Raw genomic sequence first — 72,089 nt, 5'->3', positions numbered from 1 at the left:
GCCCACAACGTACCTAGCTGCTAGATTAAACGATAAGATATTGTTTCAAATATTTCTGTCACATAATCCTGACGTCAAACTATCACATGACTTTTTTTTCGTAATTATAACGATAACTTTGGATATTCTTTCGGAAGACCTCAAGTTAATGTTTGTGTGATATGTGAGGAATTGGGCCAGAAATTGCGAAACAAATCTTTGTGTGATGTTCGTAGTTATGTTTCTTTAATTCCTTACTATTTTGCTTTGTATGGTACTCTTATGTGATTCTTGGTACATTATAATCTTGCATTTCATGATAAAATTTGTTTTTATTATTATTGCTTGTGTATTTCAACAAACGCAATCTTCACAATTTGCATAAAGGTGACATATTCTTGCTGTACTGTGCACAGTAAATTATTTCAATTGTCAGTTCTTACTAACGAACATGGGATAGTACTTCGCATGGCAAGAAAGAAAGTACGTGGGAATCTGAGCAGTACAGCGCTTGAGTAATTAATTGGGGATGAATGAAATGAAATGCATGTTTTCTAATAGAAAATATCACAGAGACGCAAAGGTTAAGGAAGGAAAAGGTTTTACTGTACCTAAGTCATTCCGATGTGATTAGCCTCTTCAAATATCGGGTGAAGCCTTATTCTCCAATCCGTTGAGTGTATCCGTCTGCTATCGATCCCGGACCTCACGTTCCAGAGTGAAGGACCTCGACCACAGGGCAACAGCTTCCAGATGTCCTGGCCTCTTCGGAGTGACACCTCTGTCATGCAATGGATGGTGAAGGCCCAGGCGTGCCGACCGTCTCCCAGTTGCTGTTAACACGACTCTTCTGAATAGCGGTCCAAAGTGTGTTTCTGCCGGCTTCTGTCACACTTCTCCTCGAGGGTCCCGTGTCCCCTGGTTTTGTTATACTTCCCTGCTCTTGCTTCTTAATGGTGCTCCGCACGTGGGTAACTAGCTCATCAAAATTATCTTGGTCAATGGGAAAGTTTTTTAATTGCTGAAACGGCGTGACGTGAGTTTGTTTTGATGAAGTTACAGAAACTAGGAAGAGAATGGTAAGCATGAATTTGTATTTGGATGAGGTGACAACATAGGGAAGTCTCTTCTTTATTATAAAAGATTTACAATTTCTTGTTTGAAGAATAGCAACAACATACAGGGAGAATTCAAAATAGGCGCTAAGCCTGATATCCTCTACAATATGTACATATTTTAAAATTATTTTTCTGCTAATTCGTAGGCAAACTGCACATTTCAACCTATTGTTATTTTCAAGAAAGACTATAAGAACTAATGGCGGTTATTTGCTGGTTCTATAGTATGAATTTACACGTGGAAATCAGTTATTTTTCGTTTCCTGTAAAATTTCACTTTTTCACATATCACTTTTAGCATATGCCGATTGAAATTGTTTTTAAGTATTAATAGCGTTGACGTAATCTCTGATATCCCGATAATGGGGAGATGCTGCATTCTACTGGAAGTAAATCTAAACACCAAATATGGGTGAGCAGACGTGTTCCTGTAGTAGGTAAAACGGTGTTCTTAAAGAAGATTGGTTCTTCCCCATCGTTGATATTCCTTACCACACTACATCCTGTGGCAGTTTCACATATTCCATTATAACTATTTGGAATTTTCAAGAGTCCAGAAAGTGGAAGTATGTTGATTCACTGATCCATTTAATGTTAACGTTGTCCCGCCCTCAGTTGTGAGATCATTTAAGAAATAGTGTATTGAGAAAAAAACATTGATTAGGGCTAACTTCTTCGATATGTTAACCTTTTATTGTGTTTTAAGATCTTATTTCACTAAAATATTTGTAGATTCAAGGTCCACCGCAGATCATAATTGGGCTCGGAGAAAGAATGATGCTACATCCGTTTGGACGTATAACTGTTCCATAACTAGGCTTCGGATCGATATGCAGTAAAAACGGCAAAATAAATATGCACAAATTAAAAGCTAAAGTTAAATGAGGATTTTGCTTTTATCTTTAAAGAAAAAAGTTGTATTAGGCCTATTTGAACTACATATACTTGCTGTATCACTATGATGCACTGATACTACAATACAGAACTGTGTAGTTTTCGGTGTTTTCTGGCAAAAACCTGCATTTATCAGTCAAAACGTTACTGTACATCAAAAATTTTCCTTCTTTGTTACGGGTCGTTAAGGAACAGTATTTCAGAGAAGCAATGTTACTTCCTGATAAATCTGAAATTCGTGTGTCGTTGTTTCCAGGAACACTTTATTTACATTAGGCAAGAATTTTATGCAAGGATATTTCGCGTCTATTGTCTGTGATTTGAGAAGAAATGTTTGGCCGATTAGTCTTGAGGGAGTCAGTTTTGTTATTGGATCAAACAGCTCAAATGCACTACAAACTTCTAATCATCGCTCTTCTAATCTCGATATGATCTTTGAAATTGAACTGAAATGAGTATTGATAAACGCAAGGTCGCTTTTAATGTTGTCTGCTTCGCAAGCGTCCAAGGCTTCTTGAATACATTTAGTTTCTTCGCGTTCAAACAGTTCACAGTAAGTATTTGAAGTTAAAATACATCTACTTATATATACTGTAATATATATATATATATATATGTTGGGAGCAATGTTCGAAAACGGCCATTGGCCGAAGAAAGTGATCAATTCTAAGTTTGGACAGATGCAATTATCCAAAGTACGAAGAAGTCTATCATTTCGGGGTTTGGTCGCTTAATAGTATCCAAAGCTAGGTTTGGATAATTACAGTTCATCCAAAGCTCAATTTAGAAAGGAAAATAAGAAAAAAAATTATTAATTTTTTCACATTTTACACATTTTACAAGATTTTTATTTTTCAATGTTTAAGAAATGAAAATGTATATCACAAAATTCTGTCAAATAAGAAGTATGAAATTCGTATATGAATAAAAATAGTTCTTCGTATTAATTCCTTCTAATTCAGCTTACTTTCTTTTTTAGAAGACTTTTAGAAAATATGCACCATATAAAAATAAGTACAATAATTAATTAAGCATTAACAGCAAAGTGCGTTAAATGTTTTAAGTTCAGTTATTAACACAATGAAACAGTGAAGAATTTGAAAAACGTGTGCTGAAAATTTTAAGCTGTAAGTGCGAAAAAATATAATGAACTTACAGTTATAAAATGGAATAACTGAAATGCAGATTCGCCACATATACAGGCTCTTCAAGTACATTGTAATAGGTCAACTGTCCAGTTACTTGTTCCTACACGCACTTGAGGAATGACACTTTGAGTTACACTTTACACCCTTCTTTACACAATTACATTTTTTGTTCAAACAGAAGTTCCTGCAGCCGCACTTAATAAACCCCTGCCTGGAGTGTGTTTCTGCTTCAGCTACACTTCTAAGTGAAATGTCTCTCTGCGGAACATCACTGATCTGAAGAAACTGTTCATCTGCGAACTGGAACTCATTGCGCGCGTACAGCTTTCTAATAATTCCCGAAGAAGTCCCCAACTGGTAGAGATCGTTATCGTTTCTCCCCATAACCACAGCCATGACGTTCCTCGGAGCAGCTCTGCCTCTGTCCAATTCTGGGATTTTGATTAGAACAGTTTGTCCTACGTCTGCACGAGGGAATTTTTTACTTGACGCCATTAACATTTCATTTGCTTGTCGCTTTAAATGTATTTTGGATCCCTCACGTGCCTCTCGTATACTCTCACTTCTTGTGCAGATGTTGCATCTTTTTTCTTGATTTGCGCACGGACATGGAGATTCATTTGCTTCCACAATTGCAGTGTTGATGGTCTCTAAAGAAGCTGGAAATTCTGGAAAAGTCTCTCTTTCCTGCCGAAGATTATTAAGGGAATCACGAACGAATGAATGCTGTGCGTCCTGTCCTGAAGTGTCTTCTTGTACATCACGAGTCAATGAATACTGTACATCCTGTCCTGAGCCTTCCTCTTCCTGCATGGTGTCACAGTGTGGATCACGAGTCAATAAATTCCGTACATCCTGTCCTGAACCTTCCTCTTCCTGCATGGTGTCACAGTGTGGATCACGAGTCAATGAATTCTGTACATCCTGTCCTGAGCCTTCCCCTTCCTGCATGGTGTCACAATGTGGATCACGAGCCAATATTTCTTGTAGATCTTCCTCATTGGTCAAGTCTCGTAATAAATCACATGGAAGAGATGAATCCGAAAGTCCATTTCTCATGGGAACGCCAAACAAAGCCTCGTAGGGGCTCCGGTTAATGCCCCTATGGAAGGACCTGTTTTTCTTCATCTGGACAAAACGAAGACCCTCAGCCCAAGACGAACAGCTATTTTCTGCCATCCATGTAATAAGAATGTCTCGAACATCTTGGTTCGCTCTCTCAACACTTCCTTGAGACTGGGAGTGGCGCGGCTTGCCGTGCACTATTTTCGACCCAAACACTGAGGCCAGCTCACTTGTAACTTCAGCTGCGAACTCACGTCCGTTATCACTTTGAAGAATACAAGGTGCACCAATAATGCAAAATATATCCATCAGATGATAAGCAACTTCTGATGCTCTTTTTGTCTTTAATGGGCGCAAAAACAGAAACTTTGTGAGATGATCCTGATAATTTAATATGAACTTGTATCCTTTGTCCGGTTCACTCTGCATGTCGATAAGATCAACCTGACCCCTAGAATTAAGCAGATTACTGAGAATAGGTTTAACAGTCAGTCCTTTGCACTTTTGCTTCTTTTTCAACTGACACTGCCCACACAATTTGAGATAAATATTGATGATCTCTCGTGTTACATTACAGTACTTTAGCTTAAGTTCTTTGTCCAAGCATCTCAAACGTTTGTGGCCAGTGTCAATGTGAGCTTTATGAATGACACTGTATAATTCTCCGGTGTGACAGAAATACCTAATAACACTATCACCATCTTTACGTTTTTCGATAAGTTTCTCAACCCCACCAATACTTAAAACATCATATCTCTTCAGGCGACGATAGTCCAGTGACGTCAGTGACTCACCTCTTTTCTTTTTCTCTTGCGAAGCCTTCACCTCCAACAGCAATTCATTGTACTTCTCTGGAGATAACAAGAACGTATTATCTGCTGTACTAGCTCGAACGTAGTCGTCTAGTTTTGCTTTGAAGTCTTCTGCTGCAACCATACTCATTGTTGTGCACGGTCTTCAATTTCACTTCAACGAATAAACAATTGTGAGTGGCAAAGAAAGCATACACGTTAACACATAAAGCTACCGCCTGACTGAAGACTGACTTCTGCTTTACCCTCCCTATATTCTCCGAATGCGCATGCGCCACGAATAAAAAATTGCAATGACATCTCGCAAGAACAACTGGAAATAACTAAATTGAGCTTTGGATGAACTGTAATTATCCAAACCTAGCTTTGGATACTATTAAGCGACCAAACCCCGAAATGATAGACTTCTTCGTACTTTGGATAATTGCATCTGTCCAAACTTAGAATTGATCACTTTCTTCGGCCAATGGCCGTTTTCGAACATTGCTCCCAACATATATATATATATATATATATATATATATATATATATATATATTTACAAATAAAAATGTGCCAGGTACAAGGGATAGACAAAAGAATTTAAAACCACTTCATACAGGACACGTAAGTTTGGCCCTCCAGTGTACAACACGTGTTACGGTTGCGGATCGTTTTTTGTTTCAATGTGTCATCTGGACCTTTATCTTCCGTCAGCAGTAACCCGTTTACCTGTGAGTGTCATGGTGTGAAAGTGGTGCGGTAAAATAGGCGGTCTTACATACTTCCAAAGAGGCATGATCGTTGGTGTCCGTCTGATTGGGGCATCAGTGGCTAACATTGTGAGGGTATCGAAAGGTACTGTGTCCAACGTCACGAGGGCATACATAATTTATGGGCAAACGACGTCTGCAAAGCACAACAGTGGTTGAAAGACAGTCATGTCAGATAGAGACCGGAGGGCATTAAAACGAATTGTAGCAGCTAAAAAGAAGACCACTGCAATGAAAATTACGTCCGAACTCAATTCCGGCCTACAAAACCCGGTTTCATCGAAAACAGTGCGACGGGAACTTCATAAAATGAAAATTCATGGCAGGGCCGCTATCACCAAACCCCTGGTCACAGCAGTAAATGCGAAGAGGCGTAGCCAGTGGTGCAAGGACCACAAGGCGTGGACTCATGAGCTGTGGAAACACGTAATGTGGTCCGATGAATCGACCTTCATCTTGTTTCCAACAACCGCTCGTGTTTACGTATGAAGAACACCGTCGCAGGCCTATGATACAGACTATCTGTCCCCACCTGTAAAGCATAGAGGTGATTCTGTTACAGTATGGGTAGTGATGTAGTGGTTTTCTCCAGGTTCCATCATAACCCTCCATCGAATGATGAATGCTAAGGCGTATGAGGCAATTTTGGGGGACCAGGTTTTACCCATGGCCCAAATATTGTTCCCTGATGCTGATGGCATCTACCAAGATGATTTTGCACTCCGTGACGCTGCAAAACGGTGAAATCATGGTCTGAGGAGCATGACCAGGAGCTATCATACCTCCCCTGAGTCCCACAATAACCAGATCTGAACATCATTGAGTCATTGTGGTCTGAGTGAGAAAGGCGTGTTCGGTCTCATTACCCTCCACCAGCATCTCTTAAGGAACTGAAGTATGTTTGGGAGGAACAATGGTACAAAATTCCACATACCACGATTCAGGAGCTGTATACGTCCAATCCACGTCGGATCCAAGGTGTTTTGTACGCAAAAGGAGGCTCCACACCGGTATGATTTTCACACATTTGCAAATGTTTTTGATTTTCTTTGTCTACCCCTGTATCTGCGAATAAAGAGTAAATATACCCAGAGAAGTAAATAAACGTTTTTTAGCATAAGCATATAATAAAACTTACCTAGAGAAATTGAACAGCACTCGCAAAAATTTCCGTTAAAGTTTTCAAAGTTAACGAAGAAAAAAGATAGATAACTAAGGTAAAAAATAAATAAGGTACATACATATAAAGGATATAGTGAGAGAAAATATAATGTACATTGTTATACCGTATTCAATTACAGTATTTATTTATACTACGAATTAATAACATAAAATTTATAGTGAACAAAAGAAGAAAAGAAAAACCTACATACGGTTTCAAAGGCCAAGACGGTACTATACTTTCGGAAGCTTGAAATCTCCCTTGAAATCCCCCTGACTAGTAGCAGAAATTCTGAGAATTCCGTAACTCTTCTAGAAATTCTGAGAATTTCGTAACTTTTCTAGAAATTTCAAATTCCCTGACTCTTCCAGGATATCTCGCTCACCTCCCCACCATGTATTTCAAGTAATACGAACCTCCTCATAAGAAAGAGTAACCAAAAGCTTCATGATTTTTTAAAATTTTTAACACGATCCTCCTTTTTCTGATTTTGTTTTTTCATCCTTCCTTATTTATTTCAGTTCTGGTCTCGAAGAGGGGGGTTCCGGACCCCCCCCCTTGGCTACGTGCCTGCTGGAGGTAATAAAAGAAAGTCATCAAAGTTTAAAATAGTTCGCCAAGAGGCCGATGAAAGGATAAAAAGAGTAAAGGGACTTATAGACAATGAACAAGAAATCCATACATTAATGGTGCAAGAATTGAAATATAATGTCGCAGTGGCGCAAAAAAAAAAAAAAAAAAGTTGGAGGCCAAAGAAGAGGAGATGAAAAGAAACACTGAGTATTTTGTAGAAGAGATGGCTTTCAAGCGCAAGAAATGGGATTTAGAACTACAAATTCTGCATAAATAGCTAAACGACGGCGAAACTGCAAAATCTCGTACCTTAACCGAAACCAACCTTAGTGGAGAACAGTGAAACTTATTTTATTATTTCGTTGCTGATAGTCTCATATACGAGTTTTTGTTTGTTCATATCTACAACTTAAGCTAATTTTAGACGGAAGCATTTATCGTAGGAAAAATCGTATCATCGACATCCTACAGTATAAAGTAGTAAATGCTATAGCATCTCCTATGGCATTTCTTGTCGATAGAACCTGCTCTATTTCGTAGCATTTTCCCCAGCATTTCTGGTCCGATTGCAGTGCCATGGTGTGTTTAAAAGAAGGGAAAAATTTTGTGCCAAATATCCTATGATCTTTGTTTTGTGTGGGAAATTGAATTGTAGTAAAGAAAAATGAGTTGAAGTAGGGATGCTATTATTATGCTAATTGAAAAATATGGGAAGCATTCTTGTTTGTATGTAAAAAGATAAATGTCCTTTGTATCATAATAAGCATATGTGACAAAGAACATTAGAAGAAATAGCGACTGAAATCTCTGTTTTTAGTTTCGGAGCAACAATTGCATTCTTCTCCACTGGTTTGTTTGCTACATCACGACAAGATGCTTATCAAAATGCTACCGTGTAAAAGCACCATATACTTTTGAAGCCATAGAATATTATACGAGATTTTTGGCAGCTCATCTGCTACGATAAATGCTTCCGTCTAAAACTACTCACTTTTTCACATAACTTTGCACCCTTCAAAAACAAACCGCGTAACTCAATTTGTATCACTCCGCGCACTAGTATTCAGTGATTGGTACAGGAGAAAATGCTTCGTCTGTTTCCTGCAATATTTCTGCTTTTGCACGTGCATGTAATCCTTCACTGGTAACCTTCCTGCCTGTATGGCCATCAAATATAGCGCGCGCTCTGCGTATTTGTCAGCGGTTGTAGCTGTTTTCCTGTAAAATTTAATATTTTTGTGTAAGATGTGAATCCACATATTGAGATATGCTTTTAATTGAAACTAAAATGTTCTTAGTGTGATTTAGAAATACAATAATTGCTACCTAGGTTGAACAAGTGGAATTTCTTGGGGACTATTTTCTTATGGAAGAATAATGGTCATTTGGCTCATTGTAAGTGTTGCTCACTTCTGATTATATTTCGTTTTTTTTTTTTTTTTTAATTTAAAGAATCGTAGTCATACTGTTTAGTCAGTTTCAGAGAACTGGGCTACAAATGTTCATTATGTTATCCAAAAGAAAAACCGAACCCTTGTACTACATTTCTATTTAATATATTAAATGCATTATACTTAAGATAATTGGAGAGCCTTTCATTGGATATAAAAAGTTGTAGGCCTATTATTTTAAAGATAAGTAAGTAAGAAAGATAAAAGCTATTTCACCGTTTCGAAGTAGCGTAACGTCTGATGTTAATTCTGTATGTTATAATCAGGGGTAAAAGTGGATCTGAAAAGGTAGGGGGACGGTAGCAAGCAGCAAGACGTCACGCCGTCCCCCCGCCTATCCTTGCCCATTTTAATTATTTAGGAACTGGGGGACGCCGTACATATTTTTCTGAGATCGGGGATGGCGTTCCCCCACACGTTTATCCCTGGTTTTAATTCGCATATCGATTAAAATAAACGATCGGGTATAACCCTTAACATACCAAGCGGGATCCTCTAGGGACCCCAGAGGGTGATATTTGGTGATACTGCTGCAACTATAAGAATCAATTTATTCTCGATTTTTATGTGTTCTGCATCCGTTTGGGATATACTATCTATTACATAATTAGATCAACGATGCGTTCGTTAAAAAAATACAAACACACTTGAAAATGTAAAAGCTCCATTGTTAAACTTGTATTTCAGATTTACGAACACAAAAGTATAAAATTGTACGAAAAACTGAATATTGCTCAAGTAAACATAATATTTGATGTTAACAATGCTCATTTAACTTAGGTGTGCTTTTAGACATCCAAAAAATAATAATTTGAGTTGCAATACTATGTTGAGAAATTAAAATACTTGGGGTCCCCAGAAGACCCCAGCTTGGTAAACAATGTTGACGAGTTAGGCTTGGTACGTTAAGGGTTAAATAAACATTTAAGAGTCGCAAGAATAATTGTCCGTTCTCAGGAGTAACAAAATATCTGAAAAAGTCTTCAAGGGATACTAAAATTGTAATCTTTTAAATATATAAACTCTTTCGCTTTTTTTTTTTTTAATGAACAATTATTTGATCCACATGTTCTCTTGCCTCTACTTGAGAGTCACGTAGTGATCCGAAAAACAGACTTGAGATGGACAGGAGTAAAAGAGCGTATGTTTGTTGTAGATCTGCTAGTCAAGCTAATAAACATAGTAAGACAACAGAGACTAGAGAACATAATAAGGTCCAATAGCTCTGATTCTAATTTTAGATGTTATCCCTTGACGCTATGGGCAGGCTAAATAAAACTTAGTAGTGATAGATTGATATTTTGAACCATTAATACGAACTTCCTGATATACAGAGGACGAAGATTTATGGTCAACCACGATTAGCCATGATTTGCGGTTACAAGGAAAATTTAAGAGATTGTTCAGCCCGGCTTCCAGGCATGGACGTCCGCAGGACTTTTTTAAGGGTTTAAAATATCGATTCCAGGGGGGGGGGAGGGACAAAAGACCGACACACAAACTCAGTCGCGAATACACAATATTTTGATACACGAGGGCACATAATACATCAAGTAAAACAACAGTTATTTACGCGCGTATGCTGATTAACTACAGTAAAAAATCTATAATACCAGATACTATAGTATTTAATATGAATATATGAAGTGTTATAACATTTAAGTAAGGAAACTAGTATGTCTTCACCAGGGGTGTAGCCATGGGGGCCCTGTCGGGGCAAGGCCCCCCAAATGATTTCCTGGTTCCCCTAATGACCAGATGTTAAAACATCATTGTGAGATTACCCCAAAGTTTACATATAATTAATAATTTAGGGTAAAATAGTATGGGAAAATAGTATTTTACCATACCGATCATAAAATAGTATAGTATTTCTTCCTTATAGCGATCCGAAAATAGTATGGTATACTTTTTATGACAGCAGATTATACAATTTACGGCGATTTGTATTTGACAGTTTGAAGACAAACGTTTTGACAAGGTACTATAAATTCTACCATAAAACAATGGTACTAAATTGTAAGTACATTATATTATTTATATGCTGTAATTACTGTTTTAAGAAAACTTTTTTTTTATCAGATGGAAAATTTGGTGAAAAACAATGTTTTTATTCAGATTTTCAGTTTGAATTTCATTCCCTCTGTTAATAAAATAATTATGTCTTTTCAGTCATGAATAATAAATAAACATTTTTGTCAGAAAATCTTGAATAAATTTATGTGCAATTTCAAAGGAAATCAGTCTTATATATAAAAGTAACCAAGAAAGTTCTGTCGCTTTTTGTGGAGGTCTGCGATAATTGGCCCTCACACCGTGAGTTGAATGCGAATTGAGATAAAGCGAAAGTCAGTTCTTGGTGTTTATATATCCAACATACTACCTGGTTGTGGCAGTTCAGTTACAGCGTGAACTTGCGTAAGGACAGAGTAAACATAGAACCACCACAGAGCGTCATAGGGCGTGTATGCTGTACGAGTTCAAACTGGGGTCAAACGCCGCAACAATGTGGCGGAAGATATGACAGTGCAGTGATGGTTAACAAGTTTAAGTACAGTGACGAGACACTCGAAGACACACCACGTTCCAGAAGACCAGGACATGTACAAAATTTAGATCTCCAGACAGCAATTGAGCCGAACAGTTGCCAGATATGTGAGAATTTGCACTACCCTCATGCCGTAAACGTTTCCAACACCTTGTGGCTCACTTGCGGTGAATATCAATCGTGTACGCACTTTCGCCGTCGCAAACTACCTAGGATACTATTTAAATATTAAAGACTGGTGAATGAACCAACAAAAGACATGGTCAGAAAACACTGAGATCTTATATAAGTGATTCAATTTATTATTGTTTTATAAATTTGAAGCAATTTACACATACAAGGACAAGAGAGTTTGTTCTACCAAAGTTTAATATCCAGCTACATAATTTTAGTATAAGTGAATTGCCATGTGTTTCATTGTAATTACATTGACATTCTTTTCATTTGTAATACCTAGGTCGATTATCAAGTCAAACTATGTTTTAATACAAGTAAAAAAAAAAAACAAATTAAATAAAATCAGTTTACAATATTTTGATTAATACAAATTTGTTTAACTTTTAATGATTACCACTTTTTATTTACATCTTATGGGTCTTGAAATGTTTAGTCATCCAAAGCGATAGCTATCTCACCTGAAATAAACCTCTAATAGGAAATGTTTGAAACGGGTCGAGATTCATTTACGCATCTATATTTAGGTTTCTTGAACTCTGTCAGTATTTATTGTGCTTGGACAGAAGTAGTTTAGTTGGACAGAAGTAGTTTAGGCATGTTGTACGACTTACAATTGTAAAGTAGGTTTAAGGTGGGGAAGCTATCTGTTTCGATAACTGTTCATACAGTAGACCTAACTGACATGCTGGGCAATAAATGCTCTTTTAATAATAAAGCCCCTTCTGCGATCACCGCCGTTATATGGGACTACAGGTTCAGCATCATCAAATTCAAGTGGGTCAAGTTGTTCGATCTCATGAAGTACTTGCTCTTTACACTTGATGGCAATGTTGTGAAGAACAGCACATGCAGATATGTGGGTTGTCGTAACTTTATTATTTGCTAGTTGTCGCCTTAAACATGAAAATCTTCTTTTTCAAACACCGAACAACCTTTCGACAGTACATCTTGTTGCATCTTCCTCCAGCTAGTCCCTCAGGGTTTATCACTGGCGTAAAAAGATAATGTGTTTGGGCATATCCACTATATCCTAACAGCAAACCTCGTATCGCTTGTCTTTCAAATTTCATCTTGACGCTGCTATTGTCAAAAATTCTTGAATCATGGGTCGAACCAGACCACCGAGCAACAATATCAAAGATTTCGCCATTTGGGCCACTCACCACTTGCAAATTAATACTAAAGGTGCCTTTCCTATTTCTAAATATTTCACCGTCTTTCCTGTGAGGATTCCTTATTGGAATGTGGGTACAATCAATGCATCCTACTACATCCTCTAGAACATCCAGAGTGTATTCCATTTCGAATTCCAGTTATTCATCCGCTAGGAATCCAATTGTCATTGCGATTACTCTTTCCTGTTTTGATATATTTGTTGTTTGTGCAGGGACCGTAATGTCTGCAACTGCTGCAAGAGGTGCAAGGCAATGTTTGTCTTAACGCCATGGCGCTTCATTTTTATGTCTATATTTGTTGACTGCACACACTATCCCTCACACACACGCACACACCTCAGAAAATTACAAACACAATACAATAAACCAAATAACTATTTCTCAAATAATTCCAAATTTACGGATAGAACTAACAATGAGAATAAGTATTTCCTGCACTTGTGTCCTTACAAAAGAGTTCGTCGCTGTAGAATGGTACACGATGCACGTAAGCTGCTACCTTATATCGTAGCTGCTACAACCAGGAATGCCATCGGCAACCAATATTTCTATTCTCTTCATCCTCCTGCCCCTTCTGCTTTTAGTTTCAGTTTGAATGTACAAATGCACATACGGAGCGGCAAGGTCAGAACCACTTTATGAATGCCAAGGATTTGCATTTCTTGCATTGCTGTAATTTTGTTCTGTAAGAATGCTGTCTCTGGAGCTATGTTCAATGCCACTGTAAACTGTTTTTTGCTATAAACAACGAATTTTTCAACATTCAAAGAACTGTAATTTGTAAACCGTTCTAGATATGGACAAACTAATTAGTCTATGAGATTGAGTGAAAAAAGTCATTCTTATTTGATACCTCACATGACCCTTTTTCATTTGAAAACATTGACGATTTTCGGATTTCAAGATGGCGGACATAATTCGGAATGCCATAAAAACATCCCTCCTAAATCGATTTACATAGTTGAAGTCACAACTATTGTTCTACCATCTATTTTGAAAAACAAAATCGGTCTTGCAACTGTACAATTATATTGCACATGGCTTTCCCACATTCATGTTTCTATTTCGTTTCCCCATGTTTCTAGTGCTCACTAAAAACTAAAACTTTTGTCAGTGTCTTATGTTCAACCCTACATTAGGACAGTAGTTGCTTTCTTTTGCTAACGCAACGGCTAAGTGGTGAGGTCTACTTGTCAATATAATATTAATTACTTTTATAATTGTGTTTCTTTAATAGCTTGTGAAACTCTGGAAGCTTAAACGTTAGAGGCTACAAACGGTAGAAAAGTACCAGGTAACAAAGCTTTAAAAGTCAAGCAAGAAGAAATAAAGTGAGAAATGCTAATGGAAGAGAAGGCCAATAAGATAATGCAATAAAGTCATAACACAGATAGTGCTTCAGAACATACAGTTAATTTCACTGAAGCACACTCTGAAGCAGATAATTCTCATGGACACAGTGGAAAGAATAGACCATCATCACTTTTTACAGTTCAAGACTCAGATCAAGATCCAGAGTACGTGTCTAGTTCTGAAGAAAGTAATGCGAACGATCCGAAATCAAATGTTATTGAAAGTACAATCCTCAAAAATTTTACACCGCAATATAAGATGGTAAATGATTCACTTAATTATTACACTACAAACGAAACTACGGTAAATGGCTTATTATAAATGGGAAATTCAGATTTCAACAAAAAATCTCAAAGGGTGAATGAAAATGAATCAAGGTGTAGAGTGTGAGATAAACAATTGTGTTTCCTTGTGAATGTCGTGTTAATAATTTTACGTCATTTACAAGGAAACAATCCTTGAAAATTTTAGGTTCAGTTTGATATTGATGCGTAAAGAAAGTAAAGACAACACTATTACTTTTAAAGAAAGGAAACTGTCTTCAAAATGTTGATCAAGACCGTTAAATTTGTAGGAGAAGGTTATATTAAAGAAAATACCGAGTATTTGGCTCGCATTCACTGCTACGGCTTTTATGCAAAAAACACTTGTGGAGACATTATAACAAATGTCCACAAAACAGTGTATCAATTTGTTTTCCTCATCGTAAACTATACTCATAAAATCATAAAATATGCTCATTCCTAACATTGCTGCAGATAAACAATTAACAGTGCAACTGTTTCCACATCTGCGTGCATTCAGCATATCATTGTTTGGGGAAACAGATTCTTTGATTTACGATTTTCGTGCCAGATACATATTGTTACATTTATTGCTAGTAAGTTGGTGTGTGAGTATGGTTTGGGGGCTCCACCACCTGTGCAACATACGCACAGGACAGGTTCGATGGAATGAACCTATACTTCTCTCTCTCGTATTCTTCCTCCTAGCTGACGGATTCTGTATTAACCCGCGATTAACCTCGAACTGAGCGTTCTCTTCGGCCGCTAGTCTGGAATTAAGTAACTGGTACCTTAATGGAAGAGAAGTAACATCGAAGTTCGTAGCTCAGAGGCTTAATTTTAAGACTGTACCTGAATCGCCCAGTACAAATGTGAGGATTCTTGGCTTGCACCTAAATCATTAAATGAGTCCAATAAATAAATAAATAAGAATTCCATAATAAAGTATTTATTACAAAAGAAATCAAAAAGAAAAGAAGTACAATCGAGTTACATACAGCGTGACCAGACTATTTATAGTTTAACTGACATTACTCCATCTTACATATATGTTACTAGCCTATAGACTGCTCCTCGGTTCGCGAAATTTCCACATATTGTAAAAATGTGAAGAGAAGAAAAAAGAAAAGAGATTTAAGAACTACCTGGACTTGAGCAGCAAGTAAGGTGTTAATACTTGCGTAACCCTTTAGCTTTTGCTTGGCATGTTATCGCTTCTTTAAGAAATTTCAAGTTAAATCATATTGATGGCGAACTTAGAAATAATTTCTAAGTTCGGCAGCATACCTGAGTCTGAAGTAGTAGCGCAACTGCTGCAAATTGGAGACGAGACCAGCGCAGGTTGAGTGCCAGCCCAAAACAGGATCTCGGCAAGGTCGAACTCACCTCTTTTATACTCTCGGGGCGGTGGCTATTGCATCAGATTTCACCGTGTTTCATCCGATTGCACCACTTCCCGTATTTCACCTTATTGCACCATATTGCACCACATTGCACCACGCGTGGGCGGATAGTCAAGGCCAATCTAGCTTCTTTCTATTGTCTTTACGACCTCTATTTCACCTTGAAGGAGTGTGTGGGCCGATAGCCAAGGTCAATCCAGCACCTTTCGAGGAGCGCGTGGGCAGAAGTCGACACGTGGCAGGAAGCAGAGTACAACTAACATTGCCATTGCCCTAGCGGCCAACTATGGTACTAACCCATGCTAGGCTATACACCACGCGGCGAAACCATATGTCTATTGAGATTTATTATTTTATTATCTATATATTTAGGGTTTTCTTGTTCTTTCTTTACAACTGGATTCCGTTCTGCCATCATGAATGGCACAAGACCCTCTTTGCTTTGTCTTTTATAATTCTGTTCGCTGCTCTGCGGTCTTACAGCCAACAGGGGCCAGGAACACAGCTTAGCCAGGCAGAGTTTTAAAGAAATCATTCCCGAAAGAATATTTTTCTCCCCTGTCTCCTGTCACTATGTCACCGCCCCTAGCTCCCACTCCAAACCACAGAATCGAAACCCGGCTATCAGGGTTATCGGCGACTTGAGATGGTAACATCTGCCCCAACCTTCCATAAAAAAAAAGAAAAAGAAAGAAAAAAAGTCTAACGTTGTATATTTAATTTTTTTTACATGCCCATCCGGCGTCAAAGGGTTAAATTTGCTGGCGAGCTTTGAACAAAATAAAAATTCCTAAAACGCCTTTGTACGCTTCATTGGAAGAATGAGTATTTTTTTTTTGAATGAGTGAGAAATGAACGAGAGTTCTAATTAGCGACGTGCCAAACCTTTTACAAAAAGAATGATTGCCGTTAATAATGAACAATTGGTGTTGCTTTAGAAAATTACATAATTCCTTGATGTAGTACATCAATACTTGGTAATCAATTATACTTGACACCAGACTAGAACATATCAACTTCAGTTTGTCTTACGAGGTTTGTACACGTTTGTCTTCTACCTCGGAGCAGTCGTGGCGATGAAAGATCAAACACAATGTGTACTTTGAAACGAGACACACAAACGTAGTATCTGTAGGTCATGTATTGAAACTTTTACATTATTACATTATAATTGTCTTTGACACAAATTGTGGCCACTATTATTTGACCAGCCTATATAAAACCTTGGAAACATAACCAAGTGCATCATCGTTAGTTACAATCAAAGGCTTTAGAATGACAATTAGAAGAGGTTAATTACCTTTGGGATACAATAATTTAGGCTGAGACAATAAGTGATATTATGACCCTTGTGATAAGAATTGAACATGAGAGGATAGCTTGAAACTAACGACATCGATATGTATTTCCTTGCTCATGATTTTATCTTATAATTACCTTTAGTTGACCTTTCATCACCCATTAGAACCAGTCAAGCAGTTAACATTTCAATATCCTTATGTCCATTTTTTTTTTTTTTAAATAAAACTTAAGTACTCAATTGAAGGTATGATCATATTCCACATCAAGGATACCTGATGATCAGTATCGTTATAATAGACCTTGCATCTATGTACCTTCTTTTGGTTTTGTACTTACAAAATCTTACAGGCTAATAATTAGGTTGTAATACATAAGAACCAAACCTTAAGGATCGAAATGCCACTGCTTGATTATGGAATATCTGCTTACAGTTAGTTAAGCATTCTAAGCTAATTACAATACATACTGGTGAAGGGCGGTGTAATCTTACTTCACAATACTACCTTATGGAACTGAGTTATATATGAATAATGGCCTGGTAGGAATGATACTATTAGGCGAGTGATCTTCTTTACAGTTAACTTTGAAGTATTACATAGGTTGAATAGGTTGAAGTATTACTAAGTACCATATTGTGATACGCCCTTCGCAAGCAAGGCTATGTGAGTCATGCGATCAGTGGCCGCACAGGAACTTTCCATGCTTTGAATCACTAGTCGCATAGATAATCATATAACCTTACTTATCTTATTGTTCGACTTCGAACCCCGTTAGTACCCTGAACGACACTGAGTTCAAGTTACTGTACAAGAGTTCGATGTTTGAGAGGAATGGTTAAAAGTTACATTGATCCACTAGTTATTTTCATGTGGAAATAATTTCTATATCAACACTTTACAGGTGTAGTGAGATGGAATCGATTAACGAGTTAAGGGATTCCTCCTCTAACAATGGAAGTCCTAGTCTCAACATAATATTTTTTTTTTTTTTTTAAGTTTAAGTTTACATGCAATTGTAATAATGAACCCAATAAGATGAGGATGATTAGGATTTATTTAGCAACCTGCATGATTAAGTTCTCACTGTATTGTTATTTTTATGAAGGCTGAGTAATACTAAATGGTGCATACGAGTGAATCAGCTTCGAACCCGTGCCCGAGACTGTTGATAACTAGGCGGCCACAGTCTATGATTAGTGTCTATTATTACTGATATATTATGTTTTTCATCAGTCAGCACTGTGGGAAGGGGTTCGCCTGTAAGTCCGGGGTTCGGTTCCAAGGTGATTTTCTCGTATATTAAAAGAAAAAAAAGAAAAAGAATCTAAAACAAGATTAGATTTCTGTTCTTGTGGCTTAATCAAGCTAGCAGGAAAGTTGCTTTATTAAAGGAATGCATATCTTGTTGTGCGGAAACAGTTTTTAGCACACAAGTTATTGTGGTTACAAACAGGATTTCCGCTTCATTGTCTGACCGCTATACAACAAGTGGACAAAATAGCCCTTTTTAAGATACTTATTTTTTAACATTGTAATATTAAAAATTACAATATACGTCATAATTTAAAATTTACTTCTTTTATCTCTTAGAATACTAGCTTGAAAAACCGGATACCTATAATCATCGGTTATCATCCCTGATGTCTATGCATAGTGATATAGTGGTTAGTGATGCATATATAGGCAGCTTCGGGTTCAATCCCGACGAACATAGCATGAGGCCCTCAGTGATGTAAACAAAAAGACAAATACATTATAATATTTCTAAAACGTTAGCCTCATAGTGTAACATGGTTTTACGGTTATAAAGAAATAAGATAATACCAGTAGACAACGAGTCAATATAAACGTAATGACACATATACAATTCGCTTAGTTACATGATTAATGAAGCGCGTACAATATATTGATGTATATTCGGTTTAGTTCATTGTCCTTCTGCTTCAGCGTCGAGGCTATACAAGATGCGGGAAGGTAGTTATAAGTTGCATTCCAACCATTTCGGATTCCACTGATGGGTTCCTCTCCTGGGGTTGACAGTCCGTAGGAGTAAAGATAACTGTGATATTTTGTTAAACAACTTGGGCATTGGACGTTTTTATTGAAAGTTCCTAAAGATCAGTCCTTTACGTATGACAGAACACTGATGAAGAGAAATAGTCCTTGTCTAGTTCTTTTAAAGAGATGATATGATTGAAGATAATGAAAATGTTCACTTCCAGAGATTGGTTACTATGGGTCTTATTATGTTATTCACTTTTCACAGGAATGAGTTGACACTGCTACTTGTTGTCTTTATGATGAGTTCCTTAGTTATGAACCGAAGATACACAGTGAATAGAGTCACGGGACATTAGTTGTGAAGCATAGTTTTGTTGTCCCTTTTATCAGAAATTTAGGGTTTTCGAATCCTTTTGTTTTGGGTAGGAACTATAAGTTGTGGCATAAGGGCGTTTAAGTTTAGAATATGTTGTTTTGGTGATCACAACAGCATTAAGGTTTGTACCTTTGACTATGCACTCGTCAGCTTTGGGTTTTTTAACGTTTGAAGTATAAGAATGTAGTAAACTTTATGAAAGTTCATCGCCGCTGATTCAGCTAACATCTGGTAAACTTCTTAACATTTCATGCCGTTTAACGTTTGAGTGTGGGAGCGTCATGTTGAATGGTCATAGTCTCTTATGAATGAGGATCTGCATCCATGGTTAGGCATTTGACGTGCACCAATCAGACATGTGGCTAGGTTGGACGGTGATAAACCTTTCTACTCTGCTATACTGGAACAGTTGTAGAAAATTCACTCGGCTTCGTAGACTTTGACTCTAGGCTCGACGGGTCATCTCGGGGCCTGGTACCTTCTGGGTCACACGGCAGTAATCAGGGCAGCTCAATAAAATGGTCTCTGAAATGAGGCAACTTGTAACATGCGTATTGTCATTGGGCTTTAATATGACACCAACAATGAGTACAGTTGGGAAGAGATGAAAAGACCCGTGGGATGGTCACAAGTGTGTTTTTTTTTACTAGGTTGATTTTTTTTTTAAATGACTGTGGTTATTACCACCAATATTATATCGGATGATTCTTGGTTTTCTATCATCTGGAAATATAATCGAGGACTGCTTCCGAGACTTCAATATTGTACGAGTTCAAAATTTACTCAGTGTTATATAACTACCAATTTTGTAACACTATAGTTGGTCAATATGAGAGCAATTAGGTATTTTTTTTTTTTTGGTTTACGGGGGACGACTAGTGTGGCTGACCACACATTCTCGTCAGTACTGTATTCAAACCATTGGTAAGAAGAAGCATAAAAATTTTAACGTTTAGTACACATTCGGGCTGTTTTCCACTGTGCATGTTAACTAACGGAATGTTCGCCGACGGTGTTGAACGGTGCGCTGACCACACATCAAGAGAATCAGAACCGGGTGTTGTTTTGGTTCTGCTTAATTGAACAACGCTAGAAGGCAACAAGAAGGTTTGCTGTACGGAAATATGAGTACAAACTGAAGGGATTTTGAAGCGATATGGGTTTTAGTGGAATGATCACGTAGGAGGAGAGTCTTTGCTTTAGCTCCCGAATCAGAAAATAATGGGAGATTAGTGATGTAAAGCGACTCGGCCCTTGGTTATTCTACTAGACAAATACACGCGTTCTTCTGAACTCATTGGAGGGACAAAAGGGGCAATGGAGCTTTTATTGAACACAGGGCATTCGTAATCCAATAAGCAGGCACATATTGAAGTAAAAATTACGGTAGGTGAGGAGTTGTAGATAGACTAATTTCTTATTGAAGGATTTGGCTATATGGGTCACGGGCTTCAGTTTGAGAAACACTCCGACTAGTGATTTATAGTTGCCGGGAGAATTTCAACTGAGATACATAACTGCAATCCCTGGCGAGGAGATAGGAGCGCGACACAACACTTCCGGTAAGAAGCGATAACTGCTTCAGGTTTAGCATTTGTCACTACGAGAGTGTACTTTCCTTCTTTTTATGATTTATGTTGCTAATTAAGACTTTGCTTGTTTTGTTTATTCAAGTACTTTGCATCTCAAATTGCCAACTTAGAAAAATATATGCTAGCATCTACCAGAAATTTTCATAGTAATTTATTTTATAATACCAATTCCAAATAATCGTACTATCAGTTTCCAATCAATCTTCTTGCTCAACGCTCTATAATTAAGATGAAACACAATAAGAGGGCGTTGATTAACTATCCAAATGTAATCTTCCCAATACACTTACTTCTTTGCAATTGAATGATTCCGCCATTTTTACTCTATATGAATTATGTTAAAGAACTTTTTACCACTTACTTTAACCAAAAAAAAAATAAAGAAAAGAGTGTGATACATTATACTTAAGCGTGCTTTCCTGGATTCTTTCGCTTTACTGTACGGCTTTAGCTTCTCAGCGTAGATCGCTCTTCTTCTTAAGTTGCGGGTGGTTCTTCTCAGCAACCATATGCTATTTCCCTATAAAGACACTTACCAACTAGGAAATTTCTTATTATATACCGAATATTAATAGGATTCCTGCTTCGTATGGTATATTTTAACATTTTTGGGTGGATATGTGTCGACTGGAGAGTATGATGATGAGTGAGTTGCCCTATTTTGCGTGATTCCGCCTCATATTGTACAATTTTAATACGGTGGGTGATAGAAAGTCCCGCTGAAGGAAATGCAGGTCGAAGAAGAAAATGATCTTCGTCATGTATAACAGGCTCTCCAAGCGGCGTTTCATTAATGCAAAGAAAGCTAATTTCTTTTGCAATAAAAAGGACAGGATCCAGAGTGATCCATGTGACCGCTACAAAATATGCATTAGAAAGTGATTCATATGGACTCACTGGCATATGCGTCCCTGCACTTTTCGAAATACTGGTGCTGTGTTCCATCATTAAAACAGTGACGGCTTCAACATCCAAATAATAGGGTGTACGTTAAGTCTGAAAAGAAACCGTACGTCATGTGCTTTACACCATAAATATGAAGGGTGCAAAGTAACCACATTAACAACTTCGTTTATGTAAATTGATTATTGGACACACAAAAATAACTACAAGTAATTACTGTATCACTATGCAGAATGTGAGTTTAAGAGTCCAGTATATCTTCAACATAGACGTGAGTACTTTATTTAGACTATAAACTCACTATTATATTGGAATTTTACCATTATGATACAAAACTTAATGAGACAAGTAGTTTCAGCGTTATCTTTGGAATCGTCAGCCGCGAAGAGAAATTTCATCCGGTCGCAAATCAGAGAGGGAGCAAGACGGCGGACGAGAAAAAAAAAATAACTATTTGAGGGCTCTGCTTCCTGTGCAACCGGAAGTTACAATCTATCAAGTGTATATGCTTTTTAAGTTAGTACAATCCAGTGGTATTATACTTAGTAGAGCGACAGGATGCCTACGGTAGTAGAGATCCGTCGTATGCAACTGAGAATATTTAGCCACTTCTGGAGGCAGATCTGCCGTCTAGTGTTTTCACCGGAAAATTACGGGTGTTCCCTTGCTCCCGGGACTAGGGACCGTTTTCTGGCGTGGTGCCGCGGAACGTTCCGCATCAGTGACGGATTCCTAGCGGTAACACGGGAGATGTGTATTCAGCTCGAGGATCTAAGCGAATTCATCACGGTGGAACGTTCTGGTTGCCCCTCTTCCACAGTGCAATTAACCATGGATGGGGGTGTTTGGTACCTCAATTACTAAAGGTAAGTGAATAATAAATATTGTACTTATTATGTATTTGCACGCGTGGCGTGGCGAAATTCTGTAGGATGTATAGTACCCCTAAGCACTGCGACCCTTGGATTTCAGCAGGGTGTGCTTGGAGTAATAGTCTGCTGTAATTACTGTACGTGTGTGAGAGAACCTTCGAGTAATTTTACGTATGTCCCATGCAATGGGTTTAAAGCTTAATCGTCTAATCCACCGGGTCACCAGATGAATGAATGTGACCACAATTCAGTTGGAAAAAAGAAGGAGAGAACTTGTATGTATCAAACGAGCAGTTCCTTATTAACAGTCCGGGCTAACTTTTACTTTATTATGCGGGATTATCGTACTTATAGTGCAATGGGAAGGGAAAAGAGAAAGGAGAAAGAACACATTCATGGGTGCCCACATTCATTCGAAAGAAATTCCCTTCACACCATGAACGATTTCGCGCGCTTACAACTTCTCGTGGTGTCTGGGCTCGTCTTAAAATACGTTAGTCACTTAACCCCAGCAGGTTGGCCACCCCGCTGTGGTTCGGACCCTTTTCGAAGTTCTCCGTTCTAACACTAACGATATCGATTATGACATGTTATAGATGTGTGTGGTAAATATACCGCATGTAGGTTCTCCTTTATCACGTTTGCTTCGTTTTATTTTATTTTTTTTATATATATTATGTAGGTTAGTACTCATGCATATCGCAGTGACGAGTTTATTATAGTACTTTCCCTAGCCATCAACTACATAGCGCTACTCATCGCAGTGGGTTTGTTATGTCTCTAAAGTATAATCTCGTGTGTTCTAATATAATTGGGTTAAATTGTTTTGTATCAATAAGTAAGATAAGCAGCAATTCATTAGAACGTTCATGACAACATTTTCTGTCAGTTTTCACCAACGTCAGTGTATGGTTCTATGCCCTGCATATTTTTACAAAGAGGATAGCCTGTGGCTTCCTGTTCCTATATAGGTATAAATAGGAGGAAAGAAGAAACAAAATTTCAGTGGTACTGACGTACAAAGTAACTGAATAATTTTCCTCTTTTTCTTTCTTTATTTTGTTTTATATCTATTATTGTTTCTAAGGAAAATGTAACATACTTATATTACAATTGAAGCACTGTACTGAAGTATTATTATTGATGGTATAACCCACACGGTTTAGTGCTTGACTTAACACTGTCCTTAACTGCATTAATATAAAAAGAGTTCGTTTCCTTTCCTGTCCGTGCCTGCTGCTGTTCGTCCCTCATCTCTGGAAAGTGTTGAGCTAATAATGACTCAAAATATTTGTCAAACAATTTGTTAGATGATAACTGGGCCATCGGCGCAGTTTCCACGGGTCGTACATTTACACAACCCGTAAATTCTTGCTTTACATCCGAATCATCCATCAGGCAATCTATTTCGGATTCAGAGTAATCTGATAGGGTATCCCATTCATCAGAACTATTTACAAATTCTGAAAGGGGAGGAGGAGTAACGGGACTCGGTATATCAGGCGAGTCGAACGGTTCTGTTTGGATTGATGGATCTTTTACGACTGTATTATTCACCTCTGGCAATAGTAAATTAGGGCGTTTCTTTCCCATTTGATGTGGGTATCTACGAACGGAGTCTGACGTTGAGGATCCCGAGGGAATGGGGACGTCTTGCTCGTTCCTGTAATCGTCCGTAGCGGGATCCTCTCCAGGGGACGGAGTCAGTCGGCCAATCACTAGGCCTGCTGGTAAAAATTGACCGGTATCCTTTGAACCTATGCTTACTAGCGGTATGCTAATTTGCCTGGTAGGATTTGTAACTGTTAATTTTGGGAACTCGCAATGGTACCACGTTTGTATGCCACTTGAAGGTTGAAAGTCCCAGTAATATATATCCTGCCGAGGGATGTCAATTTTCATTATACAGTCGGTATGATAACTTAGTTGAACACTATATGGTAATGCAATATCATAGATCGGCAGACCGTCTACCGCCTGATTGGCTACCACGGTCAAGTGTTTCTGTTTGGGATCGTCCAATGCAGAACACGAAGATTTCTTAGTTATTTGCAGTTGCCCTAAAGAGTTAGTTACCTTAACTGATTCAGGCTGTTCTTTAGTTCGCGATGTATAAAGATTATTAGTAATTTCCTTGGAGGAAGATGGTCGTGAAGACCCTTCCTTTGCAGGCAAATTTTGAGGAGTAGCTTGTGTGACTCCCGGGTGTGTGTTATTCTTGCGAGTTATAGTAATGGTCCCTTGGCTATACAACTCATGTGCGTTGGTTTTAGCAAGTGGTAAAGTTGTACAAGGGTTATTAGGTGCGTGAAGTTCAAATTGGTGGGAGGTAAGTATTGTTTTAGCGTCCTCTTCAGGACTCACGGTAACCTCAGCTGGGATGGTCCCAGTATAACTCACACTCTCAACCTGCTCTTGACTGTCTGTGGCACCCTGCCTTTTTGGTGGCACCGACCGTTCACTGGGAGCTGGCTGCAAAGTGGAAGAAGTCACGGGGGAGGAGAATTTCGGGACTTTCTCCTTCCACATTCTGGGATTTCTCCATATTGGTGCGTCCTTCTCAGGAGATGCCGTGATCCTATTTACAGTCGGTTCAAAGGGTTGGGCCTGATTTTCCGTACGGGCTGGTTGTAACGTTCCTTGCGCATCCACCTGTTGAGATGAGCAGGAGGAGTGATTACTGTCATCATTCGGTATGAGGGAAGAAGAGGATTTCTTCTTCCTTCCTCTGCGTTGCTTACGCCGTCGAGACCGCCGCGACGGTGACGAGGCTCGCGTCGCGTCGCTAGCTGCATTTGAATTAGCCAAACTAGTGGTATCTTTAACTTGAGAATTTATATTATGTTGCGTCCACTCTGAACGTGGAAAGTGAGCAGTATACTGTTTATGAGAGCGTTTACGGTTTCTTGGCGTAGTGCGAGTGACGGCGTTCGGGACCGGTTCTGCATGCACGTCGGAATATTCGTTCCACCTGTGGCGCAGATATTGCTTGTCCGACTTCCTTCTGTGTAAATGTTCATCTCTCTTCCGAATATGCGGAACCTGTTTAAAGTGAGTGTAATTAACATTCTGTTTTCGTCTTCTCCTGGACTTCTGTTCCGGGGGTAGCTCAAAGAAAAGATCTTGAGCAGCGTTTCCAAATGCATTGGCAATGACTAGATGGTCCCGCAGAATAACTGAAACATGTCTGTGTAGGAAGTCAGCCCCAAGTATTACTGAATATGAACAATACTCCGGTGGAATTATTGCAAAATCTAGATATCGTCGCATAGTGTTATTGAGATGATCCGTGAAATAGCACGGAACACGTATTACTCTTAGTAACTCGCTAGTCTTAGCACCGACCCCTTTTATCCGGGTATAGCCCTTTGTAAACTGGGGGGTTAAATACTGCTTAGGTACAAAATCAGCCTTCGCCAGTGAGATAGCGGCCCCGCTATCTATCAGCGCAGAGCCCCAATTGGGCCCTATCCTGACCGATACGGTACACAAACTTCCGCCACCCCGTCCTATCCCATAGTTGTTAAAAATCCGATTCCTATAGGGTAGAAGAGAGGGCTTTGCCGGTTCGGCACCGACGTAATCTTCTGGGCAATGGGACACAGGAATGTAATAGGGTTCGTTGGCGCGCTTCAGTGCTGGCCAATCTATTCTTTCGTTGCACCACAGTATTTCTGGGTGTTTTCTCGTATATGTCATGCGGTTTGCAGTTTCCAGTTTCCTAAGATAATCCATACATTCATCTAAATCGTTCATGTCGTCAACACCAAGTATTAGTTTCTCTAAAAGCTCGGGCCGCAAACCTGCTCTGATCTTATGCATCAATTCAGTCTTATCTAGTTGTCCACGAAGAAATTTGAGATCTTTCATTAGTTTAAAAATGAGGGCCAAACTATACTCGCCTGCGCTCTGCTTTCTATTTTCTAAATCATACTCAAGATTAACACGATAATGGATGGATGGGAAAGCTGAGATTATTTTACTTTTTAATTCTGGATAGGTAAGCGTAGGCTGGGTTGCAATTTGCAGAAAATACCACGCACTGGCTGAGCCTGTTAAAGTAAGAGGAAAGAAATCTGCCATCTCCTGTGATGTCCAATCATATATACGTGCCGTGAGTTCGTAGGATGATAGAAAATTTTCTACAGCCTCGTATCTACCTCCTGAAAACAACGGGATTTTCACATCTGGGTAAATACGATATGCTTGAGATCCAGTATCCGCCTCAGCGGTATGTGGACCGCCTTCAGGTGGTGGAGTTTGCGTATTTTTCTTTAAGTATAAATCTGAGATCTTAGGCTTTTCTAACTAGGCTGCGGCGAAGGTTCTGAAACCGGACTAGTTTTAAATTCTCTTTCAGATTTTATGTTAATGTTATCTTTGTGTTCTGAACTAGTATCTTGAGTTGAACCTGACCTTTGACTGTTAAATGTTTGCTTTGAATCACTCTCATACGGGGAGAATTCAGTTGTTCTATCCTCTGATTTGTTTGTGGAGGGTTCAATTTCTGCCGAAAGCGTCGCAGAATTTAACCTACTTTCAACCCTACTTGGTGATGGTGATTTCGAACTTTGTTCTGGTCTAACCGCTGTATTTTCCAACTTGTTGGTGCCACTATCTGTGGGCGAGCCTACACTACTGGGTTGAGAGACAAACGTTATTTTCGGGGGATCATACCGCCCTGTTTCCTGATACTTCCTCATTTCCTTAGTAGCAGGTGAATCGCTAATACTGTGTTCCGAACTGACAAAAGGTGCACATAATAAACTACTACTGGGTCTGACACTATTTGTGGACTGATGTGTACTTGGCGAAAAAGAAGGGGGTGAATAAGATTTTGGTTTTTCAATCTCCTTTAAACATACAATTGATGGCGCGTATTCGGCGTACTCAAATATTTTTCCAACGTTCTCTAAGACTCTTGATTCCGACCATGATTCGTTATCGTTTGAATCCTTTTCTTCCTCTTCCTGCTTGGGCGACTGAGCGGTAGAAAGATCCTCATTTTCCTTATCTTCGGCGACTGAAGATTTTGTTTTACTGTCAAAGGTGTTGTCATCCTCTCCTTCACTACTCTTAATGAGCATCAGATCCCTGGCCGTTCTCTGGGGCGTTGATGCTATTAGGGGGTCCCAATTTGAATATGTGAGGTCGTCTCCTGGGTTCCACGGAGGTAGGGAGGTGCCTTCATTACTGAACGAGGTAGTAGTTAACTCTGGACTTCTTCTATTGGAATGCTCCTTTTCTTCCTCGGAGAGGGATTCTTCCTCAGGTCGTAGCCTATTCAGTTCGTATTCTAACCAAGATTCCCGTAGGATATCGTCGTCTCCGGATTCGGAAGTACTAACGTTTCCATCCGACCATCTAACGCTCTTAACGGAACTAAGTAAATTATCAATTTCACCTAGCTGCTCTAATTTTTGTTCCAACGGGATGTTTTTGTCAAACATAATAGGATGCGTTTGCGAAGCAACGGACCGTAGAACCTTAAGATCCGGATCCGTTTCAATGCGGATCATCTTAGGGAACCTATAGTCTGTCTGTATACTAACATCTCTTTTTGGCAAGGCTTCAGTTTGTATATCTACGTCAAATTTTCCTAACACTAAGTCTGTAGAGCGTAAGCCCTCTATAACAGTTGAAGGATCGGTTTGAAAACCAAGACCTATTTTCTCATCACCCACGTCTGGACGACGCAATACTGTAACTTGTATTTTCTTGTTTCTCATTTGCTTAACCCAGGGTCGAACTAAGGTCCCTACCACTGGTGAGAATCCTGTCTCTAATGATTTTCTAACTTGGTCTACAATTTCATCATCCCTACTCTGACTCAAAGAAATGGATTCACTTGTCTTACTCTCTTTTTCATTTTCCACGTCAATACTCGCATAAATAGGTTCTTCATTTATATCCGCGTCTAAAGGTTCACGACTAGTATTAGTATATACGGGTTCCAGTCCAGACTGTTCGGGAACAGACTGGTCAGGAATCTCTGACGGTTCATACTTAATTGGGAAATAAATTATTTCTATGCCCTCAGGCCCGTGTGAAGAAATTTGTTCCTTGTCGCTATTAGTGCTCGACTCAACTGCGATTGACTTATTTTCTATAGCCTCTATTTCTGTCTCACTTCCCTGAACTAAGTTCGATTCGGTATTGGGAACGACACCTGAAATAGATTCTAATTCAATAGTCCCGCGAGGGTCTGTTTGACCTGCAACGATTAATTCTGCTCTTTTTAACTCTTCTGCTAAGTTTAATTCGTTTGCTAAAGTCTTCGGATCGACTCCCGGTGGGGTCTCATTCATTTCCGTCTCAGTAAACAAAGTTCTAGGAAAAGGTTGCGGTTTCCCACATGTTCCTGTGTTGACCGTCGCAGGGATTGGTTCAGTCCCTACCGGACTGCATGTTGCCAGTGGCGTCATTACGCAGCCAGAAGAAGGCGGTTCCTCTATCTTAATACTAGGAGGGTCAAGATATAGAGTCCTATCGGCACTAACATTCAGATCTCCTAAAGTATTTATTTGCCCCGGATTAAATGGAGGGGTAGGATATTCAGGAGGACCATATCCTGGCGATTTCATTTTGTGGCAATTTGTACAAAAGACGTTTAGCCATCTATCTATAATATAGTTATGCTTTCCATCATGAGCTGGTGAATTAGGACAATGTGATTTGCCTATGTCCCGCAATTTTGCTTTTAGTTTCTGCGAAAAACTCATGTTTGTTTACAATTTTCAGTTCAGCGAGTACTCGTCCGTGACAATGCTCTTGTTAACCTACTTCTTATTTTAGCAATGACAGGAAGAAGAAAAAAAATGTTGTGGTTCATTGCGTTATTTCCTTCAATCGTACGGAAATAAAAAATATAATTCTAGATTGAATTTATCATAATAGACATACTTCCTTCTTCCTGTATATTTTTATTCCTTTAAAAAAAAATGTAGAATTTACGTAGTATATTGATATTCCTGTTATTTTTTAAAACCAAATTTAATGCTCTGTTTTATTTTATCTTCTTTTACTTTTTATCAAATTTTAATGTCTGATAAGTATCTCAAATTACGCCGATATTAATTCGCTAAAAGGCTAGTAGGCTGAACACTGTCACGGAACGCACTCCACTAAACACGGGATTACATGCTACTAAGTACGTTCACTATTCGCAAAAAAGAAAAAGTTTCTCCGCTATATTTTTTTTAACTAGCGCAACAACACTGTCTATTTCTATTGTTTCCGAATCACAACTTATAATATTAGCACTAAGTAATTTACGAAAAAAAAAAAAAAGATAAACTACATTTCCTGCGATAACATAACCAAGCAAGCCAAGGTAAATGTAAGGACTATACAAACCAAAAATATTGTACCCAAGGCACCTCCACCAAAATCTGTTACATTTATTGCTAGTAAGTTGGTGTGTGAGTATGGTTTGGGGGCTCCACCACCTGTGCAACATACGCACAGGACAGGTTCGATGGAATGAACCTATACTTCTCTCTCTCGTATTCTTCCTCCTAGCTGACGGATTCTGTATTAACCCGCGATTAACCTCGAACTGAGCGTTCTCTTCGGCCGCTAGTCTGGAATTAAGTAACTGGTACCTTAATGGAAGAGAAGTAACATCGAAGTTCGTAGCTCAGAGGCTTAATTTTAAGACTGTACCTGAATCGCCCAGTACAAATGTGAGGATTCTTGGCTTGCACCTAAATCATTAAATGAGTCCAATAAATAAATAAATAAGAATTCCATAATAAAGTATTTATTACAAAAGAAATCAAAAAGAAAAGAAGTACAATCGAGTTACATACAGCGTGACCAGACTATTTATAGTTTAACTGACATTACTCCATCTTACATATATGTTACTAGCCTATAGACTGCTCCTCGGTTCGCGAAATTTCCACATATTGTAAAAATGTGAAGAGAAGAAAAAAGAAAAGAGATTTAAGAACTACCTGGACTCGAGCAGCAAGTAAGGTGTTAATACTTGCGTAACCCTTTAGCTTTTGCTTGGCATGTTATCGCTTCTTTAAGAAATTTCAAGTTAAATCATATTGATGGCGAACTTAGAAATAATTTCTAAGTTCGGCAGCATACCTGAGTCTGAAGTAGTAGCGCAACTGCTGCAAATTGGAGACGAGACCAGCGCAGGTTGAGTGCCAGCCCAAAACAGGATCTCGGCAAGGTCGAACTCACCTCTTTTATACTCTCGGGGCGGTGGCTATTGCATCAGATTTCACCGTGTTTCATCCGATTGCACCTTATTGCACCATATTGCACCACATTGCACCACGCGTGGGCGGATAGTCAAGGCCAATCTAGCTTCTTTCTATTGTCTTTACGACCTCTATTTCACCTTGAAGGAGTGTGTGGGCCGATAGCCAAGGTCAATCCAGCACCTTTCGAGGAGCGCGTGGGCAGAAGTCGACACGTGGCAGGAAGCAGAGTACAACTAACATTGCCATTGCCCTAGCGGCCAACTATGGTACTAACCCATGCTAGGCTATACACCACGCGGCGAAACCATATGTCTATTGAGATTTATTATTTTATTATCTATATATTTAGGGTTTTCTTGTTCTTTCTTTACAACTGGATTCCGTTCTGCCATCATGAATGGCACAAGACCCTCTTTGCTTTGTCTTTTATAATTCTGTTCGCTGCTCTGCGGTCTTACAGCCAACAGGGGCCAGGAACACAGCTTAGCCAGGCAGAGTTTTAAAGAAATCATTCCCGAAAGAATATTTTTCTCCCCTGTCACCTGTCACTATGTCACCGCCCCTAGCTCCCACTCCAAACCACAGAATCGAAACCCGGCTATCAGGGTTATCGGCGACTTGAGATGGTAACAATATATATCAAAACACAAAGGGACAAGTATTTCATTTCTGTAGCTTCGAGAAACATGCGAGAACTACCGCGATGAGAAATGAAAATCAAGAAGCTTAAACGCGAATTCAAAAACTTCACAAGAAGTACTTACATGTGCAACAGTATCATCCGCTGAAGCATAATCGAATCTCAATATGATGGTACACTTGTTAAACTCGAATTAGTTGTTTGATATTTCTAGTCAAGCTGCAAATAAGCAAGTGGAATAAAGTGACTTTTTTTTCGCTTGAAAGCAGTTTGAAAACTTTTAAGTAGTGCACAACTGGGAAGAGTTCGGGAGCAGTAAAAGATACACCATTAGACCCATACAATCAACATGCATATACTGTCCTTCTGGAATCTATTTTTTGAAGGGTTATTCTTTTGAATCGGCGGAGACCAGGATTAGTAGAAAGGATGGAGCTCTCCACTAACGCTAATGCTACCGAATGCCAGCTGAATTACGAGGAATTTGCTCACACTTTCACCTACTGAAAGGATTTTGATGGACAAATTTAAAAGAGTAGTCACTCGTGGAACCAGAGGGCGTGGAATGTCTGTTCTCTTCAGTCACGATTTACAGGAAGATACAACAATTATCCTGAGTATCCGATCCTATTTCTTTGAGGGTGTTTTCAATCTATACATCTTTAAAAAACCTCATAGGACCACACCTATAACTGGCTACAAACTGTTCAAAAATTCCCACAAGAAAGTGAAAAGAAAAATCCAGCTGCTTTAACAGTTACTCGTTTGAAAATACACCTGACGACTATTATTCAAATATCCAATATGTCTGACAGTGATATTGAGCAATTTGCAACGTTCATGTGTCATACAGATAGAGTTCATAGAGGCAAATACCGTCTACCCGATTACATGTATCAAACAGCTAAGATCCGTAAATTGTTCCTTATAACGGAACAGGGAACAGCATCAAAATGGAAAGGAAAAACCTTGGATGAGATTGAATTTAATTTGGAAGAAGATTTAATGGCAGAAAAATTGAAGAAGTTGCAGAAGACTTAATAACTGATATTGAAAAGCAACAAGAAAAAGATCTTAACCCATTGCACAACATGAGCGATTACATTGCTTCAGCTCATAGTAATTAAATCCCTTGCAGTACAAATTCCGCTGCAACAACTTTAGAAGAACACAGCACAAGTGATGTCAAAAAACAACAAAACAAGTAAAAAGAAAATAATCCTTGTTCACTGGACCTTTACACAGAAAAAAACTCTCAACTTTTTTTAAGGTAATATAGAAAAGAAGCAAACCGCAAGATTGAGTCTAAAAGGCGAATATGAGGGCCGAGGACTGAGATTATTGTACCGCAGTTTCCTTTGTTGCCGAATGCCAGCACATTTGATAGTTGAAAGAGTTGTTTCATGTATACTTTAACTAGGTGGAAGCATTGTCGTATCGGTAGGTTGGGATAATCCGCTGTGTTTTAAACAATACTTCCATTTCGCCTCACAACATGTTATATATACGCATATAATTGAAGTTGCACGAGAAGAAGGGTATGGAGCAATAATGTTTTGTTTTTGTTTAAACCGTCCAGCTTCTGAAACATACGAAAAGGTCAACCAAGCTACAGTAAAAGTGCATTACCGAGCAACAGTGTTTCGGTGGTTGAAAAAATTCAAAGAAGTTAGAGTTTCATGCGTTAGGCAAGGTGGATCAGCTGTTTCGGCCTCTGTTGTGACATGCCACCCTCAACATGGGAATGTCCCCTAACTCCTCTCCATCTACACAACAACACATACTGTCGGGTCACAAATTTGTATCAAATGTATCGATTGTTTGTAATCCGAGCTCAGTACGGTGACGTTGAAGAAGTGTGGAACTATGAAAATATGGAGTAATCTCTAGTATTCGGTAGAATATTAGTTTATTCATAGTTTATCCTTAGTAAAAAAAACAGTAATGTTCCTTGCACTTTCATTGATATGCTCACGTTGTAGGTAAGCAACCTGGATTCGAAGCCCAAATTTGACTATTGAACCAGCATGGCAAACCAACCACACATCGCAACAAACAACGTTCTATATGAGATCGAGTGGATCGGAAATATATGGCAGTTGAGTTTTAAGGGCATCCCATCCAAATACGTAAACGAAATAGTACCAAGAGCAATTCGAGTATTTCCACCACTCGAGGCATATAATCATTACAAAGATTTACAATGTAAGTGCTTGTTTAACATTTTGTGACAAAACGTAAATTATTAAAATTCTTCCGCAGATTGAGAAGGGAACTTGGATTGGCGTTCAGAATCAGGATCCGCTACAACCGCCATAATGAATGTTTTGTCATTTGCGCGGTAACTAGAAGTATAACGTGGCATGAATTTCTCTTAGGAGAGAACTGATTCTCCTAATTCTTCTCTTGCAGATGGCTAATTTACTAATTCAAGCTATATTGCTCATCTGCATCTTGATTACTTCAGCTGATCAGGATCCATACACCATAACAATAACCACCGGTGCGTTTTGGAACAAGCTGTCTCAGGTAATTACCTATGAAGCTACCAGTCCTTTAGTCTATCACCAAAAAGTCACTCAACTTCCAAATCTAAAGCAGAACTCTGCAATTAATCAGAATCTTAAAGATGAAATTTGCTCAATAATCAACAATCATACATTCTCTTATTGTTCATTAGTCCAGCATGTTGACAAATTGGCGATTATCATAGAATCGCATAATGTGAGTACGTTAAGTTTTGATATCTTTGAAAGCCGAACTAAGCGTAGCACAGATTTTTTTCGGTGTTTTGCATTGGTGTTGTTCTGTAGCAACGGATGCTATAGTAGACAAAGTAGCAATTAGAACAAAGGAATTCCAATCAATAGTTGAGGTCATGAAATTCGAAATTTTCTCGGAACATCGAAACTTAGTTCAGTTTGTAAATGCTAGTAAGAATTTTAATGTTCAGCTATAAAACCTCCATCACTCAATCAGAAGAACAAATAAAACGCACACAAAAGTCGTTAACTCAGGCACTGGAAAACGATACTGAACAAAAACAGTTACCCCTAACTACCTATGCTTTTCGACTTTACAATTCAGTAATTCAATATATGAAAGATTCGGAAGATCAGGCAATCACTACTCATTGTATCTCAACGCATACCACCTTCTATGATTTCTCCATCTCAACTTAAAGTAGACCTCACTAAACTGTAAAATAAATTAAGCCAGCATTCTTATGTATTAGCTATACCCGTTTCTGATCTATTAAAATACTATACCGTTTCCATTGCAACGGTATAGCCATTATTTTGAGGATGACGTAAGCATTGTCCTAAAACTTTCGATAGCTAAGGATAATGGTTCAGCAGAAGTATGTGAATTAGTAACCGTGCCATACAGGTATGAAAATGTATCATTTCTCATCAACCCTCGATTCTTGTAAAACGTGATCAAGGCATTTCAATTTTAGCTACAGATAAACTAGCTGCATGTGATCCTAAACGAGAAAGTCTTTGCTTTATTCCAGCCTACCAAGGGGACTCAGCTCAATCACCCGGTTGCGCACGAACTTTATTTCAGAGTGCAACACTTGAAGAAATTAGCAAGTATTGCGTATTTCGTTGTGAAGAAGGAACAGGCTTATTTATCACAGAGATCCAGCCTAATTTATATACTATCACGAATCCACCGAGCGAAATTTTTATAGAGTGTCCCAAGAAAAAGAAAACTGTATTGAATTTGGATCCTACTACAGCTGGAGCATATCAGTTGTCACTACTATATCAGTGTAAGGCAATCATCACCGATGATCATGTTATTCCACCTTCATTCCCATGTCCTGCTACAAATGACCGAGAACTAACACTAAAAATTTTAATACCTGCTCCTTGTAGACCATAGGCCAGACTTCAGACCACCATCCCCCCCCTTGCGGATTTTTGAAGACCTACATTTCTCAAAAGTATGATTATTAAGGTCTTTAAATCAAGTGGTCTGCATTTAATCCATTGGTGGACGTGTGTGTAAGTGACGTTTGAAATTGAGTACTACCGGGGATCTACTGTAGCAACGTATTTGGATATAGATTTTATGTTCTCTGCTTGAGGATACTGACAATTTATGTACAATTGCAATAAAACACTTGACGTCATATTGTTTATTAACGATGTGTTACAGTATTACATCCATATATATATATATATATATATATATATATAATTGTTTTAAAGGACTTGGGGCAATGAATCATAGTATTGGACTACTTTTAACCATGTGTTCTGTTAACTATTTTCAACTAAAGCTGCACATTAACGTTTTATCATTTAGTTCTTTTAGCATTGCTGTGAACTGTATGCTGCATAGATTCCTGTATGAATTTTTGCTTATTATTTCCTAGCTCAGCTTATATACTTACAGACTTCTGCTCATAGTTGCTGAGTGTATATGGTAGTTACATGTTCAATTAACTCATTGACTCTGTTTTTACAAACATTTTCTTTCTCTTTCAGGAACTGAACAAAACCAAAATGAGTGAATCTAAGAAACTAGATGAGAAACCTTTAAAACTTAAAGTGTGTAGAGTTTCCACCAGCAACCAACGAAAGTCTCAAGGACTGCATTGCATTATTCACTATTCTCAAAACAAATCAGATGTGAAAGTGAGAAGGCTATCTGATACAAGCTTCAAGAGAATTTTGGATTGTGCTAATATTCGACAGAACAAAGGACAAGCAAATGAAAAACTCTCAGAAATCTGTACTCAAGTGCCTACTAAATACTCTGCTAAGTTACATGGAACTCATTCTTGGTGTTACAAAAACTTTACAAATATATCGCGAATTCTGAAAAGAAAAAATACTGCAGCTAACAGTGCACATTCATGCCCCTCCAAAAAACGTCGCACATACGATGAAGGTGTACTATTTCCAAAGAACAAATGTATTTTTTGTGAAAAGAACAGAATAAGAAAAGCAGGAAAGGAAGAAATACTTGTCAAATGTGTTACTAAAACTGCCGAGGAAGCTATTAAAAAGGCAGCTGCAAGAAGAAATGATGAAGTGATATTGTTAAAAGTAAACGATGTTGACTTGGTAGCACGTGAAGCACATTATCATCCATCATGCAGAAGGGACTATACACGACAAGACCGGCCTAAAATATCGGGAAAACAGAAAGAAGATCAAACTGCTCATAATAATGCATTTGAACACTTGTGTCAGTATGTAACAGATAGCATAATTAATGGCTTCAATGTTGAAAGGATGTCAATGCTGAAAGAACGCTATCTTCAATTCATGCTCGAGAACACACCTCAATTCTACAATGCTTCTTACAAAACTGACAAACTGAAAGCAAAACTACAGAAACGATTTGGTAGCCAAATACAGTTTTGGCAACCAAATTACAAATCTGACCTTGTTTACTCATCCTACCTGCCCAAAGGTCAAGCAGTGGAAACTGCATTTGAAATCGCAGCCTCTGATTCAAAGAGATTAAAAGAAGCAGCTTTAGTCCTAAGGAGAATCATTCAAAATGCCCACATGGAATCTCCAGTCATGCCATGGCCTCCTACTTCAGATTTTCTTCTGAGTAACAAAGTTCAGCCTCCTCAACTTCTTCAAGAATTTATGACATGCTTGATAACAGGTAAAAGAAATGAAGACTCCAGTAACAGGAATAAACGGTTAGTTTCTTCCCTTTCTCAAGATGTATGCCATGCTGTAACAAGGGGACAGTGGACCATGCCCAAACAATTGCTACTTGGCATGTCTGTCCGACACCTGACTGGAAGTGCAGAACTAATTACCATTATCAATCGGTTTGGTCACTGTGCATCATACTCAACACTGCTTGAACTAGAGACAGCAATGTGCAAGAGAGTCAATGAACATATGCATACTATTCCACCAACAATATCGACAGAAAATAATGTTGTTACTCATTTCTGTTGGGACAACTTTGATTTAAATGAGGAAACTCCATCAGGTTCAGGGACCACACACACAGCACATGGAATTATTATCCAAGAAGTATCAACAGACACAATAGTTAAACATACAATCACCACAGACAATTCTTCCAATGTCAAAAGTAAGGAAAGATCGATTACTAGTTTTCGGCTTGATATCGAACCTTGTTTCGTGAAAGAGAAAACCGAGCCACATCTAACTGTGTGTAGGACAGAATCATCTAATGTCCAAGCTGTGTCAAAAGCAGAAGCATCTGACCTAGCCTGGTTGTTCTGCAGAGCCATAGTAAAGAATAATGATCAAACTGTTCCGGGGTGGGCTGGCTGGATATCTCTTACGGGAGGATCACAGAAGGATGAGGTTCAGTTGTCACGCATAGACTACATGCCCCCAGTGATGCAACCCATTACAGAAAATGCTACTGTTCAGCACATACTCGAACTATCTCAGAAAGCCACAAAAGAGGTGAATCAGCAACATACCATTGTGTGCTTTGACCTTGCGGTTGCAAAGAAAGCGTATTCACTTGTGTGGCAACAACCACAAAAATTCAGTGATATTATAGTCAGGCTTGGCACATTTCACACTTCATGCGCTTTTATGGGTGCCTTGGGAAAATATGTGAGGTGTAGTGGCTTTGAAGATATTCTGATAGAATCGGGAATTTGTGCCAGTGGTTCTATTGAAAAAGTGGTGTCCGGAAAGCACTACAACCGAGCTCTCCGTGTCCACAAAATTGTCCTTGAAGCCCTCGAAAGACTGCTTTTGGAGAAATATGAGGCTACACATCCAATGGAAGAAGATGTAAATGTACTTTTACTTAAACTTGCTAAGGACCCATCCTATGAAAATCTTTCTGAGGTTCTTGCAAATGACGCCTGCAGGAAGAAGTTTGTCATGTATTCGGAGTTCAAGGATAAGATTCGTAGGGGAGAACTTGGGAAAACTGCACAAATGTGGATGCAGTACATGGACTATGTTTGGATCCTTCTCCAGTTTCACAGAGCAACAAAGGAAAACAATTTTGACCTTCATGTGTCTTCTCTGGAGGAGATGTGTGCACTTTTCTTCAGTTGTGACCACTTAAACTATGCAAGATACGCTACTGTGTATGTTTTAGATATGCTGAATTTGCAGCAGTCTCATCCAGGAGCAGAACATCTTCTTAGACAGAATGGCTTCAGCGTCAACCGATCTAGTGTTCCATCATCTAGAAATGCTGTGGATATAACTATAGAACAAACATTAAATCGGCATGCAAAATCACATGGTGGCATAATTGGTTTTAGCAGGAATCATGCTGCATACTACAGATGGTGTATGACCAGGCACAATAGAGCAAGTTATCTTCAAGCAACTTTGGAAATGGCTGATATTGACACTTCAGAGAACTCCACACACAAAGACGTCAGACCAGCAGAAATTGCTCACAGTGAAGAGGACACATGTAAAGTCATTGAAACAATAAGTAACTTTTTGAATCCCTTCGATGTTGAGAACAAGGATATTCTATACTGCCTATCATCAGGTGCTCCAGCAACCAAAGCAATTGAGCAAGATCTCCTATCAGTGCATAAAGTGGGAAAAAATGCACACACCACATTTATTAAAGAGAGAATTGTTGACAAATCAAAGAGCTTTTATGCACCTATTACTAAACAAAAGCTCAATACGTTTGCAAACCTTGCTAAAGTTTCCAAGATATCTGGACCAGCCAATAAATTAAAGGAAGTAAGAGCAGAAAGAAATGTATTTGGGCAGCTTCTTGTTCTTGCTTTGCAGCATGATATTAGCATGGAAAGAGTTCTAAAATACCCTCTGGGTCCAGTACCATGGGCTTTGGCAACCAGTGATGGTACTCCTGTCAAGACAGATAAATCGCAACTTATGCACATGCTAGAAAAAGATTGTTACCTTGCAGACAGACCAAATGAAGAAAGTGTCATTTGCATTATAGACGGTAATGCTCTTTACCAAACTCAAAGCTCTCTGCCAAATACATTTGGAGAATTAGCAGAGATTATGTTCGAGCAGCTTCCCAAAGTACCTCGAGTTGATTTTGTGACAGATACATACAAGCCATTATCAATTAAAAGCTTAGAAAGGGCAAGAAGAGGCTCAACTACAGGTCATGTAATAAGGGGAGAGCTGACAAAAGTTCCCAGAGATTGGAAAAAATTTCTATCATGTAATGAAAATAAACAAAGCTTGACACTGTTTCTGTTAAATGAGTGGAAGAAAGCCAAGTATTCAAGAAAGTTACAAAGAAGAAGGGTGTACTTTGTTTGTGAGTGTAAATGTATCTGTCTCACTTCTCCTGATGGTAAAGAAACAAGTGCAGTAGAAATTAAAGAACTTCAATCAAGCCAGGAAGAAGCAGATACAAGAATGATCCTTCATTGTTTGCATGTTGCTAAAAGTTCTCCTTCTGACAGTAAAATAATAGTTAGATCTCCAGATACAGATGTATTTGTTCTACTTTTGAACTTTGCACAGCGCATAGAACAGACAGTTCTGTTTGATACAGGTACTGGTAACAAGAGGCGTCTCATTAATGTGCACCTTGTCATTAATGAAGTTGGAAGGGAGATGTGTTCTGCACTGCCTGCACTTCATGCTTACACGGGTTGTGACACCACTAGTGCCTTTGTAAGGAAAGGTAAGAAAACACCATTGAAGACTCTCATGCAGCATCCAGACTACATTCAAACATTCCTCTCTCTTGGAAGAAGTGTTCCTTTCAGTGACTCCTTGTTTGAGCAATTGGAGCAATTTACGTGTATTATGTATGGTGGATCGGCTACAGGAGACATAAATAATCTTCGCTATGAAAAATTTCTACAGAGATTTAGTCCCAAACCTGGAACATTATTATCAGCTTACAGTGGGATAGACACAAGTCTCCTACCTCCTTGTAGGAATTCTCTAAGAATTCATGCAGAAAGGGCTAATTACCAGGCTTTCTTATGGTACAGTGCAGACAAAGCAGTTCCCAATATCCCACTACCTTCTGGCCATGGATGGAATGTTGTGAATGACCAGTTGGAAATTCAATGGACTGAAGGCGACCTAATGCCGCAAGAACTAGTAGAAGTGTTAATGGATGAATCAGAAACTTTTGATGAAGATGAGACTCCTGAACTTGTTGATTATAGTGATGTAGTGTTTGATGCAGATCATTGACTGTATTTTTTACATTCAGCAGTTGAATTTCTATTGTTATATATTCACTAAAATATAACACAAGACAATAATTGAACATGAACCATATAACCGTATATATTTATCCATTACTAAATATCAAACATATTTTGAGAAGCAGTTTCTGTTATTTGACACAATGTTTCAAAATTGAAATTTGTAAGCTCTTAGTTTTTATAAAACATGTAGGTAATATTTTGACACATAGGTAATATTTGTAACTGCCTGCAAACAAGATTTAAAAAATTCTTAATGAAAATTAATTTTTCCTTTGGATACCTTATATACAGGTAATCTACAGATTTTCCCTACCTCTCCATACTCACATTTCACCTAATGTTTTGATTTTTTGATGTTGTGTACATTAATGTGTACATATACATTGCGAACATTTTGTCTGCATACGAAGATGTTGCCAGTGGTTAGAATTTCTATTAAAACTTTTTTCAAATTCTTGATTTTCTTCTTTTCTTCTTCTTCTTCTACGGGTTGGGCATATTGTGCCCAAAAATTGCTTTGTTGGAACCTGAGTTCCATAAGCTGTCCAGCGAGATATGGTTATCTCCTTGTCGATATTAGAAGAATGCCCCAAGCCGTCAACGTTATCTCTTATATTCTTACTTTTATAATATAAGAGGTTTACGGTGGTATTAATTTGACGATGTATTTCTCCATGTGTATTACACCTACTGCCATGGTTTTTTGATATGTTATACACGAATGAATAGATTATATATTTCAAGGATTTTGTTTGCGTACAACGGTTGTAAGTGTTGCTAACTGCCTTCGATTTAAGAAAAAACATTTTTTTTTCGAATTCTTGGTTTCGATCTTCTTCTTCTTCTTCTATGGATTGGGTGCATTGCACACAAAGGTTACTTAGTTGGAATATGTGTTCCATAAGCTTTCCAACGAGGTATGATTCATGTTCATGTATCAATTAGGAGGGCAACTAGAGCCGGCAATATGAGGGTCTACAATTTTCGTAAAATCCCTGGTAATTTCCTTGATCACATTTTGAAAACTGCCCCCAATTATTCACTCCACTAATATTCTGCTTGCAGACCGGCCGATTTCGCTTATTTAGACATTACTTTAACTAAAAAACATTGTCTCCAAAAATCCGCAAGGGGGGGGGGAGGATTTCAGTATCTGGCCCATGGTCTATTGGTCTAAAGTTCCATCTCTAAAATTAAAAGGGCCGGCGTTTGCAAGTTCAGAATATACACACCTCAATCAGTGTCTTGACACCAATTGGTCGGGCAAGATACTCCATTTCCGAATTTCGAAAACATATTCGCAAACACAATTACCATTACATGAAGTTCACATTTCTAACATTCAATCTCCACGGCCTTATTTGTCAATTATCTATGTATGGAATTTAGTACTCTCGCTAGTAGTATTATGGGTTCTGTATCAGCTACGGCTTCAACTGTTTTCGCCTGTATTTCTATTGCTATCAGCACACGCAAGCTTAATGCACGAATTTGTAGAATCCTTATCATATGCTCTATTGGCTATTCTTATTTTTGGGCTCTGTCTATATTTTATTTCCAACTTATGTTGTAAACCGGTTCAACAAGAGACACTAGAGGCAGACACTCAACATATGACTTCCCTAGGAACTCCTCTACCTACCTCACGCATCACTAGGCATGCTACGTCCAGTGAAACGTCCATCTATTTATTTTTGTATGGCCTGTAGCAAAGTTGTAATGACCCAAACTCTCGAAATACCAATAGATATTCACGGTAGATTGAATATGTTTCCTTCTAATTCCCGATTTATGAATCATCAGTTATAACTCTTTTTAAATCCGAATATCCAGAAGATGTCTCATCATCAATTGGTTTAGTAAATTGGACCAATCTTTTTCCTTGGAAACTATTTCAGCCGTCGACCCGTCAACTGGTTCGTATTTTCACACCATTACACGTTTGCATACTTAAACGTCTGTTATTATCTCAGGATAATATCAAACACATCTATCGTACGTTATTTTCATTTGCTAATGAACCATGGTTCTTTACTAGTCGGAATAGAAAAATCATTTTTTCTGAAAAATTTGAAAAAAAACTTTTGACAGCTTGTCAAAGAAGAGTAGTGCACCCAAGTTTTCTAGATTTTGACGAATTATCTTCTCTAGTAGATCGTATTCAGGCTAGACTAGCTTCAAAAGAAAAAAACCTTAACTATAATTCCTGAAGACCCGGTTTCTATATTCAATTATTCAGAGGCAGAATGTCTAATCTCTTCTACTTACACCGTAGTAGGAATTAAGTTACCTGTCATAGAGCGGAATGTAAACGACCAAGCTTATCTAGTATCACCTATTGCATTTCGGAAAGATAACACCATTTGTCATACCGAAATGCCGCAATCATTTGTAGTATATCGACAACCAGGAGACCAGCTTTTGTACACTAGTTGTGACATTCATAGCGCATTATTGTGTCTATTTACTCCTCCGCCCATGACGCTTTAACCATATGTTGAATGTATAAAGACTCAATTAAAAGGCATCACGAAAGATATTAATAAGTTATGTAAATGGACTTGTTTTGCGAAGCCGTATGAAATGTCTACAAGCTACTTAAACTATACTACTCTATCACTGATGATTACGTATGAACAAACTCTAACAGTTACTTGTCCTACAGCAGACATCCCTCTGAGGGTCACTCAGAAAATTGCTGATATTTTCGTGCAACTCGGTTATTCATGAACTCTTTCTTTCCAGAATGTAACCCTACGTACAAAGTTTCCTTGCCTCTCAACAAGTACCTTACAGGTTAAAATCCATCATGTGATCCTATTCAAATGGATAACCCAATATCCCTTATCAGTACCAGCAGTTATTCCTTTACTTTATCTGAACATCTACTACATGAAGAGTCTTGTATGTCATCAAACGTATTCGTGTCGCTGGGTGTCAGCATCAATGTTCTACTATGCATATTTCTTATGACTCTCGGTGGTTTATATTATCGTCTTTCGATTCGCAAACCTACGCCACCCCCTGGAGTAACATGTGCAAATCAAATGCAGCAGCGAGCTAACCGGTCACCGGAATATGAAACACCACGTAATGCCCAATCTGCCGAGTATATGGCTGTATTATAAACCGGTTGCTAAAAAAAAATAGTAGATACATACAGACAATATATACGGAAATAAGTATATTTGTTATCTTATATATTAAGGCATTCACTATGTAAATATAGGTATTCATAATCAAGATATAAGTATTCAATCTTTGTATTATACACCTATTATTGTGTACCACAATGTGTAATGAAAGAAAATATTTAATTGAATTTTAAAATGTGTATAAAACAGGCACTGTATGAAGTGGAGGCAGTTTGAATATTCTTTAGGATTCATAATCATCCAATGGAAAATTTAGAGTGTCTTGACTTCTACAATGCAAATGACCGGCTATGACTTCTAGAACTAGGAAGACTCAGAAAGAATGTGCAAGATTGCTGACATGACGGAAAAATCATATAAATACTACCGGATTCTCTTCCGGGTATGATAAGTTCTATTTTGACGTCGAAACTCTGCGAGTCAGATCATTCATAATTAGTTTTGTCACTCCGTCATTCTGTCCATCAGAGGTTCTGCTCGTCATCGTTACCAAAAGTAAGTGATTATACATTGTCTTCTCTAGTCGTTAAGTCATACCAGTCCATATCATGCTCTGTGATTATTCAGTTATTCAAGATCAGTTCATTAAATTCTTATTCTAAATTATTTCTGTTATCGAATTTTATCTTTGAAATTCTACTCGCATGTTTCTAATTAATTTTGAGCTACGCTATCTACGCCCGCAAGACTTGCATTAATTTAAATTACTTCTTGCAGGAACTGGGTGGATGTTAATGCCATTCAGTAGTTTTCATGTACTGTGTGTGAATTTTAAATCTGAGATTTCATTTTCAACAAGCCGCTTAGTGGAAATTTTTATTCATTTCAGATGAATTGGATTTCCATGACTCTGATTTTTGTATGGTCCATGAGTAGCTACTGTGAGCTAAATCTTGACCCTCAGCAACAAATTAATTTAACAGAACTAGGCATTGCTATTTCGCAAGCTGGCTTTGCAGTTCATGATGCAGAGAAAATCTATACTACGCTTCGGATTCATTTGTATATTAACTTCACGTTACCACACAATGATAGTTGTGCATATTGGACTCAATTCAGGCAAGAATTATTCGAACATGAAAGAGAATTTTTTCAGAAATCAGAGACGTCATATCATGTGCTTTCCAATTTTCGAACAATTCAGTTCATTGTGTACCTAAACAACGTAATCGTAGATCAATTGTATCTTGGATACTTTGTCTTACATCTTTAGGTCTTTCAGGTTATAATTTTTATCAAACCAGTTAATTAAAGGCATCTGTAAACGCGTTACAGGAACATGATCATTTGTTAACAACAGAGGTTCAAAATCTCAAGAAAGCTTTTAATCATGAACTTAAAATTATGCAGAATGTAGCCTTAACAGTCAAACACACTATGCTGAAAATGAAATCACAGATAGAAGAAGGATTTTGTAAAATAGTTAGCATAAAAATTTATTTGCTTGCAATGTTTACGTAATATCAATCACAGCAAAGGATTATGAAAATGATATCTGATATTCTTCAAAATACAGTGACTCACGAAATATTAAATTCAAAGCAAGTTTTAAGTTTAGTTAAAAACCATGCAATTTTAAAAGATACTTTGTATGTCCATGATGTAGGTTTATTTTATACAATTTCATCTGTATTTTTGGTTAACTTCAATTTTGAGACACTTAGTGTTAATTTAGTTTTGAAAACACCAGCAGTAACACCAAACAAAATTTCAAAATTGTTTCAAGTTTCCAATTATGAATGTTACATTCTGATAAGCTTGTGAAGTACAATATTCCAGAACAGGTATATGAAAGCGACAACAAATTCATGGAAATCAGTAAGTTGTTATGTAAATGGCATTCATTTTTATTTTTATGCGAGACGTCTAGTTTACGAGTCACTTCTCCATCGAAATGTTTGACGGACATGATTTTCAATAAATCATTTACTTATTGCGAAGTTCAAACTATTCCACATAAGCTTGAGTATAGTCATCTTTATACTCCTGCAGGATTATTAGTTAATTCCTTAATACAAGGACACATTAACGGTTCAGTATGAAGAACATTGAGATGTTCTTTTTGTAATCTATGGTAACAACAAAACTCAATTCATTTTGTATGAAAACTTTGAAAACATTTTTATAAAACACACGGTATTGCCCTCAAGGCAAACTATTAAGGAGGTCAACACGAATGTTGTTTTGACAATAAATATCTCAGCTCCACATTTAAATGTAACGTATGCAATTAAATCTTTAGATCAAATCAGTGCTGAATTAGAATCACTCAAACTTAATGAAAATAGTTTGCATATGCTACATTTTGACAACTTGCATAGCATTTTTTCAATTGTAATCCCGATTATGTTAGTTTTGTTTCTTGCTCTATTGATGTATTAATTTTTTAAATTGCGAAAACTAGAGAAAAATTATGCTAACTCACATGCAACAATCTTGAAGGTAGTAATCACTGAACTACTTACCGAACTGTGTGTATTTATTTTATCCTTATCAATATATTTATGTATTTAAGCTTATTATGTATATCATTAACAGCATACATACCTGGAAAATATATTTAAAAAAAGAAAAGAGAAACAAAATATTAGTTTTCTTTTGTTTAAATACTTCCAAATATTAGTAGAAGAAAGTTAATATTGTTAGTTAATAGAGATAGTTCATACGAATGTGGGCACTGTACCTTGCGTGAAGCGTAAGTACACTTCCCCACCTCATTCCACAGTTAAGTATTGATTTTGAGAACTTTTTAATTTTCTAAATAAATTAAGATAGAATGACTGTGGTAATAATTCATAGATGGATTTAGTTTTTATTTGAATTAACTCAATTCATGATCTAAGGCTACGAAGGTGTGAGACGTCATGCTAAATTTGTTAGTCTTATTTTCATGCAATCATGTTAAGTGTATGTTTTTTGTCCTGCCTATTAAAGCGCAAGGAACATTTAGTTTTTATTGGAATATTTTATTAAGGATATACAATATTAATAACAAAACTAGTGTATTGAGGCACGTGATTCAACCTCTCTCCCTATTTTACAGGCTTGAGACTGTTCAGGACATAAAACTTATAGTATCCTGAGCTAGGTTAAGATTGAATAACGTACCTTTTGTTCATGATGAATATAGAAACTTATAGTTGATCTCTAAGGTTCAGAGAAATGAAGAGAACAAAAGAAAGTAGTTAAGAAATAGAAAATTAGTTCTATTATTGCATGTAGTTGTTATAGATATTATGTTATTTTATTTCGTTATGTTCAGAAATATTCAGTAGTCCCTTCACGCTCTTTCTTTTACAGAGAATGGACGGACAAATTATTTTTATCATCGAAGCTACTACATTAGTTTGTATAATTATTGCAGTTATATTATTTATAAGACTGTTGTTCAAATATGATTGCACCTTCTCGAAATGTTGTATACAAAACTTGGCAACACAGCAACCCACTGGCACTCACGTACCTCATTATGTTTCTAATCTGTCCTTCGAGCCACGTGACAATCAATTTGTAATTGCATCTACGTCAAATTCATTACATTTATATGACGTTATTAATATTTCTATTCCTAGTAATTATTTCTAATATTCCTCTATCCAGTAATAACTTCAATTTCTTCGAGTAAAACTCATTTAGCCGTTTGCGATATGCAAATGACCATTATCCAAAACAGAGCATTCCTTTAACCTATATACCCTTCCTAGGCAATGCAGGTCACCAATTTTTATAACAACTAAAAGCAACATGACTGATTGATTAGAGGATAATTTCTACAGATATTTATAGCAGGACTAGTTATGGAAAGAATTGAGGATAGATAAAATAATAAAAAAGAAAAAGTGGTTTCATTTATGATACACAACACTCCTGAACTGTAATTGAATTCATTACTTTTTTCTTTCACTTTTGTTTACAATCCACTACAACTTTAAAACTCAAAGAACTATCACTATCTTGTGTTGAAAGCACTATGAATCACAATACAACAAGAAACACAGAAAACAGCAACTATTATTTTTCAATAAACTTTTGTTACATTAAGTAACTTCACACACAGGCAAATACAGACAGGACGCATATTGCACTAGCACCACAATTATCTTACGAGGGGATTCATCCAATCACCGTCATCCTACGCATATCCACTATTTCCCCCTGCTTCCGCTGTCCAAGAGTATAGCAACTTCAACTATCAGCTGTGAATATTCAAGAGTGTTGCTAACTCTAAATATTCTAGAGTTTCTGATATAGTGAAGTGATTTAATTTAGTTTTTTCTCGTATTATTTATATATATTTAGTGATGACATAAGTGAGTGAGTGTATGTTCCTAAACAATATATTTTTAGTGTTGTGTGCAAGTGCTTATTCTAGTGATTACATACTTCTTGTGTATATCCTCATAATTTGGTGAATTTAAATACAGTTGGCAACGAGGTGTGAACATTCATGGGAACTTGGTCTCAGACCAGCGGCGTATTCTGCATGAATGCAAGGCATGCATTGCATGCGTTCTTATTCTAGTTTATTTATTTTTAATTAATTTTCAAGGAGCCAAGACTGAAAAATTACGGAACTTCCCTTGATATCGTAGGCCAGTACGCGTTACGAAAGCTGACAGTCAGTAGTTGAGAAAACAGTTCACGTGTGCCGCTGCAGTATTCTCGACAATGTGTGTAGGCATCCGCTCAAGATCCTTGTCGTCCGCTAGCCTGTAAACCTGTGATTTATTGGGTGAAAGAAGCGAGAGAAATCCAAAATGCATGCAACTCGAAAGTTGCACGCAGCATAGTTGCCATCTATACATATACACGAAATGACTAAATCAAAGATATACCAAATACTTTCTTAATTTAATTGCATTAGCTAAATGAAGAAAATGAGCTAAATGAATTAAATTGCTAGTACGGAGAATATGTATTGACATTATCTCAAATACATTTACTTTATAGTCACTTAATGTACTATTTGTTAAATAAAAAATCGCACAGATGTGATTTAAATGTGTATGAATTTGTTTAGTGAAAAAAAAATGCTTAAGTGGTTGGAAACAAAGCATTAAAAAAATGTCTGACGTGAAAGCAGAATTTCTTCTGCTTTTGCAGCGTTGTCGGATCTAAATGCAAGAGAGTATCGGTCTATGAAAAAAAAAATGTTTTATGAATGCTGTGAATATAGGTTTGAATTACGGCAACAAAGCGTACTCTTACGGAAAGCACAAGTTGGCCTAAAAATCCGCGAAAATTGACGAGAGAATGTGTTATCGGAAGTCCTCGTTCGAGCGGGAAAAGTTCATTGACTCATAGTTGAAGAAATTTCGGAAAGATGTGTGGTGCAGTGCGATCTTTAACTCTATTTCGTTTCGCTGTATGAAATATTTATAGTGCGTGCGTTTTACTTTATCGTTAGTGTTGTGTCTTGTGTGAAGTGTATCTTTTTAGTGTTTACTATGGATAGAGAAGACGTAATTTTGAACTTGTTTGAAAAACCTTTCAGTGCTCGCCCTATGGAGGAAAAGTTACTTATAGTAAGAAATGGACGACCCACTCCAGCTCCAACGAACTTAAAGTCACAAAACGAAACTTGTGTGCGTAATTTTAATCCCGAAGTGTATAATAAAACTGTGTGGCTTTGCGGTTCGGAAAATTTGTGCAAACTATTTTGTTGGCCTTGTGTTTTGTTCGGAACCGAGAACTCACCATGGAACAGTAAAAATCGGGGCTACGCAGACCTGAATAACCTTCATACTGCTATTACAAGGCACGAAAAATCGGACTCTCACGTTAATGCACTAATAACTTTGGCGACCTTTGGCAAAATTAGAATAGACGTACAATTTGATAAGCAAAAGCGAGAGGATATTAGAAAACATAATGAAACCGTAAAAGAGAATAGGGAAATTTTGAAAAGGCTAACGTATGTGACGTGTCTTTTAGGCAAGCAAGAATTACCTTTTCGCAGGCACGACGAGAGCGAAGAATCGAACAACCGAGGCAATTACGTGGAAATCCTGCAGTTGTTATCAGAATTTGATGCAAAATTGAAACATCATTTGACCACGTCTAAGGTTTTCTCAGGTACATCTCCCTTAATTCAAAATGATTTAATACAAAGTGTGGGTACAGTTATGGTTGAAGAAATTAAATCTCAAATCAAAACAAGTCGTTTCGTATCTATTATGATCGATGAAACATCAGATGTCACCAATCTATCCCAGTTATCTACTGTGTTGCGTTACAGTCACAACAATAACGTTGTTGAAAGATTTTTAGGGTTTAGTAACGTTAGTACTGATCGTAGTGCTGCAGCATTAACAAATCTAATTATGAAAGTCTTAGAACAGTTTGAGTGCAAAAATAAACTGATCGCAAAAACTTACGACGGGGCTGCAGTGTTAGCAGGTGACATAAGTGGGGCCAGACGCGGATAAGGGAAATTGTTCCGGAGGCGATTTTTATACATTGTTACGCGCATAAGCTAAATCTTGTGTTGTCACAATCCGTTTCCTTTATTAGTGCTTGTCGCATATTCTTCGTTACGATTAATGGAATTGCTGCATTTTTCTCTTCTTCAACAAAAAGAACTAATATGTTGGACACATTTGTTAAGAAACGATTCCCACGACTTGCAGCTACGAGATGGAACTTTTCCAGCCGATTAGTGCAAACTATTGCTAACAGCAAAGATCAGCTCCAGGAACTATTAGAAGCCATCTTAGAATCTCCTGGGGATTGGGATAGTATTACCGTACAAGAGGCAGACGGATTTCTTGCAAAGTTAAATGACTTTCAGTTTAATTTTCTTCTAAATTTGTTTCAAGACGTATACACTTTCACCGAGGTAGTGTTTAATATCTTACAGTCCAAGTCTTTAGACATTGCGTATTGTTCAAAAGAAATACTGACACTGAAGGAGAGATTGTCATCAAAACGCAACAATGGTTTTGAAGAAGTTTGGCGCGACACCTTACTATCTAATGATCCGCCGACAAAACGTCGAAAACAAACCAATTCCTTATCAGTAGAGGAGGAGTTCAAGAGGCTTTATTGTGAAATATATGACACCATAATATTGCAGCTGCAGCACCGTTTTGATTCACTGCCAGAAATGTCTTTTTTGGAACTTCTTGATTGTTCTAAATTTTCAAAATTTTCAAAAGATTTTCCAGAACAACAGTTTGTGCAATTGGAGAAAATGTACGCAAAGTTCTTTGATTTTGTACGATTGAAAGCCGAGCTTAAGGGTATCTATAATTTTTATCATTTTGTGGGAAGGAGTTTGGGAGATATTTACAACTTCTTAGTTTCAAATGGTCTACAGACTGGCCTTCAAGAACTTAACAAACTGTGCGAATTAATTAGAGTTATACCTTCAACTACATCATCAGTGGAACGTTCATTTTCGGCCTTGAAACGCATAAAAACATTCCAGAGAAATTCTCAAGGACAAGAACGTCTTTCGGCTTTGGCGATGATGTCTATAGAGAAAGATCTTCTAATAAAAATGAAAAGCAACGATTCATTCTTTGACAAAGTCACCGAGGAATTTTGCAAGAAGACCAGAAGAGTGGATTTTCCTTTCAAGTAATTGGTGAGTATTATCATAATTCTAATTATTTTCTGATAGTCTACTCTTTTTGAAAATGTTATATTTACAGAGAATGGTGGGTACAAGAGTAACGCAAAAGAGCATTGAACCCCCTTCTTTTCCCAAACTATTTTTTTAAGTATTAATTTCGCATTACTATTAGGATGCGCTTATAGATGTGCATACCAATGTAACAAACGAACTTTGGAGTTATATAAATGCTTGAGAAACCGCTTGAACGTAGCGAGGAACATATATAAGAAAGTATCCATTAGTTTCGTAAGTTTCTGGGCGAGAGGGACAAGAGGAAATGCAATGACGACTGGGACTTCATTACAGCGTTACATGGGCGATTGGAGCATCCACATTCTTTTTGCTCTTCTGTCAAACGAAACAGAGAGAGAGGGAGAGAAAAAAAGCGCAATGTGCCTGCCTGCTCGAAGGTGTCCCTCTTTGAGAAAGGGGATGATTGTCCTCGCTGACAATCTTCCTCATGTCCTCAGTCACAGTTGCCAACTTATTTGGTTTACCACTGTCTGTTTTTTTTAAGAGCTTAAATTGGAGAAGCAAATTCAGCACAGCATTGGATTGATTATTAGGTGGATTATTTTAACCCTTGGATTGATTATATTATTCCTTAGTTGTGTTTCCGAGTGAATAGTGTGTATTTTCAAATCGTTCAATAGCTACCTAGTAAGAATATACTTGAACTACGTTATTTTATTAGCGGGAGAGAAGTGCAAGCATTTTAAAGCATAAAAGTGATTTTGAAAACTAGTTAGACATTGACGGTGGAACATTTGTTTCTCGAACAGTGTACTGTTTGCACTTGAACAAAATATTTTTCTTTTCATTATTCAATATTGTGTCCCCCGTGAATGAGTGGTTACGCTCGTCACCTTGTAATCAAGGGGTCCCGTGTTCGATTCCCGGTGGAGACACAAGTGGTTCGGATCCCACGTTAAGCTGTAGGTCCCATCCTTAGGACGTCATCATCACCCCATGGAAGGCAATGGAAAAACACCATGGGACCTTTGGGTCAAAACTTGCCTTCGGGCAGAACACCAATCATCATCATGATACTGAAACAGATGTAAAGTTTATTCTACGCCGCAAGGTAGAATGTTCCACCATAAAGGAGTGCTGGAGCGTTTTACAAATAATAATAATAATAACAATAATAATAACAATAATAATAATAATATAGTGGTAGTAGAAGTAGTGGTATTGGAACATTGCATGCCCAACCTCAAAACTCAGGATATACCACTGTCTCAGAGCCAACAACAGATAATGGTTGCTTACTTCCCACAGACATAAAGTAATAACTCGACAGAAACATAGTCTGTTATCTAACATGACTTCATACCATCTTTGCTTATTCTACGTTCCTGAATTGTTATGTGTCTGCTTTTTACAGACTTTAACGAACAATATTGCAGAGACTTATTTACCATTGCAATAATTTATTTTTTAATATATACAGGATAATCCAATGTGGACAGTATTTCAGAACATTTTTTTATTTTGAATTAAGCATTATTTTTATTTTATTCATTTTGACTTTCATTTTATACATCATGTATTACGTGTGGGATACTTCATATATCACATATAGGGTGTTTCATAATTTATGGGTCAATATTTTAAGAAGAATTGATTGATTATTATCATTTTATGTAATTTTTGGTTTTGGTTTAACTTTTATTATTTTTTTCACGCTTTTGTTTCAACCACCAAACGAACAAAATATTTAATTAAAACACAGGGAATATTGCGTACCACAATGTGTAATGAAACAAAATATTTAATTGAATTTTAAAATGTGTATAAAACAGGCACTGTATGAAGTGGAGGCAGTTTGAATATTCTTTAGGATTCATAATCATCCAATGGAAAATTTAGAGTGCCTTGACTTCTACAATGCAAATGACTGGCTATGACTTCTAGAACTAGGAAGACTTAGAAGGAATGTGCAAGAATGTTGACATGACGGAAAAATCATATAAATAATACCGTATTCTCTTCCGGGTTTGAGAAGTTCTATTTTGACGTCGAAACTCTGCGAGTCAGATCATTCATAATTAGTTTTGTCACTCCGTCATTCTGTCCATCAGAGGTTCTGCTCGTCATCGTTACCAAAAGTGAGTGATTATGCATTGTCTTTTCTAGTCTTTAAGTCATACCAGTCATGCTCTGTGATTATTCAGTTATTCAAGATCAGTTCATTAAATTCTTATTCTAAATTATTTCTGTGTTATCGAATTTTCTCTTTGAAATTCTACTCGCATGTTTCTAATTAATTTTGAACTACGCTATCTACGCCCCCAAGACTTGCATTAATTTAAATTACTTCTTGGAGGAACTGGGTGGATGTTAAGGCCATTCAGTAGTTTTCATGTATGAGAATTGTTTGGGGTTCGCGACCCAGACAAAAGGTCTCCGTTCGACATGCTTCCGGAAGTTTCTAACTGCCTTTTACGTCACAAAACCGATCACGTTTAAGGTAGATTGCGAACCTATTTTTAAGGTTTTCGCAATATATTCTATAATGTAGTATTTAGTAAATATTATTGTAGAGTCTTGAAATAATGAATTGTTAGAATTCATTAGATGTAGGTATTCATTTCCGTTTATTTAGTAACAATAAGCACTTATTTAGTAGTAAACTTATAAAATTCATTCAGTTGACATTGATGTGTATGGTTAACACTATCTTTTTCAGGCATAACCTGTTCCTTAGTTTTTCTTTCAGATGGATGACCTATCTTAAACATGGGCTGAGAAAAGTGCAAATATCATTCCAGTTGGTGAGATAACTTGATGAATGTTTATGGTATTCTGTTATATTTCAGCTATATGCCGACTGCGTACACACTAGTTCATAACACTAATTCCTACACATACATATATCATTGTGTGTATATATCCGACATTTGAAGCATGTTGTTTCTTGCTTCTTGCACCTTGTGATCCAATCAGTTATTGTACTAACTACCAAATTCCTGTACTAATTTCATTTATAATTGTAACAAGGGTTTTCAATCACCCCTTGTATCTCTCAATAGCCTATTATTACTAGAAAGGTGTCTATTTGATTTGCAGTTGCTAGAGCGATATTCAGAATACGTCCTTGCACTAGCATGAGGCGGCCATTTTGTTTCCGGTGGGTCCCGGAAACCAATCTCCCTTAGCAATTCTACTCTTTAGTTATGCAATGTCAACTGCAAGGGTGAGCATTCCGTTTGGTCTCGCGACTGTCCCGCCTTTCAACGCGAGAAACGTATCCGAGAGCTCATGGTCGTTGAGAAGATTTCAGCTGCTGACGCTAAGCGTCGATTAAAGGACAACATTCCTCCCTCGCTTTCTGTCCCATTTGCTGGAGTTGCAGCCGCTTCTCACAAATCTGTAGCGACACAAACGTCTACCGTTTCCACCCAAACGGATCTTGTCCCTGAGACCCGTGGTGACCCCAAGACCCCAGTCGCATCCACAAGCGAACTTTCTAAAACCCCACGTGTTTCAGTATGTGGTGGTCTTCGGCGTCCTCCAGCCCATCGCCGGACTGAAACTTAGCCAGCATATCCGAAGGCTCAATGAGACGGTTCTCTCTCCTAAGAGACGGTTCTCTACTCCAGTTCGTAAGCCACCTGCACTTTCTCTGAAATCTCACATGGTGGAGGACGAACTGATGGACTCCGAGTGGGCTGTTATTGGACCGCGTGGGAAAGTTCGCATCAAACGTTGATCTTACCCTGTATGGCGCTTGTTCAGTGGAACCTCAATGGCTTCTGTAGTCACCGTGAGGAATTGACCCAACTAATCACTGACCACTCGCCTGTACTTATCTGCTTGCAGGAAACCCATTTTAAGCCTACCCAGTCCTTCCTTCTTTCTGAGTATACTATGTATCGATGTGATAAGCCAGACGGTGACCACGTTGCTGGCGGCGTGGCAGTCTGTGCCTCCGATTCTGTTCATTCTCAGCAAATTCACATCGTATGCAGACTGCAAGCCGTTGCGGTGCGAGTATACTTCTCTCGCCCGCTTACAGATTGTTCATTCTACGTTCCTCACTCTGATGCCTTTACAACCACCGATCTGCTTCAGCTCTTCCATCAGCTTGAGCCGCCAGTCTTCCTTGTAGGAGAGCTTAATGCCTATCACCGTCTGTGGGGTTCTGTCCATACTGACGGACGTGCATCTATCTCTGAGTCTGATCATTATCCTCCAGCATTCGTTCCCATTAGGGCACGTTAATAGCGGAACACGTTAAACGTCCGTACCGCCAACAGCGAAGATTACAATGCTCCTTTCACCCTCGTTCAATTTGATTCTGCTCTTCGTAAATCATCCAACACTGCTCCAGGGCTTGATCGTATATCCTACGAAATGTTGCGCAATCTCCCTCGCAATACACAGCTTGCTCTCTTGCAACTGTATAATCGCCTCTGCGTCGAGGAGTTTTTTCCACTGGCTTGGCGTGAGGCTCTCGTTCTTCCTATTTTGAAGCCAGGCTAAGTCGCAACTAGCCTCATGAGCTACAGACCCTTTCCTCGCACGAGCTGCGTCTGTAAGCTGTTTGAACGCATGGTCAACAAGCGCTTGGTGTGGTATTTGGAATCCACTTCACTTCTGAGAAAACTTCAAAGTGGATTTCGTCGTTTCCGATCCACTACAGACAATCTTGCTTATCTTGAGGGTCATATTCAAGAGCCCTTTCTCAACGGCGAACATCTTGTTGCTATATTTTTTGACTTAGAGAAAGGGTATGACACCACGTGGTGTTACGGAATCCTAAAACAATTATATGACTGAGGTCTCCGTGGGAATATAGCCCATTTTATCTCGAATTTTCTTCACGAGCGACACTTTCGAGTGCGTGTGGGATCTAATCTCTCAGAGCGCTTTGTACAAGAAAATGGTGTTCCACAAGGCAGAGTCCTTACTGTCACGTTGTTTGCTGTCGCCGTCAACAGCGTTCTTTCGGTAATCCAGGCTCCCGTGTCTGGTTTGCTTTATGTTGACGATCTTGCAATTTTCTGTTGCTCCCGTCACCCTCGCGGCGTTACTCGACAGCTTCAACTGACTCTCAGTCGTCTTGTTCGCTGGTCGAATGAGACTGGATTTCGCATTTCTACCCAGAAATCCCACTGTGTTCACTTTTGCCGGCAGCGTACCTGCATTGTTGACCCGGACTTGTACCTCGATGGCACCCGTTTGTCATTCGTTGATACAGTCCGTTTCTTGGGTTTGGTCTTTGACCGTCGCTTGTCGTGGGCACCACATATACGGAATCTTAAATACTCTTGTCTTCGAGCTCTGAATCTCCTTCGTGTCCTTTCCCACCGCTCATGGGGTGCTGATCGTACTGTTCTGCTTCGTTTGTACCGTAGTCTAATTCGGTCCAAGTTAGACTATGGCTGTATTGTCTATAGTTCTGCTCGTGCTTCTCAGTTACGACAACTCGACACAGTGCATCACCTGGGTATTCGTATTGCTACTGGCGCCTATCGAACTAGTCCCGTCGCCAGCCTGTATGCTGAGGCCAATGAACCTTCGTTATCATATCGTCGCAGCAGAATACTTCTTAATTATTCTGCAAATGTGCGTTGTATTCCAGACCACCCGTGTAGACCATGTCTCCGTGGTGGTTGGATATACGAGTGCTATGCTGCACGTCCTCGCTCTACACCTCCATGGTACATCCGTTCGTGTGAGAATTTCCTTCGCGACGATTTCCTGTGGCCTCTCTTTCATTGGTTCACTTTTGTTTTGTTCCCCCATGGCTGCTTCGTCTACCTCGCCATGATTTACGTTTGTCTATGCATTCGAAACAGCAAACTAGTTCCCAGGTGTACCAGTAAGAGTTTGCCGCACTGTTAGATCAGTACTCCGATTTTAGTGTGTTCTTTACGGACGGTTCTAAGAATGAGGATTCTGTAGGCTGTGCCTTTGTCACCGACGGGTGCAGCTCCGAATTTTTTTTGCAGCGCCTGTGTTCCGTGTTCACTGCTGAATTGGCTGCACTTAAGCTTGCCTTAGAACACGCTCTCACGCTTTCTCTCCGTCGTGTGCTTATTTGCACCGATTCTCAGTGTGTGATTTTGAGTCTACAAATTGTCTTCAGTATGCACTCTGTCATGCAAGACATTCTTCTGAGATCCCCCTCCATGTAGCGGACCGTCATCGTCGGGGAGGGGGTGGAGCTGAGAGGGCGGCTTCATAACTCATTCATTTATCACCCCTCATCTTCATATCATTGCATGCCCTCTCAGCCGCGAATACCGCTACCGGACTCGCGGGTGGTTGGTGGGAGTCGGGAAGAGGCAGGTCTAGTGGACGTCTTCCTCCACTTGGGGAGGACGTGCACCTACCCGGCCTAATGTTGTCTGCGTCCAGTGTTTGTGTTGTCCGGAGTGTTGAGTCTTTGAAAATATAGAAAAAAAACAAAAAAAATACAAAACCAAAAATTCTATAAAAAACAAAAAACATTAAAAATAAAAAAAAATCCGCACCATTTGTTTTGTTCTTCCTGGGCTGGAGGAGGGCTATCTTTTTGTTTTCCAGGTTTCTTTCGTTTTGTTTCACCTCTTCTTTTTCCGGGGCCACGCGTTTTTGTCGACGGGAATGTTTTTTTTTTGCACTACCATTCCCCTTGACCGCGTCGGCCCCACGCTGATCCTAAGGTGTTGGGCGTGCTGAAGGGATGGCCAGGGGGTAGCGTTAGTTCCCCTATTAACGCCCCGGTGTGACCTCACACCCTTTTTTCCTTTTTATATGTTTAATAAAAATCACTATTACATGGGTACCAAAACTTTAAAATCTGATCCGGGCTCTCCCTCACGAAAGAAGCCCAAATCATGTGAAACTGAAATTGTGGAAAAGACAAGTATCGCCGCGCCCGTCGTACGATATCTTGTAATTAAAGATAAAGATGATTGTGCCGCTTCTGCTGAAAACCGTCCGAGTGCTATTAAGGGCTTATCCCCCTTTGTTATTCATAAAGTTATTACTTACCATGCCGGACAGTTATAGACATTAAGAAATTGAGGAATGGCACACTATTGGTAGAAACGATGGATGAGAAGCAAACTGCGAAGCTACTGAAGTTAACAAGTATTGGACCAGTGAACGTGTCAGTAGAACCCAATCGTCTACTGAACGTTTCTCGAGGGGTGATATCGTGTTGGGATCTCCTCAATGCCACCGAGGAGGAAATTAAATCTGAGTTAGCGGAACAACATGTCATAAATGTAGCTCGCATAAAACGTAAGAAGTCAGGTGAACTTGTTGCCACCCAGTCACTGATTCTTACTTTCAGTTTGCCAATGCTTCCGGAGTATGTAAAGGCTGGTTACTATCGATTGAAAGTTCGGCCTTATATACCTAGTCCTTTGCGCTGCTATAAATGTCAACATTTTGGGCACACCAGCACCTCGTGCAACGCGAGTGCTGCACTTTGTGCCAATTGTGGACAGGCTAGTCATGGTGCGTATCCCTGTAAAGCAACGAAGCCCTTCTGTGTCAACTGCAAGAGTGAGCATTCAGCTTGGTCTCGGGATTGTCCAGCCTTTCAGCGCGAGAAGCGTATCCGGGGGCTCATGGTTGTTGACAAGATTTCTGCTGCTGATGCTAAGCGTCGTTTGAAAGAAAGCATTCCTTCCTCGCTTTCTGTTCCATTCGCTACTGTTGCAGCAAGTTCTAAGAAATCTGTAGCAACCCAGACGTCCGACGTTTCCACACAAACCAACTTTGTACCAGAGCCTAGCTGTGACGACCCCAAGACCCCAGTTGCGACGACAAGCGAACTTCCCCGAACCCCACGGGTTTCTGTTAGTGGTGGTCTTCGGCGTACTCCAGCCCAACGCCGATCACCTTATATCGCTGGCCTGAAACTAAGTCAACATATTCGCCGGCTGAATGAAACGGTTCTCACTCCAAAGAGGAAAAAATCTACCCCAGTTCGTAAGCCATCTGCAGTTTCTCTGAAATCTGATATGGTGGAAGACGAACTGATGGATTCTGAGTGGGCTGTTATTGGTCCTCGTGGAAAGGTTCGCCTTAAACGTTGACATCTTCCAGTATGGCGCTTCTCCAGTGGAATTTGAATGGCTTCGGTAGTCATCGTGAGGAATTGATACAACTGGTCTCCGACCACTCGCCAGTTGCCGTCTGCTTGCAAGAAACGCATTTTAAGCCTACCCAGTCCTTTCTTCTTTCTGGGTACACTATGTACAGATGTGATAAGTCAGATGCTGGTCACGCTGCTGGCGGCGTGGCCGTATGCGTCTCTGATTCTTTTCATTCTCGGGAGATTCACCTAGTCTCCCGCCTGCAAGCAGTTGCGGTGCGAGTATACTTCTCTCGCCCGCTTACAGTTTGTTCATTGTACATTCCTCATTCAGAAGCCTTTAGCACCGCCGATCTGCTTCAGCTCTTTCATCAGCTCGAGCCGCCAGTTTTGCTTGTAGGAGACCTTAATGCCTATCATCGCTTGTGGGGCTCTGTCCGCACTGACGGTCGTGGCCGTCAGGGAACGGAATTTCTTGAGGAGGGTGGCTTGCTTATCCTTAATGATGGCAGTCCTAGTCATTTTTCCACTGCCCATGGCACATATTCTTGTATCGACCTCTCCATGTGCAGTGCTGGTCTCTTGGCCTCATTGACATGGCGAGTGCATCCCGATCTTTGTGGCAGTGATCACTTCCCGTTGTTTGTTGAAGGTCTCCCTGTTACTCCTCCTTTACCTCTCCGCCGCTTCAATTTGAAGCGTGCTGACTGGCGTAAATTCCTTGAGCTCAGTGAGTTTCATTGTCGTGATGATCTCCCTGTAGCTGTTGTGGCTGAAGCTTTTGAGCAGACTGTTGTTGATGCTGCTCATGGTTCCATTCCAGAATGCGGTGGCGACGTTTCCCGCCGGCGTGTTCCATGGTGGTCTGCGGCAATCCGTGAGGCTATCTTAGCTCGTCGGCACGCTCTTGCCACTTTTAATCGTCATCCCACTGCCGACAATCTGCAGCGCTTCCGCATTCTACGTGCTCGAGCTAGACGTCTTATCAAGCTCTCGAAGCGCCAAAGCTGGATGAATTACGTTTCGTCCGACAATAGTCGCACAGCGATGTCCAGTGTGTGGCGTCGGGTCCGCTCTCTTAATGGCAATTCTCCTACTGTTGATGTTCCTGCTTTGTCTGTGAATGGTGTCTTAGTTACTCACCCTTCGGAGATAGCTAACACTTTGGGCCAGTACTTTGCATCTATCTCTGGGTCTGAACATTATCCTCCAGCATTCGTTCCCATTAGGGCGCGTTTAGAGCGGAACCCGTTAAACTTCCATACCGCGAACAACGAAGATTACAATGCTCGTTTCACCCTCGTTGAATTCGATTCTGCTCTTCGTGAATCATCCAATACTGCTCCAGGTCTTGATCGTATACTCTACGAAATGTTGCGCAACCTCCCCCGCGATACACAGCTTGCTCTTTTCAAACTGTATAATCGCCTCTGGGTCGAGGAGTTTTTTCCACCGGCTTGGCGTGAGACTCTCGTTCTTCCTATCTTGAAGCCAGGCAAAGTCGCAACTAGCCCCACGAGCTACAGACCCATTGCTCTCACGAGCTGCGTCTGTAAGCTGTTTGAACGCATGGTCAACAAGCGCCTGGTGTGGTATTTGGAATCCAATTCACTTCTGAGCAAGCTTCAAAGTGGATTTCATCGTTTCCGATCCACTACAGACAATCTCGCTTATCTTGAGTGTCACATTCAAGACGCCTTTCTCAACGGCGAACATCTTGTAGCTATATGTTTCACTTAGAGAAGGCGTATGATACAACATGGCGTTACGGAATCCTAAAACAATTATATGACTGGGGTCTCCGTGGGCATATGGCCCACTTTATCTCGAATTTTCTTCAGGAGCAAAACTTTAGAGTGCGTGTGGGATCTAATTTCTCAGAGCGCTTTGTACAAGAAAATGGTGTTCCACAAGGCAGTGTCCTTAGTGTCACGTTGTTTGCTGTCGCCGTCAACAGCGTTCTTTCGGAAATCCAGGCTCCTGTGTCTGGTTTGCTTTATGTTGACGACCTTGTAATTTATTGTCGCTCCCGCCACCTTCGCGGCGTTACTCGACAGCTCCAACTGACTCTCAATCGTCTTGTTCGCTGGTCGAATGAGACTGGATTTCGCTTTTCCACCGAGAAATCGCAATGTGTTCACTTCTGCCGGCAGCGTAGCTGCATTGTTGACTCGGACTTGTACCTCGATGGCACCCGTTTGTCATTCGTTGATACAGTCCGTTTCTTGGGTCTGGTCTTTGACCGTAGCTTGTCGTGGGGACCACATATACGAAATCTTAAATATTCTTGTCTTCGAGCTCTGAATCTCTTTCGTGTCCTTTCCCACCGCACATAGGGTGCTGATCGTACTGTTCTACTTCATTTGTACCGTAGTCTAATTCGGTCCAAGTTAGACTATGGCTGTATTGTCTATAGTTCTGCTCGTGCTTCTCTTACGACAACTTGACAAAGTGCATCACCTGGGTATTCGTATTGCCACTGGCGCCTATCGAACTAGTCCCATCACCAGTCTGTGTGCTGAGGCCAATGAACCTTCGTTATCATATCGTCGCAGCAGACTACTTCTTAATTATTCTGCGCATGTGCGTTGTATTCCAGACCACCAGTGTAGACCATGTCTTCGTGGTGGTCGGATATACGAGCGCTATGCTGCACGTCCTCGCTCTACACGTCCTTGGTACATCCGTGCGTGTGAGAGTTTCCTTGGCAACGATATCGTGTGGCCCCCTCTTTCGTTGGTTCACTATTCTGCTATTCCACCATGGCTGGTTCGTCTCCCTCGCCTTGAGTTACGTTTGTCTAAGCGTCCGAAACAGCACACTAGTTCCCAGGTGTACCAGCAAGAGTTTGCCGCACTGTTAGATCAGTACCCCGATTTTAGTGTGTTCTTTACGGACGGTTCTAAGGATGGGAATTCTGTAGGCTGTGCGTTTGTCACCGACGAGGGCAGCTCAGAATTCGATTTGCATCGCCTGTGTTCCGTGTTCACTGCCGAATTGACTGCCCTTAAGCTTGCCTTAGACCATGCTCTCACGCTTTCATTAAGTCGTGTGCTTGTTTGCACCGATTCTTAGAGCGTGGTTCTTAGTATACAGAATGCCTTCAGTATGAACACTCTCGAGCAGGACATTCTTGTGAGATGCTATCAATTGCAGCAACAAGGTTGTGTTGTCGTTGTCTGCTGGGTGCCGGGTCATGTCGGCATCCGGGGAAACGAACGTGTTGACACAGCTGCCAAGAACGCCGCCTTGGTCGGGGTTGCACTGGAGCATAGCCTTCCGTGCTCCGATGCTCAGCGTCATTTCTATTCTTTGTTGCGCTCTCACTGGAAAGCAGATTGGGACCAGACTCTTGAGAATAAGTTACATGCAGTCAAACCAATCCTAGGAGAATGGCGTACGTCCTCGTGCCTCGTCGTCAAGATGAAGTGCTCCTGGCGCGTCTGCGTATCGGACACTCTCATCTGACGCATGGTTACTTTGTACAAAAATTGAACCGTCCGTACTGTGAGGAGTGTATACTTCCGTTGAGTACTCAGCACATTCTTGTTGAATGTCCGGAATACTCAGCTCTCAGAGAACGTTTCGGATTGCCTTCTGTTCTTACCCGCGCTTTGGAGGATTCACGTGATATAGTTAGCCGGGTACTTGCCTTTGTTAAAGCTTGTGAGGTTGCTCACGTTCTTTGAGCTATTTTAATATGTTGTAGGTTTTTATTGCTGCTAAATTTTTAATTTCTGTTATCTTTTATTGTTTTCTATCTATTGTTATTGTTATCTGTTTTAGACTATTTATTCTTTTAGTTTCTTTTTCATTTTATGTTTTTATTTAGCAGCACTTTCGTTTATTGCGCTCTAGTATTTTAACCTTTTTCTTTACATGTTTTAGTCCAGAGCAACCATGTAAATCGTGACGGGGACATATAGCCTTGATGCTGACGTCCCCATTAAACCCCCTATTCAATCAATCTTTAGTTATGCATGTAATCATTACTTTTTAAAAAAATTAGTTTCACAAAATGCTATTTAATTATCATACCACTATTAGTGGCCACTTTATGTTACGTTCTCCCACCATATTATACGAATATTGACCCCTTGTAGTGTATATTCATTATTCGCACATGTCGTCTCTGTTACTGTTTACTTTAATGTTATTTATCTTATCAGTTGTCAGCCATTTTGTATCCGCTGTCATTGGGTACACACACACACAGTTATGTATATTCCAAGTCTTTTTTATTACTAACAGCATGTGAGTGTCCGCCATTTTGAACCCCCCTTGTGTCACTCCACCTACCGAGTTCTTGGTTCGAGTCCAAACCAGGACACCCATTGTGGTTTCCGGCGGTTGTGCTACTCTTAATCATTCCTATCATTCACTACCACCATGCCAACTTGATACTTTCTCGAAGTTCGCATGAGTGTCTGAGTTCGAACCCCGTCTACTTACATACTAGTAGCTGTCTAGTGAAGGGCAACTTACACCTGTATATATATATAGTTATTTAGAAACGAAACCAAGAAATAAGAAAGCTGCCAAGCGAGCTTTGAAACATACGTTCGCTAAGCACATATGTTACCTCGCACTGAAACTAAAGACAGAAAGGAAGATCAAGAAAATAGTTTGAAACTGAGCAGTCCGAACTTTTGTTTTGTTTATTTGCTTATTTGGATTTCATACTTTCAATTTAGTTGCTACATTTTAATGTCAAGTCAGTTGTATCCATTTAGTTTTATTTGGTTAGCTTTATCAATTTATTTACGAGTTGTTTTCTTTGCAATGTTATTTTAGTTTTTGCATTCCAATATATGATTCTAATGATTTATTGTATGAATGAATGAATGTATGGGGGTTAATGGGGACGTCAGCAACGAGGCTATATGTCCCCGTCACGATTAACACGGTTGCTCTGGACTAAAAGATGTAAAGAGAAACGTTAAAATACTAAAGCGCAATAAACAAAAGTGCTGCTAAATGAAAGGAGAAAATCAAAAGAGAAAATAAAAGAATAAATAATCTAAAACAGATAGCAATAACAATATATAGAAAACAATAAAAGGTAACAGAAATTAAAAAGTTAGCAGCAATAAAACGCAACAACACATTAAAATAGCTCAGAGAACGTGAGCAACCTCACAAGCTTTAACAAAGGCAAGTACCCGGCTAACTATATCACGTGAATCCCTCAAAGCGCGGGTAAGAACAGAATGCAATCCGAAACGTTCTCTGAGAGTTGAGTATTCAGGACATTCAACAAGAATGTGCTGAATACTCAGCGGGGCTATACACTCCTCACAGTACGTACGGTTTAATCTTTGCAGCAAGTAGTCATGCGTCAGATGAGTGTCCGATACGCAGACGCGCCAAGAGCACTTCATCTCGACGACGCCGGCACGAGGACGTACGCCATTCTCCTAGGAGTGGCTTGACTGCATGTAACTTATTCTCAAGAGTCTGGTCCCAATCTGCTTGCCAGTGTAAATGCAACAAAGAATGGAAATGAAGTTGAAGATCGGTGCAAGGAAGGTTATGCTCCAGTGCAACACCGACCAAGGCGGCGTTCTTAGCAGCTGTGTCAGCACGTTCGTTTCCCCGGATGCCGACACGACCTGGCACCCAGCAGACAACGACGACACAACCCTGTTGCCGCAATACATGGCATCTCAAAAGAATGTCCTGCACAACAGGATGCATACTGAAGACATTCTGTATACTCAAAACCACACTCTGGGAATCGGTGCAAATAAGCACACGACGGAGGGATAGCGTGAGAGCGTGTTCTAAGGCAAGCTTAACTGCAGTCAATTCAGCAGTGAACACGGAACACAGGCGATGCAAATGGAATTCGGAGCTGCCCCCGTCGGTGACAAAGGCACAGCCCACAGAATCCTTATTCTTAGAACCGTCCGTAAAGAACACACTAAAATCGGGGTACTGATCTAACAGTGCTGAAAACTCTTGCTGGTACACCTGAGAACTAGTAGCCTGTGTCGAGTGCAGAGACAAACGTAAATCATGGACGAGTGCAGAGACAAACACTCATATATCCGACAACCACGCAGACATGGTCTACACGGGAATACAACGCACATGCGCAGAATAATTAAGAAGCAGTCTGCTGCGACGATATGTTAACGCAGGTTCATTGGCTTCCGATACAGGCTGGCGACGGGACTAGTTCGATAGGCGCCAGTAGCAATACGAATACCCAGGTGATGCACCGTGTCCAGTCGTCGTAACAGAGAAGCACGAGCAGAACCATAGACAATACAGCCATAGTCTGACTTGGACCGAATTAGACTACGGTACAAACGAAGTAGAACAGTACGATCAGCACTCCACGTGCGGTGGGAAAGGACCCGAAGGAGATTCAGAGCTCGAATACAAGAGTACTTAAGATTCCGAATATGTGGTGCCCACGACAAGCGACGGTCAAACATCAGACCCAAGAAACGGACTGTATCAACGAATGACAGACGGGTGCCATCGAGGTACAAGTCCGAGTCAACAAGGCAAGTACGATGCCGGCAGAAGTGAACACATTGGGATTTCTCGGTGCAAAAGCGTAATCCAGTCTCATTCGACCAGCGAACAAGACGATTGAGAGTCAGTTGAAGCTGTCGAGTAATCCCGCGAAGATTGCGGGAGCGACAAAAAATGACAAGGTCGTCAACGTAAAGTAGACCAGACACGGGAGCCTGGATCTGCGAAAAAACACTGTTGACTGCGACATCGAACAACGTGACAATAAGGACACTGCCATGTGGGACACCATTTTCTTGTACAAAGCGCTCTGAGAGACTAGATCCCATACGCACTCTAAAGAGGAGCTCGTGAAAAAAAATTCGTGATAAATTGCGCCATATGTCCACGAAGATCCCAGTCATATCATTGTTTTAAGATACCGTAACGCCATATGGTGTCATACGCCTTCTCTAAGTCAAAAAAATTGGCACAAAATGTTCTCCGTTTAGGAAGGCATCTTGAATTTGACCCTCAAGATAAGCAAGATTGTCAATAGCTGAGCGGAAACGACGAAAGCCACTTTGAAACTTGCTCAAAAAGGAATGCGATTCTAAATACCACACCAGGCGCTTGTTGACCATTCGTTCCAGCAGCTTACAGACACAGCTCGTGAGAGCAATGGGTCTGTAGTTCGTGGGGCTAGTTGCGGCTTTCCCTGGCTTTAAGATAGGTCTAACCAGGGCCTCACACCAAGGAGGTGGAAAAAACTTCCCAACCCAGATGCGATTATACAGCTGCAGTAATGCAAGCTGAGCATCATGGGAGAGGTTGCGCAACATATCATACGAAACACGGTGAAGCCCGAGAACAATATTGGACGACCCGCGGAGAGCAGATTCGAACTCAACGAGCGTGAAAGGAGAGTTATAGGCCTCACTGTTGGCGCTAGGGAAATTTAACGGTGTTCGCTCTAGCTGAGGACGCGAACGAGCAAAGGCTGGTTGGTAGTGATCCGACTCAGAGATAGTGGCAAAATGGTCATCCAATATATGAGCGATCTCTGAGGAATTGGTCTCTGGGTCACCATTCACGTTTAAAGCAGTCACAGTAAGTAAGGGAGAATAGCCGTTTAGAGAGCAAACCCGACGCCAGACAGTAGACATAGGTGTGCGACTACTGAATGATGAAACGTAATTCATCCAGCTTTGGCGCTTCGAGATCTTAACCAGAGGGCGAGCACGAGCACGCAGAATCCGGAACTCCTGAAGATTTTCGTCTGTTGGATGACGATTAAAAGTGGCAAGAGCAAGCCTACGAGCCTGGATAGCCTCACGGAGTTCCGCAGACCACCAAGGAACACGCCGGCGGGAAACGTTGCCAGCTCATTCTGGAATGGAACCATGAGCAGCATCAAGAACAGCCTGCTCAAAAGCATCAGCCACAACAGCGACAGGGGGATCATCACGACAATGAAAGTCACTGAGCTCACGGAATTTACGCCAGTCAGCACGCTTCAGATTGAAGCGGCGGAGAGGAAAAGGAGGTGTAACAGGGAGACCTTCAACAAATAACGGGAAGTGGTCACTTCCACAAAGATCGGGATGCACTCTCCACGTCAATGAGGTCAATACAAGAACATGTACCATGGGCAGTGGAAAAGTGAGTGCGACTCCCATCATTAAGGAGGAGCAGTCCACACTCTTGAAGAAAGTCCGTTACTTCACGTCCACGACCGTCAGTTCGGACAGAGCCCTATAGACGGTGATAAGCATTAAGGTCTCCTACAAGACTGGCGGCTCGAGCTGATAGAAGAGCTGAAGCAGATCGGCGGTAGAAAAGACTTCTGAGTGAGGAACGTATATTGAACAAATGGTAAGCGGACGAGAGAATACTCGCACCGCGACGGCTTGCAGGCGCGATACAATGTGAATCTCGCGAGAATGAAGAGAATCCGAAACGCATACTGTCACGCCGCCAGCAGCGTGGGCAGCATCTGGCTTATCACATCGATACAAAGTAAACCCAGAAAGAAAGGACTGGGTAGGCTTAAAATGGGTTTCCTGCAAGCAGAGTCGTGTGGTTAGTGACCAGTTGGGCAATTCCTTACGGTGAGTACAGAAGCCATTCAGGTTCCACTGAAGAAGCGCCATAGTAGATGAGATCAACGTTTGAGGCGAACTTTTCCACGAGGTCCCATTACAGTCCACTCCGTGTCCATCAGTTCATCTTCCACCATGTCAGATTTCAAAGAAACTCCAGGGGGCTTACAAACTGGAGTAGATTTCGGTCTCTTGGGAGAGAGAACCGTATCGTTGAGCCGGCGTATATGCTGGCTAAGCTTAAAGCCAGCAATGTAAGGTGAGCGGCGAAGTCCTAGAGTACGCCGAAGACCACCACTAACAGAGACCCGTGGGGTCTTGGGGCCTTCGCTAGTTTTTGGAACTGGAGTCTTCGGAAGTGCGCTCGTGGTTGCAACTGGGTTCTTATAAAGGTCGTTCGTCCTTGCTACTGGGGTCTTGCGGTCACAATTAGGCTGTGGGACCAAGTCGGTTTGGGTGGAAACGTCGACGGTCTGGGTGGCAACAGATTTCCGAGAACTAGCGGCAACAGTCGCAAAGGGAACAGAAAGCGAGGAAAGAAGGCTTTCTTTCAATCGACGCTTAGCATCGGCGGCAGAAATCTTCTCTACAACCATGAGTTCTCGGATACGCTTCTCACGCTGAAAGGCTGGACAATCCCGACACCAAGCTGAATGCTCACCCTTGCAGTTGACGCAGAAGGGCTTCGTCGCTGTACAGGGATCCGCACCATGACTAGCCTGGCCACAATTGGCACAAAGAGCAGCACTCGCATTACATGAGGTGCTGGTGTGCCCACAATGTTGACATTTTTAACAGCGTAAAGGACTAGGTATATATGGCCGAACTTTGAGACGATAGAAACCAGCCTTGACGTAATCAGGAAGCGTTGGCAAACTGAAAGTAAGAATCAGTGACTGGGTAGCTACGAGTTCACCTGACTTCTTACTTTTGATGCGAGCTACGTCTACAACGTGTTGGTCCGCTAACTCCGATTTTATCTCCTCCTCGGTGGCATTAAGGAGATTCCAACACGAGATCACTCCTCGAGAAACGTTCAGTAGACGATGGGATTCTACAGATACGTTCACTGGGCCAATAGCACTTAACTTCCTCAGCTTCGCAGTTTGCCGCTCGTCGACGGTTTCCACCAGTAAGGAGCCATTCCGCAATTTCTTAATATCTTTAACCTGTCCGACGTTATAAGTTATAACTTTATGAATAACAAAAGGTGACAAGCCCTTTAGAGCACTCGGACGGTTATCGGTAGCATTGGCACCATCAGTCACTTTATCTTTAATTGCAAGATATCGGACCACGGGTGTCGCAATACTTGTCTTTTCCACATTCTCTCTGACGGGATTTTCTATCTCGCTCTCGGTAAGTTTGGGCTTTTTATTAGAGGGCGAGCCCGGACCCGTTTTAATAGTTTTTGTACCCATAAAAAAGTTTTAATGATTTAACATGTGTAAGGAGAAAAAAAGGGTGTGAGGTCACACCGGGGCGTTAACGGGGAGAACTAACGCTACCCCCTGGCAATCCCTTCGCCACGCCCTCAAACTTAGGATCAGCGTGGGGCCGACGCGGTCATGGGAAATGGAAGTGTCATTCCCGTCGACAAAAACGCGTGGCCCCGGAAAAACAAGAGGTGGAACAAAAGGAAAGAAACCTGGCCAACCAAAAGATTTTTTTGTATTTTTAATTGTACTCGTTTTATTGTATTTTTAGTTTTTCGATTTGTTTGTTTTTTTATATTTGCAAAGACTAAACACACCGGACAAAACAATCACTGGACGCACACAAGAGGAGGCCGGGTGGGTGCACGTCCTCCTCAAGTGGAGGAAGACGTCCACTAGACCTTCCTCTTCCCGACTCCCACCAACCACCCGCGAGTCCGGTAGCGGTATTCGCGGCTGAGAGGGCATGCAAAAGATGATGATCAACGGCGACAGATGAGAGAATGATGAAGCCGCCTTCTCAGCTCCACCCCCTCCCCGTCGATGACGGTCCGCTACATGGAGGGGGCTAATGATTTATTGTCTGCATTTGTGCATTACTATCTTTCTTGTAAAAAAAAACAATATTTATATCTAATTATTAGTAGCGTAATTTCAGTACGCTACTTTCCCGTTATGTTTTTTTTTTATTGTTCCTGTTATTTGAGTGTTACCAACAGAGCACACACAGGCCAATCCTACTCCCCATGTCACTACTATCGTTGATGGGTTGGCGAGTTTCTGGCCTGTTCGAAGTGTAATCCCGTTATTCGCATCCGCCCACTTGTAGCGTTTTTTGCCCTGCCTAGGCTTCATTGGGCTATCCAGCCTCTTTGTATTGCACATTTTATGTATTTAGTATTATATGGTATCGTACGGTACTGCATTGATTTGTATAACTTTTCCTCCCAATCCTTTTAATACTACTACTACTACTAGTAATAATAATCATTATACTTTTTGTTTTATACGAATCTAAATTTAGTTTTCTTTCGGCCCTTTGTATTTCAGTTTTTGTACCGGATACAGTGCTCCATGAGGAAAGCCATACTTTCCCCCATCGTCACTTTCGTTAGTCGGTCATGTTTTCTTCACAGGCTCGGCCAATCACATGTTTCTATCAACCAACTACCTTCCGCTTTTCTGTCGCGTATTTCCGTCCTGTGTGGCCCGTAACTACACCTAGACGCCATGATTATCGTTTTACGTCGCTCTCTTTTTTTGTGCATGGCATTTTTCATGAAATTTTAGACCCCACATTTTTATTTATTTATTTTTCTTTTTTCGATCTCATACGCCTATTCACCAAGATTATGATATCGTTTATGTGGGCATTTGTTATTTGGTCTCTTTATGATTCACTTTGTAAATTAATCAGTAGTCCCCACGCGGCCCCCTCTCTCTCTGTTAACTCATCTTTGCGTTTCTTTTGATCATTGTTGTTTTTTTAACCTAACGACTCGGCATACAGAGATTAATCTGCAATACGCATATTGCTACGAGTTCATTATACTCACCTGCTATCAGGGTTCCATCTGTTGCCTCCTAGTGTCCGTCGTGCATTCTTGTGTGTTGTTTCGACTTTGCAAAACTGAACACGCTCGTCCCACTGCCGATACCGATTCAAGTTTATTCCGCACTTTCCACCCATTGCCCGACCTGTGCCCGCTTTCTTTTCCGATCCGGAAAGGTCACTCCCGATATTTGTTCGCGACTATGCTTGGCCACTCTGCCTTCCACACCCTTCTGGCGTCGACTGCGCAGTTCGTATCTCGGAACATCCGGTATCTTATCGGTCCGGATGTCTCGCTTTTGTTATGCTTCTACATGAAATAGTGCTATGGTATGACTATGCTCTGCTGGATTAAATGTACATTAAACCTGTGTTATTTATGTACTGTATAAATTCTTTTTTTTCGGCTCAGATTTTTTTCTCTCTTGGAGAGTAGTTTCTACCTTTGACATGTTTCCCATTTCCTTCTGTTATTAATTCTGTTTTCTTTCGTTTCATGTATTCCTGAATCATTGGTTAGCGGTTCTCAAATATTGGGCGGCGGCCTGCGGTCCTCCATGGATTTTCCTTTTGTTTTTTCCCTGGAATGATAACTTTTTCAGTGGGGGATGCGAGCATTTTGCTCTGAACCCTCAGCCGCTGTTCAATATGGGTATGCTATATGCCGCTATATGCTATAATCTCTGCAAGCAAAACAGCATTGAATTTGGATTTTGCGCGCTGGTGTCTTCATTAGACACTCCACTAAGGTGACATAAG

General features: G+C 39.8%; 2 protein-coding genes across 2 annotated transcripts; both read left to right on the top strand.

Moving 5' to 3' along the window:
- The first annotated feature begins 49,563 nt into the window (after positions 1–49,563).
- LOC145689644 (zinc finger MYM-type protein 1-like) lies at positions 49,564–50,544 on the top strand. The gene has a single exon (XM_081763831.1). The coding sequence runs from the start codon at positions 49,564–49,566 to the stop codon at positions 50,542–50,544; it is 981 nt and encodes a 326-aa protein (XP_081619957.1).
- Positions 50,545–50,702: 158 nt separating this feature from the next.
- Positions 50,703–51,701, top strand: LOC145689643 (zinc finger MYM-type protein 1-like). The gene has a single exon (XM_081763830.1). The coding sequence runs from the start codon at positions 50,703–50,705 to the stop codon at positions 51,699–51,701; it is 999 nt and encodes a 332-aa protein (XP_081619956.1).
- Positions 51,702–72,089: the final 20,388 nt, after the last annotated feature.

Source organism: Thermobia domestica, chromosome 7 (genome assembly GCF_964235325.1).
Source record: "Thermobia domestica chromosome 7, izTheDome1.hap1.1, whole genome shotgun sequence".
Taxonomy (NCBI): Eukaryota; Metazoa; Arthropoda; class Insecta; order Zygentoma; family Lepismatidae; genus Thermobia; species Thermobia domestica.
This window is presented reverse-complemented; position numbering and strand designations above follow the sequence as displayed.

What these genes read in the sequence shown, in the direction of transcription:
- LOC145689644 (XM_081763831.1), top strand. Translation starts at nt 49,564, where the DNA reads ATGGATAGAGAAGACGTAATTTTGAACTTGTTTGAAAAACCTTTCAGT.
- LOC145689643 (XM_081763830.1), top strand. Translation starts at nt 50,703, where the DNA reads ATGTTGGACACATTTGTTAAGAAACGATTCCCACGACTTGCAGCTACG.